This window comes from Lynx canadensis, chromosome C2, assembly GCF_007474595.2.
Source record: "Lynx canadensis isolate LIC74 chromosome C2, mLynCan4.pri.v2, whole genome shotgun sequence".
Lineage (NCBI taxonomy): Eukaryota > Metazoa > Chordata > Mammalia > Carnivora > Felidae > Lynx > Lynx canadensis.
In genome coordinates, this window is record NC_044311.2 from 153130343 (window position 1) to 153201724 (window position 71382).

Here is a 71382-nt window from a genome sequence, read left to right on the forward strand (position 1 = left end):
TACCTCTGAGTTTGACCTTTAAAAAAGAAAAAAAAAAAACCACGCACAAATCTAGCAGCTCTTTCCCTTGTCAGAATGTGGGGCTGAGACCCAGCTCACTTCCCACCTGGCTCCACTAGGTGGCCCCTCGTGCTCTCGGATGTCTGCGAGGCATGCAGACAGGTGAATGAATCTCATTGGCTTACGGGAGGCATGATGCCACCGGGCAGCCCTTTTTAAGAGAAAAGCCAGGACCGGTGGAAGAGCGACCCCTGAGCAGCGATCCGATCCGGGTGCTGAGCACGGTGCCGAGCGCAGAGATCCCGCGGCTGCCGCGTTACAGCAACATGAGCGAGGTGAGTGGCCCTCGTACTTGGAGAGGGAGACTTGGGGGTGACCAGTGCGCTGGCCGCAGTGGGTCTCGGGAGACGCCAAGGGTCTCCGGGTGGCGGTCGATCAGCCCTGTGACTCTTTGCTCGGAGGGCTGACCCCGTTGCTATCCTGGTTTGCGGTGCCAGATGCAGAGAGGTTGGTGAAGTTTGCAACTTTTTAAAAATTCGCCTTGGAAAGAAAGGGATGGCTTGTTGGCTTCTGATTTAATCGTGACTTTGGAAAGTGCTTTGGGTTGGACACCTCGGGAGAGAAAGCCGAGGGTCTCAGCCTCGCCGGAGGTTTGCTGTGCTTCCCGCCTGTCCTCACGTGTTTGCTTTGGTGGATGGCTTTCAGGACGCTGGCAGGCGGGCCAGCCGGTGACAGTCAGCCTTGGAAGAGACGTGGGGGAAGGACTGCACGGCTCGGCCGCACAAACTACATCTGCAGCTAGTTAGAGCGTCAGTAAAAGAGGCAAATCGCTCGAACCATGAAAAATCTGTGTGTAGGGATGGGGCTCGGGCACCGGAGAGACTTTGACATAAGAACAGCTACATTTCTTCTGGTTGCAAGTCCCTTCTCTGAATATGTTTATAGAGACGGTATTTTGTTGGGGGCAAACCTATAGATAGCTCATTTTATTTCAGAAAGATCATGTTCTCTTTCTTTTAAACGAGGCAGGTTTGGGGTTGTACAAACCACCCTCTAATTCAGCTCAGTAGTGGAGACAAGTCCGTTTTTATTTCCTTTTGGTCGGCACTTAAATAATTACTTTTATCTTCTCTGTCTTTTTTTTTGACAGATGGGTGATCCTTTTTTTGGGAATTCTAGAGTAAAATTAACGGCTTCAGAAATAAGAGGCGTCTTCACTGCGTTTGTCTCTCCGATGGGTGACTTTTGACATAAACATGACAGGAAGACAGAGGAGGCAAAGCGTAGACGGTTTGGGAATGGGGTTTGGGACGGAGCCAAGGGCTCGAGTGAGGAAGGGGGCAAGTGTGGAGGAAGATGGGAAGGCTGTAAGCCTCTCAGCCCCAGATAAGGCGGGGGGGGGGGGGGCTCCAGTAAAGCCAGTGCACCTCACTTTTGTCTGTTCTCAGCCCCCAGCTTGGCATCTAGCACTCCACTGGTGTTACCTTATTTGCCCCCTCAAATCCTGTGAGGTAGGTGCTGGTATTTATTCCCCATTGACAGATGAGGAAACTGAGGCAGAGAGAAGTTCAAGGTCAGCCTGTTCAAAGTCGGCGGCTAGCAAAGGGCAGGGCTTGGGCGGCCTTGCTGGTCGCCGCCGACTGCCGGGGGCGGTTTCTGCGCACCGGGAGTCACAGAAGGAGCCGGAGGAGGGTGGGGAGGGGGCGAGGGAAAGGGAGCTGGGGCCTGGAGCAGAGACAGGGCGAGGAGGACAAGGCCTCTGTGCCTTGCAGCCTCCTGGAGACTTCAGAAGCTTCCACCCTGGGTCAGCAACCTGTGCTCACAAGAAGCCATGGCTGGTTGTGGAGAGTGGGCTTCCCAGAGGAGGAGTCAGAAAGCAGTACAGCACTGGGGGCCCTTCTTCGATAGTCAGCCACCCCCCGGGCTCTTCTGGGGTCGTGGTGTTCCTGCTGGGTCCCCTCCGGCTGTCACCCCATCTGCAGCCGAGGCTGAAGCCCGGCGTCGTGAACACATGAGCTTTCCAGAATGCTTCAGCTCAGCGGTGTTCACCTCACCGTGGGTCCCCCGGGAGAGAGCACACGTCCCACAGCTCAGCCCACGATTAGGGTCACAGCCTCGTTTCTGCTGCACATAAAATTAGGGCAGCTCTGCGGCCGCCCCCCGCCCCCGCCCCCGCCCCATTCCATCAGCCTCGTTAACAGCCAACTGCAAGGGTTTCCTTTAATGTTGCTAAAATCCCGCAGGAGGCGCATCCGTCTCCCCTGCCCCCCTTTGCTTCCGCGACACCCCTTCCAGCTCCTTCTCCCTTTCTCCCTCCTGTCCCTCTTGCACCTAGTCCCCCCTCTGTTACGTGCAGCCCCGGTGCTCTGGCCACCAGCTGGGTGACCAGCTCTCTGCCTGATCCCCGACTTTCCAGGTGTGTGTCCCTCAGAGAGTGGGAGTGAGTCCTTTCACTAGAACTCAAATCTGCTTACAACATTTAATAAAGTCGAACAGACGCTCCTTTCGGGGTAGAGAACTGAACGTCCCCCCAGCCCAGAGCTTTTGCTTGGTTGGGTGAATTACGTGTGGCTTCTTGTTTTAATAGCTCTCAGGCAGGGGTTGATTCCAGATGATCGTTTGCTTACTCGTGTCACTGATTGCTGCAGAGGGCCAAAGCCACGGGTTTTGTCAGCCTCTCCTCCGACTTCGGGATTTGCTGGAGTCTGGTGGGCAAAGAGCGCTGGCTCCAGCTGGCAGCGTTTGGTGCCCGCTGCGGAAATCCCTGAGCTCCCAGCTGCTCCCCTGGGGCCATGCTGGGGCGGGGCTGGGAGGAGAGGCCCCCAAAGGGCCAAGTGCTCCCCGGTGGGCCTTGGTCCTATGGGGTCTTCTAGCCTTTAGGGGGAAGGCGGTGAGAGGTGGGGACTCGGGGACTGAGCGTGGAGCCGGCTTTCAACTGGGTGACTCCAGGACCCAGTGTCTCCTCCGTCCCCCGTGGCAATGCATTGCTCGGGGAACGAGGCGATTGAAAAGAGCAGCTCCAGTACAGCGAGGGGAGTCAAGTCCAAATTTAGGGCACCGAGAGAGTGGAGGTGGTTTATGGGGGTGTCTAATTTACATTTCAGTATTAAAGTATGTCAGATGGGCCGGGAGGCAATTTAGCAGGGATCAAAATGCAGGTTAAGGTGTATTAAGTGGATCAGAAATCCTAACCACCAAAGTCAAGGTTAACAAAGTCACCCTCTTCTCTCTCCGCCTGGACCCCTGCACAGGAGAAGAGTGAGACTCCCTTTGTTGAGCCACCAAATAGGAGTCCCATAACACCGACAGTCCCATTTTCTCATCCAGGTGTGCGTTTTTAAGTTGCTTTTCATTTTTTTTAATGTTTGTGTATTTTTGAGAGAGAGAGAGAGAGTGAGTGAGCACAGGGGGCAGAGAGACACACACACAGAATCCGAAGCAGGCTGCAGGCTCCGAGCTGTCAGCACAGAGCCCGATGCGGGGCTCAAACCCACGAACCAGGAGATCATGACCTGAGCTGAAGTTGGATGCTTAACCAATGGAGCCACCCAGGCGCCCCTTAAGTTGCTTTTCAAAAGAACTGATTTAGGAGAGCCAGGAGCAAGATTTTCATGCAATAAAGGCACACTTTTGGAGAATCAGTTTGAAAAATGACACCCACCATCACCCTATTTTTGAGGAAGTGTGTGTGTGTGGGGGGGTTCCCATTGCATAATGCATCAGTTGACAGCTATTAATTAGACCTGAGACCCCCTTGGGAAAGCATCCAGGATCTTAACTGTCACCACTCTTTTCTTGCATCGGCTTGGATGGGATGTTGCAACTTGGGACCAGAGTTTCAAGCCTTTCTTCCCTCCAGACGTCGCCCACAAAAGGACTGTGTCTGTCAGACGCGTGGAGGGAACACACTGAGGACATTTCAGGGCAAATCTTTAGACCCACGTGCCTGTCCTTAGCACAGAATCAGAAGCTACTGCCTACACACTAAGTTTCTAAAGGAAGAAGAGAAGAGTGAACAACATTGTCTGGAGAGAGATATGCAAGGGGAAGGAATGCTCCCTTGAATCTTGCAGGGGGGCACAGAAAGGACAGGATTTTTGTTTTCGAAAGTAGCCGCCGCTTGGGGCTTACCTAGGCAGCCACTGGGACAACCCATTGCTAAGATAAATAGTAGGGAACAGAACTACAGTGAAAATTGTCACAGTCGTGTGCTTCTTGTGATGTCACAGTGAACCGAGCAGATGCCGGAGGACGGATGAGCAGGCTTGCAGATAACTGTGCAGGGTAGACCAGTTACACCCAGATTCCAAGCGTAACTGCATAAAATGTGGATTTTCCAACTGGCCCCAAAGGCCTGGCAGCAGCAGGCCAAATGACGATCCTGTTTCTTCTATAAGTATAACCTCATTTGGGGACGTAGCAGTCAGTGGCAGAGACACGGGAGGATCCAGCAAGATCCCCCTGGTTTCTCTGGATCACACCGGGATGGGCACTCTCTCTACTCTACCTGGGGATGTTAGGTCTAGGAAGACGCCAGGTCCAACTTGGGTTCCCAGTGCAACTTTTCTTGCATGGGCAGAGGTCCCAGTGCAGCCTGGAAATGTGTTTGCTGGGCTGATGGTTTATGGATCGCCATAAACTTTGTTCCCCCGGTCCCGCACCTCATTATCGGATTATGTGTGGTTAAGAAGTCTCACTGTTTTTCTCTTTTGAATTGAGTCAATGACTTGCAGTTGATTTTATTAAAGGTTTGGTTGAATAGTGTGATCAAGATGAAAAGGAAATACAGGTTTTTGTTGTGGGAAGCGCCTTGAATTTATGATGAATGCGTTCTCTGAGCTTTTTTTTTGGATTATAATTTCTGCCTCAGTGCTCCATTAGAGGTGTTGTTATAGGTGGAAGGCGTTCACACTGCATCTGGGGGCCTTCTGTCCTCAGTGAACTGTGTGCCCTGTACCATTTGAACACCTGAACAATATCATGAGCCCAAGCCTGGGGCTTTTCATTAATTTAGAATGGCTTTCTAGAAAGGGCTTCTCACTGCGGGGGAAAGAAGGACTTTAGGGGATGCATATGCACAGATTTATATAATATTTGGCTGATAGTTTTATAAAACACAGCATTAAAGCTCATGCTGTTATTGTCTTAGTCTGTTCAGGCTGCTATAATAAAGTATCACAGATTGAACAGCTTATAAATCGTAGGAATTTACTGCTCACGGTTCTGAAAGCTGGGAGGGAGTCTGAGATCAGGGAGCCAGTGTGATTCGGTGAGAACCCTCTTCTTGGTTCATAGACAGCCTACTCCCTCCTGTGCCCTCATATGGTGGAAGGAGGGACAGGGAGCTCCTTGGGGTCTCTTTTTGTGAGGGCACAAGTCCCATTCACTGGGGCCCCCCACTCGTGACCTGATCACTCCCAAAGGCCCCACCTTGTCATGCCTTCACCGTGGGGGTTGGGATTTCAGCACATGAATTTTGAAAAACACAAACATCTAGACCATAGCAAGTATTACGGTTGCATTTTTATTTATTAGCATTATCCCCCCTAGACCGTGAGCTTCCTGGGGACAGGAACAACTTGACATTGTCCACCGGACCTGGATCCTGGCCTGGCACTTGGTAACGTTCCCTTATTGGATGAATAAATACATTTGGGGGTATGGGTTTATCAGTTAATGTGACCAACAGGCCAGACCCCCTCTTTTCTAAACGTTGAGATTTGTGGTCCAGACGGGTTTGGAGAAGAAAAGTTCTATCTTTTGTTTTTTACTCCCGGTTTGAAACCCGGGTTTGCCATTGAAATCCTTTTAAGTTGGAAATGGGTACATTGTCAGATATACAAAAGAAGTGCGCTGACGGCAGGCAAAGCGATGAGAACTGGAGAGAATCCGGACAGGAAGAACTCTTGGCATTTGGAAAAATGTCAAGGAAAACAGGGACGCTGAGGGAGGGACAGAGAATTCTAATATCCTACAGTTGGGGGTCGTCTCCCTTGGGACTATTTCACTTCAGATAAGCTCTATGAAATTCAAACAAAAGGAGCTTCAGCCAGAGAGGCAGAGCCCGTGAATGCCCTACAAAGCTGTTGGCTGTACTGAAATAGAAAACCAATTTGACTGTGCTTACCGGGGGATAAGAGAGAGCCCGAGCAGATCTTTAGGAAGATTCGTGCCGCATCACAGTCGTCCAGACTGCAGATCCTGGCACACCGTTGAGGGCAAAATATACTTTGTGTACAGGAAGCACATCGTCTGTTCAAGTTTTTAATTGCTATTTAAAAATTAGCCGTTGATGTTTCTCCGAATTAACCAAATGTTTTCATTTCTAATTGCATGTTTAAATATCTTAAGGTGGTTTATATTTGAGCTAGGAAGACGTGACCATTCCTACACAAAAAGCGATGGGCTTGTGTGTCTTCCCCTGGGAGGTTAGGCACCGAGATGTACGACCGTGTCCCCGTGCGGTCCAACAGGCTGTGACTCCGCGTTCCTATCGTCCCCAGGTATCAACTGTTTACCGTTCTTCATCCACCTTTGGAATGAAGTGAGGCATAAGTAATGAGATACAGGTACAGGTGCACTTTGGGAATGGGTATGAGAATGTTCTACAGATCGTTGTTCTGTGCCATAAGCCAAGCAAGCCTGACACACCCACCGGTGGCCCAGACCTATAAATCCAACATCCATTTCTGGCCTGTTGTACATGAACAATTCCGTGTAAGCTACACATGCCAGGCATCAATCTGCTTGAATATTGTTTGTGCCTTACACATAGCCCGAAATTTATGCCTCAGAATCTCACTGAATTACTTCTCGTTCCACTTCTGAAAGGGAAACGCTTGGCCATGTTTATAACATTGCCAGTGGAAAAATCAATCACCCACTAAATGCCATTATTTTACATTTTACTCTAAAACTGCCACCTTATAAATAAAAAGAAGACAAATTGGAATCATAAAGCAGGTAGGTAATCATCCACAAATTGAAAATTCTCCTGCAGAACATCTAAGGGGAAAGAAGCCAAAAAGTGTGAATTGAGAGAATTATTGCAATAAGGCAGTTTTCATACCACAATGGAAACTAGACTAGAGAACAGGAGAGTCCTTTTCCCTGGAAGGTTTCTGCCTCTGGTTTGAGGAAGTCATGGGCTTTGCCAAGACTGAAATATCTCAGTCATCCACACTTCAAGCCTTCACCCAATGGTCCTGGATTGTCTTTTGAGTGTTAGTTTTTAAATATTTGTTTATGACTCCCGGACAGCTATTTGATAGCTGGGGTTGGACCTGGTTTGGCTTGAGATTATGCTTTTCCTGCTATCACAGTCCCAAACTGTGGAGGAGAGTCGTGACAAAAGAAACGGTCATCTGTCCTCATACCACCACATCTGTGGCTTGGCTAAGGTTCCAACAAAGTGATTAGTTATTTTAATTTTATGCAATGCCTGGAAAGAGGACCCTGCAGGTAGCAATACTCATTAACATTTGTCTTACCCAAACAAGACAGTTACAATGGGGCAAGAAAGTGTGTTCTCTCTTTTCCGCCAAGATTTTCTTCTTTAGTCAATATACTTTTATGTCCATCAAGGGCTAAGTCCCACTATTTAAAAATTATTAAGAAATTATGCCTGTTAATTATTTTTAAAGAATGTTTTAAAGATTTTTTTTTTTATTTTTAAGTAATCTCTATACCCAACATGGGGCTTGAACTTACAACCCCAAAGATCAAGAGTTGCACGCACTCCCAACTGAGCTAGCCAGGCGCCTGGAAGGTTCTTACATATATAAATGGAAGGTTCTTACATATATAATTTCCTTATTAAGTAACATCACTCTTTCATTAGGGATTATTAGAAAAATAGCACTTTTCTTTCCCTGAGCCTGGCCAAATGGCACAGTGTACCTGGACTTTTCCTTTTCACATTTCCCGACACCTGTTTGATACACCGAGAAATCCCTGATGCCACGAATTGGTCAGATAGTCCTGGTAACGGGACTGCCTTGTGAGCCTAACTTGATGGCTGTGGTTTAGAGGCTCGTGTTGGTGCTCATGAAGATATCCTAGAACGAATCTAGCAGGATCAGTTCACATTTCTATTGTTTTCTTCTTGCTTTTGCTGACAGTGTTAGTATTCTTTTCAATCTGTGAAATTTTATGCAGGAATTTTATTGGGGTAAAAAAACACATGTCATAAAATTGACCACCTTACCCATTTTTAAGTGTATAAATTCAGTAGTGTGGTTTATTTATTTTGTTACGAAATAGACCTCCAGAACGGTTTCATCTTGTGAAACTGAAATTCCATTACCTATTAAGCAGCAAATCCCCTTTCCTGTTCCCCTTATCCCCGGTGACCACCTTTCTACTTCCTGTCTCTATGTATCAAATGTCTCTATGTATCTGACTCCTCTAGGGACCTTATAGACGTGGAATCACAGAGTATCTGTCCTTTTGTGCCTGGCTGATTATACTCAGCATAAGGTCCTCCAGGTTCGTCCGTATTGTGGAGTGTGACTAGGCAACACTTTTTTTAACAACATTTTTAAAAATTGATTTATTTTTAGAGAGTGAGGTAGAGAGTGAGCATGAGCAGAGGAGGGGCAGAGAGAGAGAGAGAGAGAGAGAGAGAGAGAATCCCGAGCAGGCTCCGCACTGTCAGCACAGAGGCGGATGTGGGGCTCGATCTCACAAAATGTGAGATCATGATCTGAGTGGAGAGGAAGAGTCAGATAGTTAACTGACTGAGCCACCCAGGTGCCCCTGTGTGAGACTTTTTAAAAGTCACTTACCTACTTAGTGGGGAGATTAGTTCAGTTAAAAGTAGATTACATAATCTGTAAATCCTCCTCCCGGGGCTCAAGGAGCTGCATTGCAGCATGTGGTGGTGTTCTGAGAGCAAGCCAAGAGTCACAGGAACCCCATTCTTCCCTACTCACCAAGTGGCAATGTCAGTATCGATCCTGAGAGTAGCTATTGATAAAACCTAATTTCGTCCTTATAGACCTTTGATTCTAAACAGATGTAAAGAGAAATGTCAAAGTTTTCTTCACCGTGCATGTGAGAATTAAGCACCTTACAGCCCCAGAGATGCCATTCTTGGCTGCCGTCTACCAGTGGTGCCCCCTGGGGTTGTGCTGTGCACAACCTGTGCAGCCGAACATGGTGGCCCTGCCCTTTCTTGGGGTGTAGTCACCCTGCTTCAAAACCACTGACCTAGAGAAAGACTGTCGTTTCTATGGTTCTACTTAGAATTCAGAGAATTCAAGGAGACCGTATTTGTCATTTCCCTCAAAGGAGTCATTTTCAAATAGGGAACTGAGTGCCCAAAGGCGAATTTTGCTCAAAACCACAGAGCTTTTTGAGGAAAAGCCAGCGTGAGTTTCACTTACACACTTCCCCTCCTATTACATTTCTCATTTTCTGGCATATCCTGGACACAACCCAATTTCTTTTACACCTGCCCCAATTCCATTTAGGACTTGGGCACGAAATACATGAGAAACAATGTTGTCCTGGATTTTTTTTTTTTTTTCCCATTAGTCTTGAGTGAAAAAAGAGCAGCTACGGGGATCTTGACCAAGTCATTCTTTCCCTCCCCAGGTCTTCCACTTGACCTCTAGAGGTTCAAGTATGCCCTCTGAGCCTCCCCCCCGCCCCAACCCCAATAACACAAGGAGTGGCTGGTAAACGTCATCGCACTGTTGCCCCAAAAGTCCCCCATTGAGGTCTCCGTTGACAAATCCCCTTCTGCCTCACGTGACAGCTTCCTTGACATTGACTTTACACCAGTCTCCTTTATTACCTTGCCTTACTCTCCATGGCTCCGTGTAAGAAAGAGCATTCTGAACCCCCAGATAAAACTCTTAAAAAAACTATTCCTCCCAGAATGGGGGCCCTGTCTATGGTCGAAACCACTGCGTGTGTAAATCAGAAATCACGTATTTGGTCAGTCACATTTCCTTCCGCCTTCTAGATTACGAAACTTGAAAGGACAGACTTGTGTCGTCCCTTTTCCTCTCCCCGGCACATGCCATTCAACCTACATGGATGGGGACTCCATTGCGTGTTGTACGTTGTGCTGGGTGAATGAATAAGGCGTGGCTGGGAGGCTAGCCCCGGAGACAGAATCACATAAAATTAACTGGGCTACAGGTCTCTTCACTGTATACACTGATTGCCAGGGATGCACAGCCTATAGCCATTGTGGAGGCTTAGGAAGGAGGAGAAGGATGTGTTCAGGGAAAGCTTCCCCGTGGAGTCCATGCTTCCAGAAGTAGGGTCTCCATACATATTGATTGAGGAATAACCACCATGGCTGATGGTTAGTCTTCAAAGTCATGAATTTTAGAACCCCATAGGGCTTTAGCAGTCTGAGTCCCATGAACCGATAGGTATCTAGGATGATACTACAGTCGATTTATGCCTCTTGCCTAGTGATATAAATTCCCATACATGTGTCAGTGAATATTTGGGTTCTATTTAAATTATCACGTCTCCCTTTAAAAGTGCTAAGTGAGTAAAATCTGTTCGGTACATTGGAAGAAGATTACACGTGTAGTTGTGCATGTTGTTTTATTTTAAAAGTTCCACGTTCTGCTTGTGAGAAGTGCCCAAATGAATTTAGATATGCCTGTAGCCTACCTTCTGTGCGAGGATTACTGTTTGTCCAGGGTGAAATATCACTGCACACGTCGCACCTCGGAGACCCCTGGTGGCATAATTTCTTCTCTTCGGAGTTTATTCGAGGCATGGGCTCATCCCTATATTTATAACTCCGTTCTCACATATGCATAAGTCCTGTCAAAAGATAGAGATAATACAGTGCCGCATCGCAAATATTATTTCTGGCAATGTTCTATACCTCAGAAATGTGGGCTCTTTTACCTATTCTGGAAGATAACTCCCTAAAATAGATGTCGCAATTAGTCAAGTCCTCTACCAAATACCTCATGCAAGTTTATTGTTATTTTTCCATCTAGATTTAATCCTTCCCATCTTCGAGGCAGATTCATTTCGGGGGGCACTGTTTAGTGAATTCCCCTGCCATCATTTTTTTTTTTTTTTTTTTTGGCTGAGTTCTTGCTGAGAGCCAGATTTGGCTGAAATTCCTGAGAGAGCTCCCAGACAATTGAGTTTTGGATGAGGATTGCGAATTCTTGCATGACAAAAGCATAAAGGCAGCCTCACGGAACTTCAGCTACAAGCAGTACCCTCAGGGGACCCCACTCTCTGCTCCTATGTCCCTTTTGTATTTTGATGAAGAAGGAACTGAAGAATCTAGCAGATCTCCCTCAGAGATGGGGCAATTTAAAGACAAGTAGCAGCCTCTATAATTGTTTGCTCCCACCCGGCTTTGGGAGAAGTCTCTTTTGAGGTCCCGGTAGCTCAGACAGCCCTGGAAAGTCCTGGGGAAGCCTGTGACTGGACTGCGGGGGCAGGGCAGTGACACTTGGTGGGGCCCGGTGAAAGACAGAAACGTGGGGCTCCATGGTAGACATTATTAAGAATTTCAAGACGGAAGGCGGGGGTTCCTGGGTGGCTCAGTCGGTTAGAATTCTGACTCTTGGTTTCGGCTCAGGTCATGATCTCACAGTTTGTGGGTTCAAGCCCCACATCAAGCCCGCATCGGGCTCTGCGTTGATGGTGCAGAGCCTGTTGGGGATTCTGTCTCCCTTTCTGTCTCTGCCCCTCCCCTGCTCATGCTCTCTCTCTCAAAATAAACAAGTATACTTCAAAAGAATTTTCAAGACTGTGATGACAGAGCATTACCAAGCTTGGGGCCTTTCTGAGCCGGACTCGTGGGTCCTATATGACTGCATGGGTCACATGGCCACGAGGCTGGCTCTAGCTGAGGCTGGGGGCTGCCTGATTGCTTTTTGGTGGAGAGAGAGGGGGGCGGAGAGAGAAAGCGTGCGCGCTAATGAAGCATGTTATCCCTTTGCAATGTCAGGGGCCATATATATATATATATATATTTATCTATATATAGATATTTATTATAAATATATATCTATATATATATATTATCTATATATTTATATATAGATAATATTTATAGATAGATAGATAGATAGATTCTTTTTTTCCCTCACTGAGAGGAGGTTTTCAGAATGGCCCATGCCTGACCACGGATGCAAGTGGCTCAAGGGCCTTCCCTCTGAAGGAGATGGACCACTGAGGCTGGCTCTAAGGAAGCCCACCTAGCCGCATGCTGGCATAAGAAATCAGATGATTTCTGACCTGACCCTGCAGGTCTGCTGCGAGGTGGGAGTAATAAAACTGATTAAAAAGCACTTGGAAAGCATATGCTTTTCAAAGACCGTATAAATGCTAAACGATGACCCCAATATGAAAAACTCCCCACATTCCGATTCCAAATGTCTTTGTCAAGGGTGGGTTGTTGACTCCGATGAATGTTTCAGGTGGTCTGCTCCGGCCCTCATGGCTTCTTCCCTGGGGGGGGGGGGGGGCATGTCAAGGGACACGGAGAGCAGGTGCATGAGGCTTGTTCAATTAAAGAAACATTTCGTGCTTGGGAAGTAAAGGGTTTTCATCAGAGCAGGATCCAGGGTCAGTATGTGCAGATACGAAGCCACGCGGTGGCCCGAGCTTCAGCCATTCCCATCAGCCCTGTCCCAGGAGCGCGACCGCGACGTAAATTACAGCAGAGTTGGTTTCCCAGCAGACTACGTGGGTCTGGATTTTGTAGGGGTTTAAACATGAGAGAGGGAGCGAATACCCACCATGAAGGAGGCAGGGCGTGAGGCTGAGTTGGGAGGCGGTGCTCGCTGGTGGGCATGTGTGCATTCTGTTTCCAGTGGGGAGATTGCTAGAATTTTCACCTCCCCGGGGCGCAGCTGATCAAATAGCCCTGGACAGCTTCATCCGGTCTTCTAATCCGTCTCAATTGGCTCCTCGGGCCGTGACAGCTGATTTATGACCAGGCAGTCCCGTTTCTTCCAGAAGTATACAACCTCAGACTTGTACGGGTTCTGAAGCTATTTTCGTTTTAGTTGAGTGGGGGAGAAAAGCTGGCTGCTTCTTTATGACCAAAAAAGAAAGTCTCCAGCTTCTGAAGCCTCAAGCCCCCCCTTCCCCCACGCCTCCCTCCACCCCGGGAGAAGCGCGCTGAGGAGGACCCGGTGCCAGGTTAGTATCTGCGTTTTATCTCAAGGAGTCAGCGCACGACAGTGGGCTTCAGCCTCCATAGGAGGAACGCACGGAGAGGAGTCCGCGAAACTAGTTAAATGTGCGAAAAAGAAATCAGGACACCTGGACAGAGGCAATTACTGAGCCAGAGCCGTCTGGGCTGTCCCCAAGCCCCGTTGTCACGGGTGTGGGAAAGGCGTCTGCAGGTGCGGTGTCAGAGTGGCCTGAACACCGACCGCGTGGTGGTTCCCAGGGTGGCCGACAACCTTGTGACGTGCGTTCACCCCAACCGTCCCCTGAAACCGTCCGTGCATTTTCACCCACGGAATTTTGTGTGATGTGGGTGGACGTCTACAATCAGGAGGGTCAGGAAGCACCATCGATGCCTACTCTGCCACCAGATGGGTCGAGGCACAGAATACCGGTACCGTTGAGGGCAGGGGCGCCATCAGAGGCAGACCTCCCATCCTCCAAGGCGGTGTTGTCCCCTGTAGACGCGCAAACTGCGGCGGTAGGGGTGCCGTCTGCCTGCGTCCCAGCCCCGTCCCCTTCCACTCAGCGGCTGCCAATCCTCGGCCGTGTCACTAAACCTCTCGCTCAGGGTCTCCGGCCGTGCATCCATCAAATGGGAGTGACCGTCCCCCTGCTTCAGAGGGTTGTCACGCTGTTGCTTTGCAGAGACAGAGCCGGCCGTCTTGGTGGGAAAAAGGGAAGAGTTGTGGCCAAACTGGGAAGCCTGATCTTTCAGTCAGCCCTAACTGCGGCCTCTCTTGGCCAACCATGGATGTGGCTTAGGCTCTTTCCTGCTCTGATGAGGAAGTTGAGCGCGGCGGTAAATCACGACCGGCTCAACCACGGTGGAGCCATGTGGCCGTGGTGGGTGACTGTTCGGTGCCCGGGGTGGCTGGCCGGTTAGGGGCTGGCAGGGCAAGAGTCTCCTGCCCACGGTGGCACTTTCATTCTGCGGTCTCTGGCCACGCTTTGGCCTTCGTTTGATGATGCCCAGCACTGCGTTCTACTAGCTGTCCCGGGGAAAGGAGGCAGGAATGAAGTCCTGGTGTTACGGCTGAAAGCAAAGCAAAGAGGTCTTTCTCTGTGGCCTCTGTGATCTGGGGATACGTGGACTCTCTGGCCTCATGGCAGCTTCTCTGGCCTTTGAAATATAAAAGTGCCCTAAAAATAACACGACTATAGGGGGGACAGGCAGCCTTCGTGTTTTCACAGTGGTATGGTAGAGGTTTCATTTAGTTCTAGAAAAATGACGATCCTTGTTGTTTTTTCCCCCCTCATCATCTGTGTAAGGTCGATGCGTCCTGTACTGAGTTAGTTTGTGGGCACATCTCTGTTTCTGCCTTTATATTCATCTTTTATTGACAGTGTTGTACCTTTCTTCTTTCTCCCGGCATTGGGCTGACCGGCTGTAGCTCCCGGGATGGGATGAGAGAAAGCCAGTCTCTTCTGTCCTTTTCTGCTCCGCGTGGATCTGGTATCTTCTGTGCACACTGTGAGAAACCATGAGCGTCTGGGTACCTGTGTCTTTGTCTGAGAGCCTACCGTTGTCCTTTGTGTCAGTCACAGCAGTGGCCGTAGAAAGCATCTGCCCTTTATGCCGACAACCTGCATCTCGAGGATATTCTGAGGAGCCGACCCCACTTTAGGAGGGCAGAGAAGGGAGTGGGGCAGACGGAGAAGCATTCCTCTGGGTGTCGTTCAGAAGTGGAAGGTGGATGATGACCTCCACATTCACGGGTCATTCTGGCCCCTTGCGGACCCTTGGGGTCAGTGGAGGGGGCTGGGGATCGGCTCACGCTTCCTTTCCAACCTCAGCCATGCAGGGACTCTGCACACGGGTCCGCTGCACACACGCTGCCCCAGGGCCACTCAGGTCTCCCCACTCTCTTCGGTCACCGCCCTACCCTCCTCCCGCATCTTCTCTTTCCAGAAAAAATACAAGCTGTCATTTGTATCAGCGCACAAAACACATCCACACTGGGAATAGAGGTCCAGGAAGCTTCGACTGAAATTAATATTAGCTAACAGGTAGAGACTACATCCTTTATGAAAAAAAAATAATCACAAATCCTAATATTCTTTCTTTAGATTCTCATGATAGCCATATGAGCTATAGGTTTAATTTAATTTAATAATTTAATTTAATTTAATTTAATTTAATTTAATTTAATCCTTCATGGAGAAGAAACAGAGCCAAGATGTGAGGAATGAAATCACTTGTGCAGGGTCATTTGGCCACTTGTGGGAGCTGGGGCTTCTCCTGGTCCCCAAACTGCTGAGCCCAATGTGCCTTTAGTTCCTTAGCTTGTTGCAAATTGAACAAAACAGAAAGGAAAGAGGCAGACTTCTTTTGGAGCCTGGTTTCCCATTATGTTGCCATCTGATTCCTTTCAGGGACCAGATCCATGCACTGAGACCATTTTTATCACGTGTAATTCTCACGGCCTGATGAAGTAGGGATAGTGTTGTCCTGGCTTTTTAGAAGCAGAAACTGAGGCCCAGAGAAGTCAAGTGACCTGCACAGGGTCACACAGCTGCTAAGTGGCAGGGCTGGCTGGGAGAGTCTGGACAGTCTGATTCCAGGATTGCAGGACATGTTCCCTCCTTTTCTTCCTTCTTCCTTCCTCCTTCCTTCCTTCCTTCCTTCTTTCCTTCTTTCTTTCTTTCTTTTTCTTTCTTTCTTTCTTTCTTTCTTCTTCTTTCTTTCTTTTCTTTCTCTTTCTTTCTTTCTTTCTTTCTTTCTTTTCTTTCTTTCTTTTCTTTCTTTCTTTCTTTCTTTCTTTCCATTTATTTATTGGGTCATGTTTACTAAGGTATAACTTGCATCTAGTAAAAGTTATCGTTTTTAGTTGCATCCTTGTTGAGTTTTGACATGAGTGCTGTCTTATAATTGAGATATCGACTATTTTGCCGCCCCATAAAGTTCTTTGTGTGCCTTTAGAGTCCGCGCCTTCCTCCATCCTTAGCTCCAGAACCTACATTCTTCAGCATCGCACCTTAAATAACAATTTCCCCATTTATGATGCAAGCTATTCACACGGTCTCGAGTAGCACATGACACATAGGCTTGTACAGGTGCTTGATAACTGGTAGCCGGAGCATTAGAAAGGTAGGAAAATGATCAAGAGAGTGAGGACAGTCCCGGTTCTCGTAAATCACGCCCACGTCTCAAGCTGCAGAGACGACATCCGGTGATAGAGGAGTCCTTGCCCCTGCATAGCCGCTGCAGCCCCAGTCTATAAATGGGTTTCCGTCCTGTTCCTTAAATGGACACTGCCACCTGCTCACGGGGCCTCTTCGAGCCCATCTGGGAGAGAGGGCTAGGGAGGCTCCCTTCCCACACAGCAAAGAAGAAAGTGCCTCAGGGCCACCTCAGGTCCCCGGGCGGTCACTTTGCTCTGCCCATACCTCCTTCCCCCCATCCCTGCTGGTGGCTGGGAAACCCAGGGCTCTGAGCCGGACAACTGGTTTTAGGAGGACACGTATCTTCCTTCTGGCCCAGAGACAGCATCCTCCCTCCATGTGGTTGGGGGTTCGGGAGAGAATTCAGCCCATGCCTACAGAATTGCACACCCCAAGGAGAGGGGGTTCCCCTAGTGGTACAGAAGGAGGACACCCTCCTTTGTGCTCTGGGCACCAGAGCCCGGGGCGTCCTTGGCTCTCCTCTGTGACTACGGTTCGGGGGCATCCCGGGTAAGGCCAGCGGCAGACCTTTCTTTTGGGTGCATCTAGTTTTCTGCCCAAGTGGAGAAATCTGGGCTTTCCCATGGGCTTAGACAACAGAACTGTATCGTCCCACAGTCCTGGAAGCTGAAGTCCAAGGGCAAGGCATCAGAAGATTGGCTCCTTCTGAGGCTGTGAGTCAGAATCTGCCCCAGGCTCTCTCCTTGGCTTACAGGTGACCATCTGGTCTTTGCATCTTCCCCCTATTCATGTCTGTGTCCACATTTCCCATTTTTCAAAAATTGTAAATGTTTATTTATTTTGAGAGAGAGAGAGAGAGAAGAGTGAGAGCGAGCATAAGTGGGGCAGGGGCAGAGAGAGAGGGAGACACAGAATCTGAAGCAGGCTCCAGGCTCCGAGCTGTCAGCACAGAGCCTGACGCGGGGCTCGAACTCACAAATCCTGAGATCATGACCTGAGCCAAAGTCGGATGCTTCACTGACTGAGCCACCCATGCACCCCCACATTTCCCCTTTTTATAAAGTCCTCAGTCATAATTGAATTAGGGCCCATCCTAAGGACCTCATTGGAACTTGATTAGCTCTGTAAGGACCTGGGCTCCTAATAAGGTCACTTTCTGAGGTACTAGAGGTTAATACTCAATTTTGGGGGCACACAGTTCAACAAATAACACTGCTAACACTGTGGTGAATTCCACCCAATTTCAAGGAGCATTCAGAACGTTCCATGCCCCTCATTTTCAAAGGGAATTGACAGCCACACAGTCTTATGCCTCTTTTTGAGCTTTGCTGAATAAACAAAGCAAAGTGATTTTATTGGCATATTTGAGATACGTGGACTTGAAAATTTAGAGACGTTTACTATAAATGAACTTAATAGGACATGAGCTCATCCATGATGAGCTCACAAGATACATCGTTAAATATACAAAATTACAGTCTCCCACATAGAAGCCACTAGATAGCAATTGTTCTCAAAGTTCTAGCAAATACCAGGTATGAAATTGCATGTGTGGCGTGTGGCCATTTTTATAAAACCGAGACTATATTTGTGTGTGTCCACACAGAAAAAAAAGATGGGAAGGAAATATTCTGGAACATTTCATGAAATGGTAACAAAGATTTACCCTGATGAGTTGGGTTATATGCAGTTTTATGCTTTCCTCTTTGTACATTTATTTTCCGAAACGTTCAAATAGATAACAGTGTTATTTGAAGAGGAAATTGGCACAGGGAAGGTTCTTAAGGGGGGAAAATACTAATTTAAAAATGTGGCTGTAGGACAAAGTATAAAGTGCATTTCAATAAGACAAACCATGCACGAATTCCTAAAAATGAGGGTCTTTTTGTAAATGTCCTGCCTAACCCACAGCAGTGCTAATTATTTCTATTACCATAAAGGTCAGGATGAAAATGCTAGGGGCAGAATATAGCATCTGGGGTGGAATTTTGGCCTTTGTGTCTTTCCTGGGTGAGAGCGGGCACACAGAAGGGGCTGAAAAATTACGGGGGTTACTTCACTTGTCTTTGAAGATCCCATCGCTTTTTTTTTTTCTTTTTTTTCTTTTTTTTTTTTTTTTGGCCAGCCATTTTTTTTTTTTTTTTTAAACCCTTCCAGCCGAAGTTCTCTTTTGACATTCGTTCCTATACCTTTAGGGACTAAATTAGTAGAGTTTCTAATGCTCCATTTTCAGAATGTTACTAGGAGAATTGTAGGCGATTTAAAATATCAGTGGCAAGAAATTAAATCCATTCTGTCCTTATCACCTAATGTTGGCATAAAAGTCACTTCTGCTCTTCAGACAAATTCAGGGACTTTGATTTGGAGGAGGCTTTTAATGACGTGGCTTTGATGTTCCCAAGAAGCCATTCAATGATCGTAGCAGCCCCAAGCAATCATCAACTACTTTCTGGCCGACCAGCCCATTTCACTGTGCCGGGGCCATGGATTTTGCTCCACTGTTCATTTAAAGTCTGATATTTCATCCAAGAGACTCATGAACCTCTGTCAATAAAATGTTAACTATCATTCCATGGAGGGGCGCCTGGGTGGCTCAGTCGGTTAAGCGTCCGACTTCAGCTCAGGTCATGATCTCGAGGTCAACGGGTTCGAGCCCCGCGTCGGGCTCTGTGCTGACAGCTCAGAGCCTGGAGCCTGTTTCAGATTCTGTGTCGCCCTCTCTCTCTCTGCCCTTCCCCAGCTTGCTCTCTCTCTCTCTCTCTCAAAGATAAATAAACGTTAAAAAATTTGTTTTAAATAAAAAAATTAAAATAAATTTTAAAAAGCTGTAGCAACATGCCTTTTTGTTTCTTTATAAACACGGTGACTGAGAGAAAACACAGAGAAAGTGCTGGGAAGGGTGCACTGAGGTCTGTGGGGTCGGTCCCCGTCTTGATGTCTCTCCAGTGTAGGGCATGGATTCTGAGAACCTGTTCCGAAACGCCAAGGTCCCCGTGTGCAGCCCACACCACAGGCATACAGATTTGCGTTTTTCTTCCTACTTGGGAGCCATCTGAAGGGCTGCTCATCACGATGTTACCATTTCAGGCACAATAGAAACCCTGAAACCATTGGAAATATGAATATCGACAACAGCAAGACAGCACCAAGGAGAAAAATTACTTAGGAGAAAACGCATCCCCAGGGGATAGATGGTGTTAAGTCGCACCTGCTAACGAGAGCCTCCGAGGCAGCATGGGAATGAGATGGGTTTTTCTTTCCTTCTTTTGCCAAATCTCTACAACTAGTTGGCAGACAGAAGCCAAGAGAGGCCAGATGATGGGAAGAGACAGCAACGTGCTTTAAAAAAAAATGCCTTCAAACAAGCACTTTGCCTTCTCTTGATACAGAGATGCCATCCAGTTGATATCACCGAGTAATGCCCACTGTGGCCCGCGCTGTCGTTGATGGACAGGGAGAGCACGCCTACTCACTGCCAGGTCCCGACTCGTGGCCGGCAGGAGCCGGAGTCGCCATCTTTCCTTCTCAGAGGCAGGGACAGAGACTCCAGTAAGGGATGTCCCCAGGGATGCCCGGCCGGTTGGGGTGCCGTGACTCACACTGAGCAAAATATGGAAAAACCCCCTCGAGTCCCACTCACTCCTGTGTGAATCGTGGTCCCTCACCTGCGTCCCCGGCCTTAGTCCCCTTGAGTCAGGCTCTTACCCCAGTTCGTTGAGATGACTGGTTTATTCTCTGTCTGTCCCGCCAGGTGGTGGGCCAAACAAAGTCAGACACTGTGTCCCCTTCTCCTGGGGACCTTCAGGGCCCAGCCTAGCGCCTGGCTCATCGGAGAAAATAAACAGTCCAGGAACTCGAGTCTCTCCCCCAGGTTGAGTCCAGGCCTCTGTCTGACGCCGAATCTGCACACTTCACTGCAGATGGCTTTGCATATTGGTGAACGTGCCTCATTGACAATCCGCTTTGGAAAAGGATCTTTTATTTCTTAGCCTGGGAGGGACCAAAGCCCTTTAGCTGGAGTATTTTGCTTCTGCAACAGCAGCGAGAGGCTGGAGTCAGGATCGTGTACAACCAGTTTCACTTCTTTCCCGATGGCTTGATAATAGGACTGAGAAGTCACGTCTTTGGGAGCCGGAGGCTGCTGTGGACCTCGTTCCAAGAGGGTTTTGTCTTTTCTCCAGTGTTGCCAAAGCAAATGCACGCGCAGAAATCTTTCCAATCTTTGGTGGCAAGATAGATGAGTCCCTTGGGGAGACTGAGGAAGAAGGGGTGGAGAGTGGCTGGGACCCTGGGGATGGCCTGGGACACATACTTGAGAAGGCTCTTTATTCCCCAAGCCTGGGCGGGGTGGGGGGGGGCTTTGGAAAGGGCGACCCTCTAGTCAAATCAAATCTCACTAAACCAAATATCAAGCCAATGCAGATGCAATACAGATTTAGCCACTTACATGTACAAGGGTAGCTTCAGAAAATATTCTCGGACTATCGTTTGGACCCTAAATTTAACCTGCTAAAAATTCATTTCACATTTCTTTCTCTTCAAACTTCTGGAATGAAAAGTAAATATCTTTTAACAGGAAACCGTGTTTCATCCTGTAACTGAAACTGTGTGTTCTGGTTGAATGATTTTCTAAGTAGACGTAATCTGTCCGGCGTTCTGAGTTTGCACCGATGAAGAGGGAGGTTGTGCAAATTCAGTCTCATCTACGACACAGGAGAGTAACATACCAATTTTATAGGTATCCACGGCAAAGTGTTCTTTGTGTTCTGGAAATTGTGTAATAAAAACTCATACCGTGACGGCCTGAGCTCATAACCTACAGTTGTGGCCCCTGAGAAAGCTAAGAATGGATGTTTTCAAAGACTGTAATAGAATAATTTTCTAAATCCTTGAAATGACTTAACTTCTTGAATCTTTCACTTACTTTGGGGAAACGTGTGACCAGTGCCTGGTGGAGCCGTACAGAGCCTGAGGCCAAGGGAAGTGTCAGTCTTACGGGCGGCCCTGTCTTTATGTGCAGTGTTGATGTTTATCCAAACTTTTTATACTTCTTTTGATTTTCTAAAATATTGCCTTAAAATGTTGTCTTTTTTTTTAAGCTCTCTTGGGGTGTTGACAAATAAAACTGTAACATACTTACAGAGTACAATGTAATGAATGGATTGGTATATGCTCACATTGTGAAAGATTCCCACCTTTGGGGTAACCAACGACCACAAATCTCACCTCACATGTTTACCTTTGGTTTTTGGTGGGAACCCTTAGGTTCTACTCTTTTGGCAAATTTCGATTCTACAACACACTGTTATCAATAGTTACCATGTTATACATTAGATCCTCAGACTTGTTCATCTTATAACTGCAAGTTGTACCATTTGTAGCAAAAGAAACTATCGCGATAAAAAGCCATGGCAAACACATAGTCGGGGTAGATGAAGGTGTCGTCTCCTCACGAAAGGAAGAAGGAAGGAAGGAAGGAAGGAAGGAGGAAGGAAGGAGGGGAAGGAAGAGGGAAGAAGGAAAGAGAGAGAGGAGAGGGAGAGAGAAAGGAGGGAAGGAAAGAAGGGGAAGGAAGGGGGGGAGGAGGGGGGGAAGAAGGAAAGAGAGAGGAGAGAGAGGAGCGGGAGCGAGAGAAAGGGAGGAAGGAAGGGGAAGGAGGAAGACGAAGGAAGGAAGGAAGGGGGGAGCAGGGAGGAAGAAGGGAAGAGAGAGGGAGAGAGAGGGAGAGAGAGAAGGGGAGGACGGAAGGAGGAGGAAGGAAGAAGAAGAGGGAGGAGGAGGAGAGGGAGAGAAGATCTTTCTCTCTCTCCATTTCTTTCTTTCCTTCCTTTCTTCCTTCCTCCTTTCCTCCCTCCTGTCTTTCTCCCTCTCTCTTTCTCTCTCCCTCTCTCTCCCTTTCCTTCCTTCCTTGCCCTCTCTCTCCCCCTTTCCTCTTTCTTTCTTTCTTTCTTTCTTTCTTTCTTTCTTTCTTTCTTCTTTCTTTCCCTTTTCCCACATATAAGTGTTTATATAATTGTTTGTCTTAATTAATGACTTTTTTGGTGCCCCCTTACATTTTGTGTCTGATGCGAATGCCTCACTCACATTACCCAATGGTGGCTACTCCAAGAACACCAAGATTTTGTAGTAGATCTCACAAGGAAGGATAGAGGACAGAGGAGTAATGCAGTCACTCATTCTCAAAGGAAGGGTGATTTTACCATGAGCATGCAATAAGGTTGCTTCTGGGTCTATGTGCGAAGGTTGGGACACCTCCCCATTTCCTACTGCAGCTGGCACCATTAGGACATGGGTACTAGTGATGTGTGCACACGCCTAGATGCGGCCTACATGTGATCAGACGTACCTCAGTCTCCAGTCTAAGCTCAAAGTACAAGAAGAAATGGATCCAAAGCCACTTATTTACTGGAAAGTAGTCGTGGCCAATTCCGCTAGTGGAGTGTCTCCTATGAAGGGACTGTCCGTGAGTTTGCAACTTGGTTGAAAGAGTCGACCAGACAAATGTACGTGCTGAGTCAGACACCGCTCAGATGTCACTTCGGGCTCTGTCGGTGAGGATCCTGTGGGTGGCCGGCTCAGTGCAGGCTCCACCGGCTTCAGGGACGTGTGAGGTGACAGCACGCAGCTCCGGCCATGCCAGGAGTCTCCACCTCTGGATCTCCCGTTCTGGGGCTTCCTCCCAGTCCCCCAGCAGATTCCAGCTTCGAGACATCGCCCAGTCTAGAAGCACCACGAACTGACACTTGGTGGCGTGGGTCTGGACTGGCGAGGGACAGGAGCTGGGGGCTCACTGGCTTACCTTTCCTCCCCTGGGTCCGCTGGGTCACACAGCTCTCAGAGGGGCAAGGTCAGGGTCAGGCGCACCTGGATGGCCGGCTTATGATGGGTCTGCCTTCTCTCCTTCCTTCCTCTCTAACAAAGGGTATTGCCAATGCCGTTTGCCTCAGGCTCTGCTTTCTGGGAAACCAAATGCAGACAGATTCTTTGTTATTTCCCTGCAGCCCTTGGCGCAGTGGGACTGTCAGAGAAATTCCTTCAAAATTTATACCTTGAAGTACCAATCCTGCCTTTTTTATGGGTACATGGCACGTACTAGATTTTCAGAAAAAACTATCACACACCCAGTCTTCATTTAGGCTCCTTTTAACTGGGACTTTATTAAATTCCGACATGCTAGCTTTTTGTTAGTTCACATCCCTGGGGAAGGACACTTCCCCTCTGAGACCCCGGTGAGTTGGTTGGCAAGTGTGTGAGTGTTGAGGACAGTCCTCTCTGGCACTGGTTCTGCCTCATTCCCTCCCGTCTTCTCCCTGCTTCTCTGCAGATTCTGCAGCGGTCGTGCCGACCAGCAGCCTGTACTGGAGAAGGTTCCTTAGATGGCTATTTAGCGTTTCCTTTTGTTTTTTCAATTTTTTAAATGTTTATTCATTTTTGAGAGACAGAGAGACAGAGAGTGAGTGGGGAAGGGGCAGAGAGAGAGGGAGACACAGAATCCGAAGCAGCCTCCAGTCTCTGAGCCGTCGGCACAGAGCCTGACACGGGGCTCGAACCCACAAACCAGGAGATCATGACCTGAGCCGGATTCAGATGCTCAACTGACTGAGCCACCCAGGCGCCCCGGCTCTTTAGCATTTCCTAATGGTGAAATGAGGGCAACATAGGGAGGCAGTTTTCAGGAAAATGCGTCTGTGTTCTCATAAGCTGAGTAGTTGTCTCATTGGTGATCATAAAGGCAAATTCAGTGGAAGCTTTCTCACACGAGACCCTCTGTCCCTTCAAGAGGTCTTGGGGATGATGACAGAGACACTGTCTTCATACGTTAGAAGAGAGAATGCCATCGTGTCTGAGGAGATGAGCACAGAGCTGGCTTGAGCAGCAGGGATGCTGATTTTGGATGGCCGAGGAGGGAAGGTTCTGTTATTCTTCAGACACTTAGGAGGGCGTGGAAGAAGGTTCTGGGTCTGTGGTGGGACAAGATGTGGTGGACGGTCCCAGACAGGAGTGTTTTATGAATGTGAAGTTGTTAGGGTGGCGGTGGGGGTGGGGGGAGGCTGGAGTGGGCCAGGAGGGGACCCGAATGAGAGCATCTGTGCCAAAGGCCGTGACAAGGGGCGGACAGCAAGAACCATGGCGATAAAGCAGTCGGGTGTGATGACCGCCGTAGACCCCCAGAATGGGAGAGCTCTTGGATTGTCCTCCGCTGCTCTCAGCCTTCCCCGAGAAATGCTGCAAGGTCTCAGAGAATTTTGAAAAGAGATCCTCCCGGTGAATAGTTCTCTTTTGTCAGGATCATTTTCTGATCATCTCTCGTGACGCCCATCAGTTTCACCTTGCCTCCATCATATAAGACCTGACACTAAACCCCTTTCTTAGAGATCCTGAAAAAATGAACTCCTTTTCTTCCCTGTGCACCTCTCATGTTGGATCTCCTCGGGTTTCTACAATGTGACCTTTGATGGAACGAAGTATTTGTGACATTTGAAAGGTGTCAGTGTTGAAGGTTTTTAAAGACAGTGAGGGTTGACTGCATCTATTCTGCATCCGTATGCCATTTAGTTCGACTTTATTCAGCTCTCCAACCCTGTCCTTTTATTCTCTGAGAGTTGCTTTTTCCCCCGGCCCCTCCCTGGGTTACGCGGGGAGGGATGGAAGGCGTAAACACTGGAGTAGTTCAGTCGCCAACAGCTGCCGCAGAGCCAGCTGGATCCTCCGCATGGGTGGTCCGATTCCCTCCAGGACAGCCACCTCACTGCCTTGAGGTTGAAAAGGGGACTTCAAAACAAGCGCAGGCGAGAAGAAGGGCCTTTTACTGGTAAATCTACTGTATTGAAGAAATGTGTAATTTATTTAAATGGAGATGATGCACGCTCTTGGTTGACTGTTCAGCCGATGATGCCGTGGCGTCATCGCCCTGCATGGCACGGGCCCTCCTCGAAGTGTGTTGAAGAAGAGTTGATGTCTGGTTAAGCAGTGTAGCCTTTCTCCGTAAGAACACACCGGTAGGTCTAGCATTCTGAAAACTCAAGGTGTTCTACATTAGACATGAAGACGGGGCCCACGTGTATACAGTCTTTCCAACTTGGCCTTTCCTTCCACCTCCTGCCACAGAGAAGTGGTTTACCTTCCCAGAACGGGACAGAGCACCCCTGAATTGGGTGGGCAATTTGCACTTCACATTGACCGGGATAGGGTGTGTGGCCGGCTGGGCGAGCCCCGGGACGCTTGGCTTTGCCACACTCTCCTGAGTAACCATCTGCGCGGGGCATCAGGAGTCCGTAGGGATGGTTCACTCGGTTTATGTGAGTCTTTATCATTCACCCGATTTATTTACACTAATTAGGACCTGAAAGCAAGATTTTTCCAGATGATCCCTCGACTGTTAATCAAGGGTGGACTAAGGATCTGGGAATTTCTTATGACAACATTGAACGCTAATGGGAGCTGATAATTATTTTCATGATACTGTTTTTAGGCTGGAGTCCTCGACCCAAATATAAATTTTGAGGATATCCTTATCCCTCAGTGAGAGTCATCTGTAGTGGTTTTCTCCTTGTTTAGCACTCCGCCTCTCTCTCTTTCCAGGATCCTATCTGAATAGTTAGTAACAATGACAATTCCTGGAAGACGCTAACCTCTGGGCATGGAAATTCTGTCTGTAGTCTTAATGTACTACCTACTAGCTCCTGACCTTGGACAAATCAGGCTCCCTTCCTGGCTTCATTTTCTTCACCCGAAAGTTAGAAACTTTATCATCTCTTCAGTCTTGTTCGACCTGAAGCACATTTTCTGATAATGACCAGAAAATTGGATTGACACAATCCTTCTCTCTCCACGGCCTAGAACAACTCTGAGCATGATGTTAAAGACAGTAGTTGGATAAGCTCTGAAGAAACGTGTTTGTATGTTGACATGTGTAGTGCATTTCCCATGGCTCCCCAGACCTCACGGCCGGAGAATCTTGCCCAGCGACCCAAGACTAACCATAAGAGGCCAGCCTGGTAAAATGAAAGTGCACAGGGTAGGCTTAAACAAGGACGGAAAGGTGTCTCAACAGTAGAAGCTGACTAAACATAATAATTTTTTAGTTGATTAACATTTTTCTTTAACAATAAGACCCTGGACATCGTGATTAGAATGACAACGGCCATCGCTGGCAAAAACGACAATTCTCATCTTGACGGTTGGCACAAAGTCTTGGCCGTCCTCCTCATATTCCAGATGAGGTTTTCGTCAGTCGACAACAGCTTCCCATCTGGTGCTCCTTGGATGTGGGTCGTGGGGGGCGGGGGGGGGGCAGTCTGTGCAACTTCAACAGATCCTTCCTGGGGTTGACCCTTCCTTTCCTGGTCTCATGAGCACCACGTTTTAACCATCTGAGCTAAAGTAACACAGAATGTGATATAATGCAACAGGTATTTGTAGCACCAGAAGAGATGAAAAATAATCCTGAATACATCTGATAACAATTTCTCTCTCTCTCTTTTTTTATGCCCTTAGCGACAAGGCACTGGGGCAACCAATGGAAAAGACAAGACGTCTGGCGAAAATGGTAAGCCAACGTGCGTAGTCTAGACATTTACTTTCGCCGCCTCTGCGGCCTCGTGCACGCGGCGCGCGTGGGTAATAACGCCTCCTATCCAAACCAGCTTACCAGCCGTGTTTGTGCTTCGGGCTAGAGCGGAGCCGAGCAACCCACGGCGTGCGCCATGGTCCGGTTGTTGCAAAGAAAACCAAGCTATAGCCACACGCGGTGATAAGAAAACGGTTTCCTTCCCAGAGGAGGACTCCCGTTTTGGGCGACGTGATAATTACAATGCAAATATAGTTCTGTGCTTTCTTCATTAGGGCTGGTGAGAATCGTCCGAGTTGTTGTGAGGATAAAATGAGATCACGTGACATAAGCGCTCGGAAAGCTGTGAAGCGCTCAGCTCCGGGCGGGAGGCTCTGCAGCCTGCCTCGCGTCCCAGCCCCCCCCCTCCCCCTCCCCCTCCCCCTCCCCCCCTGGACTTAGGACGCAGAGCTCCGCGCTGGCCCCAGGGAGGTCTGGATCCCGGAGGGTCGTGAGTGTGCGGCGGAGGCCAAAGCGCGTGCACGCCGGGCTGCGGTCCCCGGTCCCCAGCCGGCCTGGATCTGCAGGAGCGATCGACATGCACGGGATCTGAGGCTTGGAGGGGGCGCGCCGGGTGCGAGCCCCCCCCCCCCCCCCCCCCAGCTTTAGCGGGTGAAGGGAAGGACGCATGCTAACGGGGACCAGAGTGTGTCCCCGGTGAGGTGGGGTTCCAGGTGTCGTCACTTTGTGTCGATGACCAAATGAACTCACGTTTCTGGAACGCGGGTCCCGCCTCCTGCCGGAAGGGGTCTGTGCCGGTGCCCGCTCCTCCGGGGGGGGGGGGGGGTGGTGCCCCTCTCAGTACCGGCTGCAGAAACTCCCAGCCGGCCTTCAGGGGCCTCTGCCCGAGTCTGCGCTGGGGCCCCGAGCGAGACCCAGGTGCCGGAACGTTAGTCCCTCGGTGCGGCAAGGTCAGTGGGCCGGCCCTGGGGTGAAAGGGCATTGTGTGGCTGGGGAGAGGGGTTGGTGGCCAAGCGTGCCCTGATCGCAGCGGGGGGCCACCGGTCTTTTCCGTGTGACGCGGGGGGTGGGCCGCTGGCGGCGGGAGGGGAGCTGTGCAGACCCGGGGTGGGGGGGGGAGGCGGCCCCCTCTCCCCGGTTGGTGGCACGGTGGCCGCCATCCCTTCCCGGACCCCACCGCCCCGCGATCCCGGGTCTGGAAGACCACGGAGAGCTGTCGTTTTTGTTGGTTTTGTCCGTCGACGGTTCCCATGGGAGAAACTAAAAGGGGGAAGATCGTTTTAAAAAAGGTTTAGGTACTAGTTCAGTAAAAATAAAGCGATAAACCCCTGACATGTTCACGCAAATCGCATTTTAAAATAGAGAGTAATTGCATTCTCCAAAACAGAAAAAAACTCTTTAGTGAAAGAGTGGCAATGTTTTCCATTTTTGCAAACCTCTTTAATGTCTGACTTAATAGAAGCCAGCTGCCTCCGCGTTCCATCCGGGACGTCGGGTCACGTGGCCGCAGGAAAATTCCACTGTGTCCTCGTGAGAGAACTCGGTTTAACAAAGCATTATTGTATTAGTATTTATAACAAATAATTCTGATGTGAGCGCTTCCTCAGAGGAGGGCAGCACCCCCAGGGCGCCTGGTCCACACCGTGAGAGCTACTGTGGCTCCTGTGTCAGCCGCGAGGAGCCGGGAGTCTGCAGGGAAGGCAGAGTCAGGGCCCAAAGGGGGCCCAGTCCCTCCCGGTCACTGTCTCTGCCCCATGGCTCCACCCTGGCGTCAGACCCATAGGCGCTGGGAAGCATGCGGACACGCTCGGTGCTTTGCACCCAAGAGAACTGTCAGCTGTTACAGAAGACGTGCCTTCCTGCCATTGTTCTTTTAAAAGTAATTAATTTTATTTTGGGAGGGGGGGTGCAGAGAGAAAGGAAGAGAGAGATTTTTATTTTAGTTTTTTAATGATTTATTTTGAAAGAGACAAAGAGAGAGTGAGCAGGGGAGGGGCAGAGAGAGAGGGAGAGAGAGAATCCCAAGCAGGCTCCTCGCTGCCAGCACAGAGCCCGGGGCAGGGCTCGAACTCACGAACTAGCAAGATCATGACCTGAGCTGAAACCGAGAGTCTGATACTCGACTGAGCCACCCAGGCGCCCAAGGGAGAGAGAGTCTTAAGCAGACTCCATACTCAGCGTGGAGCCCAACGTGGGGCTCAGTCCCCCCACCCCAGGATTATGACCTGAGTTGAAATCAAGAGTCTAACAGTCAGTTGACTGAGCCACCCAGGCACCCCATCTGAGGTTCCATTCTGAGGCATGTAATTTCTTTCAGCCAAAACCTGATCCCTTATAGTGAAAACTAAATGTGTCTTTTCTGGAGGTATGAAAATTAGTGGAAAGAAAAATGCGAGACGCTGTGGATAAAGCTTTCCTTTATAGAATTCTAGGTATTAGAGGACATTCACTTCCGAGTAAGAAATGGGATGTTTAGAATTAGACATTCCTCAATAATTGTAGAACGAAGTGCTGTATGAATTCAAATTATTAACGTGTTGCACCTTAATTTCAGACAAAACTGCTCATGCATGATATACGCACACGGTATTTTATCCTAATATTAAATTTGTGCTTTGCCTCTAAAAATGAACCAAGACAAAAGTCAGGAACAACCCGGTGGTGATCGGGGTGAAGCCTTCTGGAAGAGGTCTGAAAGACATTTTCCTAAAAATCTAAGACGCTTAGTTCTTAAATTTCTTAATTTTCTTAAATTTATAGTATGAGAATGTCATCTTGGAATTTGTTTTAAACTAATATTACATTCCATTGAAATTCAAATTATTTTACTCTGTCATCACAGGAGTGAGATCTTTTGTCTGAATGTATATTTCCTATTCACACAAATGAAGGTGCCCACATATGTTGAAGGAACAGGGACCCACCAAGATGTTCCGAGAGGTGGGCAGTAGTTAAACACGAAAGGATCATCCCCAAATTTCATTATTGTGCACAAGTGTTCTCATTGCAACTATTATAAACGTACTTTAGGCCTTCATTTTACCACTTAAAGCCAAACAGACTGTAGGAGTGAGGTATGAGGGCCTCCACACTCTTGGTCAGATCGCCAGATCACGGAAGACACAAGTCAGACGTGTTAAAGCTCCAGAGGGATCCAGATTGTCGGCTCTGCTGGAATTTTGTGACATTAAATATTGTCTCAAGAGGGCCACTGACAGGGACTCTGGATTCTTGGTATCCCAAGATTATTTTTACTGCTGGTGTTGTTGCTGTGGATGTGAAAAAGGACGTTTATCCACATTACATTCAGAATGCCCCTGAATTCTTCCTCCGTCTCTGGGATGCCAACCTCTGGACACACAACCCAGCAAATTCGAATGTTTTCCATCACATCTGACAGGTCTTTCAGAAATTTTAGGGTTATATTTTTTATTTTTATTTTTTAACGTTTATTATTTACTTTTGAGAGAGCGAGAGAGAGACAGAACGTGAGCAGGGGTGGGGCAGAGAGAGGGAGACACAGAATCTGAAGCAGGCTCCAGGCTCCGAGCTGTCAGCACAGAGCCTGACATGGGACTCGAACCCATGAACCGTGAGATCATGACCTAGGTGAAAGTCGGACACTTGACTGACTGAGCCACCCAGGCGCCCTGAGGGGTATATTTTTTAGTTAAAAAATGAATTCATTAGGATCTTGTTAGTTCTGGGGCGCCTGGGTTATTAAATGTCCGACGTCAGCTCATGTCATGATCTCATGGCTTGCCAGTTCGAGCCCCGCATCAGGTTCTCTGCTGTCAGCTCAGAGCTTGCTTCAGATCCTCTGTCCCTCTCGCTCTCTGGCCCTCACTTGCACGTGAGGCTGTGCTCTCTCTCTCAAAAATAAATAAACACTTAAAAAGTATTAGAAAAAAGGGGTCTTGTTAGTTCAGAGATATTCATTCCTATATGAACGAACTACCTGCATTGGCTGATTAGTTTGGGCCGAGAACTTCATTTATCCCTTGACACAGTGTTCTTCCTGGAGGGACACAATAATTTGTCACTCCAGTTACAATTCCTGGGCTGTGGTAATCTCACACATGTTTACAAATAGAGACACAGACCATCTGACTCCAGAGTATTCACCTCCAATCACTAGTTTGGACACAAGCAAAAGGTATTTTTCAAGTCAGTAGTTTTCCTCAATGCCTTAATCTGTATCTTGATACTTGTCATCGGAGGGATTCCAAGAGTTAAAGTTTTTATTGACATAGAAAGTAGAAAAATACTGGAAGGAGCGTGGTCTCTGGGAGGCCTCCAGTCTGAAGGAAAGATTTACGAATAATAAACCTCTGGCAGAGCTTATGTTCAGAGCCTGGAGGCTTACCCCAGCTAAATTGAATTTCTAAAACTGGAATGGATTTCTCCTGATTTGGTGAGCTGTGATACATTTGTTTCCAGAAAGTTCTGTCTTTGGAGGTGGAGGGCGTGAGTGCACCTGACTTCAGGAAAGTCTCCCCTCCTATCCAGGCTCTGGGTAGATGTCCAGAAGGAACGTATTATTCTGCATCACTTGTACCACCTGTGGGGCTCACAGCAGTTGTAATTTCTTTGAGGTGTGAGTGCCCGTGCCAAGATCTCAGGCGCCATGCTTGAGTAGGTGAGCCCCTTCTTTGGGAAAGGGGTTGTGGCTTGAGAAACTTCTAGTAGGTGTGGGGATACGCTAGGACCACATAGCGTGCAGTTTGCTTTGATATGATTCTATGATCGCTAACAATGAATAAGATCAAATGTTGTACTGGGTGCTCTCTTCTCGTTTTTTTTTTTTTAAATATGAAATTTACTGTCAAATTGGTTGCCATACAACACCCAGTGCTCATCCCAACAGGTGCCCTCTTCAATACCCATCACCCACCCTCCCTGCCCTCCTACCCCCCATCAACCCTCAGTTTGTGCTCAGTTTTTAAGAGTCTCTTATGGTTTGGCTCCCTCCCTCTCTAACTTTTTTTTTTTTTCCATCCCTTCCCCCATGGTCTTCTGTTAAGTTTCTCAGGATCCACATAAGAGTGAAAACGTACAGTATCTGTCTTTCTCTGTATGGCTTATTTCACTTAGCGTCACACTCTCCAGTTCCATGCACGTTGCTACAAAAGGCCATATTTCATTCTTTCTCATTGCCATTACCACGTAGTACTCCATTGTGTATATAAACCACAACTTCTTTATCCATTCATCAGTTGATGGACATTTAGGCTCTTTCCATACTTTGGCTATTGTTGAGAGTGCTGCTATAAACATTGGGGTCCAAGTGCCCCTATGCATCAGCCCTCCTGTATCCCTCGGGTAAATTCCTAGCAGTGCTCTAGCTGGGTCATAGGGTAGATCTATTGTTAATTTTTTTGAGGAACCTCCACACTGTTTTCCAGAGCGGCTGCACCAGTTTGCATTCCCACCAACAGTGCAAGAGGGTTCCCGTTTCTCCACATCCTCGCCAGCATCTATAGTCTCCTGATTTGTTCATTTTAGCCACTCTGACTAGTGTGAGGTGGTATCTGAGTGTGGTTTTGATTTGTATTTCCCTGATGAGGAGCGACGTTGAGCATCTTTTCATGTGCCTGTTGGCCATCTGGGGGTCTTCTTTAGAGAAGTGTCTATTCATGTTTTCTGCCCATTTCTTCACTGGATTATTTATTTTTCGGGTGTGGAGTTTGGTAAGTTCTTTATAGATTTTGGATGCCCTTTGTCTGATATGTAATTTGCAAATATCTTTTCCCATTCTGTTGGTTGCCTTTTAGTTTTGTTGATTGTTTCCTTTGCAGTGCGGAAGCTTTTTATCTTCGTGAGGTCCCAATAGTTCATTTTTGCTTTTAATTCCCTTGCCTTTGGGGATGTGTCAAGTAAGAAATCACTGCGGCTGAGGTCAGAGAGGTTTTTTCCTGCTTTCTCCTCTAGGGTTTTGATGGTTTCCTATCTCAGCTTTAGGTCCTTTATCCATTTTGAGTTTATTTTTGTGAATGGTGTGAGAAAATGGTCTAGTTTCATCCTTGCATGTTGCTGTCCACTTCTCCCAGCACCATTTGTTAAAGAGACTGTCTTTAAAAGAGACTGTCTTTTTTCCATTGGATATTCTTTCCTCCTTTGTCAAAGATTAGTTGGCCATACTTTTGTGGGTCCACTTCTGGAGTCTCTATTCTATTCCGTTGGTCTATGTGTCTGTTTTTGTGCCAATACCATGCTGTCTTGATGATTACAGCTTTGTAGTAGTGACTAAAGTCTGGGATTGTGATGCCTCCTGCTTTGGTCTTCTTCAAAATTACTTTGGCTATTCTGGGTCTTTTGTGGCTCCATACAAATTTTAGGATTGCTTGTTCTAGCTTCGAGAAGAATGCTCGTGCAATTTTGATTGGGATTGCATTGAATGTGTAGATAGCTTTGGGTAGTATTGAGATTTTAACAGTATTTATTGTTCCAATCCATGAGCACGGAATGTTTTTCCATTTCTTTATATCTTCTTCAATTTCCTTCATAAGCTTTCTATAGTTTTCAGCATACAGATCTTTTACATCTTTGGTTAGGTTTATTCCTAGGTATTTTATGATTCTTGGTGCAATTGTGAATGGGATCAGCTTCTTTATTTGTCTTTCTGTTGCTTCATTATTAGGGTATAAGAATGCAACTGATTTCTGTACATTGATTTTGTGTCCTGCGACTTTGCTGAATTCATGTATCAGTTAGCAGACTTTTGGTGGAGTCTATCGAGTTTTCCATGTATAATATCATGTCATTTGCAAAAAGTGAAAGCTTGACTTCCTCTTTGCCCATTTTGATGCCTTTGATTTCCTTTTGTTGTCTGATTGCCGATGCTAGAACTTCCAACACTATGTTAAACAACAACAGTGAGAGTGGACATCCCTGTTGTGTTCCTGATCTCAGGGGGAAAGCTCTCAGTTTTTCCCCATTGAGGATGATATTAGCTGTGGGCTTTTTATAAATGGCTTTTATGATGTTTAAGTATGTTCTTTCTATCCCGACTTTCTTGAGGGCTTTTATTAAGAAAGATGCTGAATTTTGTCAAATGCTTTTTCTGCATCAATTGACAGGATCATATGGTTCTTTTCTTTTCTTTTATTAATGTGATGTATCACATTGATTGATTTGCGAATGTTGAACCAGCCCTGCAGCCCAGGAATGAATCCCACTTGATCATGGTGGATAATTCTTTTTATGTGCAGTTGAATTTGATTTGCTAGCATCTTACTGAGAATTTTTTCATCCATATTCATCAGGGATATTGGCCTGTAGTTCTCTTTCTTTCCTGGGTCTCTGTCTGGTTTAGGAATCAAAGTAATGCTGGCTTCATAGAATGAGTCTGGAAGTTTTCCTTCCCTTTCTATTTTTTGGAAAAGCTTGAGAAGGATAGGTATTATCTCTGCTTTAAATGTCTGGTAGAATTTCCCTGGGAAGCCATCTGGTCCTGGACTCTTATTTGTTGGGAGATTTTTGATAACTGATTCCATTTCTTTGCTGGTTATGGGTCTGTTCAAGTTTTCTATTTCTTCCTGTTTGAGTTTTGGAAGTGTGTGGGCGCTTAGGAATGTGTCCATTTCTTCCAGGTTGTCCAGTTTGTTGGCATATAATTTTTCATAGTATTCCCTGATAATTGCTTGTATTTCTGAGGGATTGGTTGTAATTCCATTTTCATTCATGATGTTATCTACTTGGGCCATCTCCCTTTTCTTTTTGAGAAGCCTGGCTAGAGGTTTATCAATTTTGTTTATTTTTTCAAAAAACGAACTCTTGGTTTCATTGATCTGCTCTACAGTTTTTTTAGATTCTATATTGTTTATTTCTGCTCTGATCTTTATTATTTCTCTTCTCCTGCTGGGTTTGGGGTGTCTTTGCTGTTCTGCTTCTATTTCCTTTAGGTGTGCCATTAGATTTTGTATTTGGGATTTTTCTTGTGTCTAGAGATAGGCCTGGATTGCAATGTATTTTCCTCTCAGGACTGCCTTCACTGCATCCCAAAGCGTTTGGATTGTTGTCTTTTCATCTTCATTTGTTTCCATGTGTTTTTAAATTTCTTCTCTAATTGCCTGGTTGACCCATTCATTCTTTAGTAGGGTGTTCTTTAACCTCCATGCTTTTGGAGGTTTTTCAGACTTTTTCCTGTGGTTGATTTCAAGCTTCATAGCATTGTGGTCTGAAAGTATGCATGGTATGATCTCAATTCTTGTATACTTATGAAGGGCTGTTTTGTGACCCAGTATGTGATCTATCTTGGAGAATGTTCCATGTGCACTTGAGAAGAAAGTATATTCTGTTGCTTTGGGATGCAGACTTCTAAATACATCTGTCAAGTCCATCTGATCCAATGTACCATTCAGGGCCCTTGTTTCTTTATTGATCCTGTGTCTAGATGATCTATCCAGTGCTGTAAGTGGAGTATTAAAGTCCCCTGCAATTACCACATTCTTATCAATAAGGTTGCTTATGTTTGTGATTAATTGTTTTATATATTTGGGGGCTTCTGTATTTGGCACATAGACATTTATAGTTGTTAGGTCTTCCTGATGGATAGACCCTATAATTATTATACAATGCCCTTCTTCATCTCTTGTTACAGCCTTTAATTGAAAGTCTAGTTTGTCTGATGTAAGTATGGCTACTCCACCTTTCTTTTGACTTCCAGTAGCATGATAGATAGTTCTCCATCCCCTCACTTTCATTCTGAAGGTGTCCTCAGGTCTAAAATGAGTCTCTTGTAGACAGCAAATAGATGGGTCTTGTTTTTTTATCCATTCTGATACCCTATGTCTTTTGGTTGGAGCATTTAGTCCATTTACATTGGATGGGATGGGTCCAGGAGTGGGATGGGTCCGGGAGGGGGATGGGTCCGGGAGGGGGATGGGTCCGGGAACAGAGGTGACTGAGTGCTCTCTCTTGAGCCGGAGGGGGACCGTCAGTTCTGGAAGGAGGCGCTGCCTGGGTGATCCTGCTTGTGTGCACAGGAAGTTTGGATGGAAGGCAAGAGGAATAAACGCAGTTTCTAGAAAGACTACAGAGGCAGCACGCCATGCCACCGCCTAAAGCAGGGAGGTGACCTGGTTCTGCTTCGAAGGCAGATGCGATAGACCAGGGTTGAGGGCTGATGGAGAGAAAGCCGTGGCCCCTCAGTGTGGATTTGTGGCGTGCCTCTAGGCTGGTGTGTGCAGGCATCTGGAAGATGAAGGGATTCGTGAAGCCCTGCTCCACACCGAGATCCAATATGCCAACTCTGTATAAATCCCCATAGGAGTTCAGGTGGGAATTTACCATCTTCTGCGAAGCCTCCCTGAAAAGGGGGGGAAAATAGGATGTCGAGCAGCAAAATGTATCCGAAATATGCTGTTTAAAATGTTTCCAGCCTGCACCTGGCTGCGGGAAAAGCACTTCCCCAAAGTTATCAATCTCTAGGTGTGCAGCGATTACCAGCCCGGAAAGCTCTAAATCTGTCTCCGGCTGGCGTAATAAAGCCGGGAGCTGCATGAAGCCCGGAGTTCGCCTGTGCTGACATATTGTGCAAACTGCCACGAATGCCATGGACACATGAAGCTTTCAAGGCGAAAAATCAAATGACTCTGGGCTCCATCTGGGGCCTCTTGGCCCTTTCTCTCCTTCTTTTTCCGGTCTCAAAGCAACCAGCATAAAAACAAAACAAAACAAAATCCAAACAAGAAACACTAACAGGGCCTTCAAATATTACACCGGGATATTCCCCTTTTGCTGTCAGCGTGCAACACTCTGAAGATCTGTATTCCAGAAGGAAGGGATGGACACACAAGGTTGCTTCTGATATTGATCCAGAGGGAGACAGAATGAAATCGGAATTGCTTATTAAGCCGGGCCTTTAAACCACCAGGGTCTCCGCACAAACCTGGTCAATGGGTAATGTTGGTCAACAAGTGAGTCGATTCCGTGTGAAGGTTATTTTAGGGATTAGTGCTGACAGGAAATTTATTTCTGTTAATCTTAGTTATATGAGCCATTTTTTTTGTTGTTTTTTGTTTTTGCCTCTCAGGTTGGGCATTATAATAACTTTAGTGTGCAGGTAATACCTTGGATAAATATGGTGCTTCTAATCCGCTGTCTTGGAGTAAACGCGCTTGAAGGATTGTCAGTAGGAGTCGAGATTTGTAGCTGTGCCTAGTTGTCATTCTCTACATCTGTATATTTTGCGTAGCTTAAAATGCTCTCATGCATGACCTTCTGTCAAGGCAGCCTTGGGAGGTGCGTAGGGAGGCTGCGTCAGGCGAAGCTCCCCGTGACGTCGGTGAATTGTCCAAGGTCACACCAATCAGAAGAAAACGATTTTGGTTATCTGGCCAGCAGTGTAGACACTCCAGGTTGTCTCCACAGACACTCACTCCTGAGATTCCTCCTGACCTGGGGTCTTGGTTGTAAACTGGCAACTAGGGTGGGTTGGGGTCTGAGCCCATGGAACAGAATGAGGTTCACAGGCTTACATCCTGGCCAAACCAGAAACCATAGTCTCCACAGCACTGTTATCTCATCAACTTAGTTAACCAGACTCTGGAAAATATGTGTGATGTCAGACTCATTACAGGGACGGCCACATTAATTTTAAAAATTAAAACATTGAAGCAGTATGCTAATTTATGGGCTTATCCATATTTTTCACTTTTTTTCCTCCCTCCCTCCCTCCACCCCTCCTTCCTTCCTTCCTCCTTTTTGAGATTGAACATTGGATAACTTTAGACCAGCCGAAGATAGAATTCTGTTTCCTATCATATGGAGAAGGCCCATATGCCTTGGTGAAAAGCTGAAGGTAGAAATTATGCCCAAAGAATTGCTGTTTAAGGTCTTTTTAAGCCTACAAAGCAGCTTGTAAGCAGGAAAATGGCGATCCTTCCTTTCTTTGGAACCCCTCCTTAACTAGGACACAGGAACGTTTCATATTCTGCTAATCAATTATTCGTATGGAAATAATATTTCTCAAGTGCTTGAAAACATTTTGCTCTTTTAAGCACGTGAAACCCTCACAATTTTACTTCTAGAATTAATTTGCACAGCAAGCAGCTTTTCAGAAGAGAAAACCGACTGGATCTCAGCCTGCGCTCTCTGATAAGACGGTTTAAATTTGTAGGTTTCATATTTGTGAGTTCATCTGCGATTACGGAAGCATGTGTAAATGCTAATGTTCCTTCTTGAGAAGGGTGTTCTCGGTAGATAGTGGGCTGAAGTGTCTTCAGAAACTGAATTCCCTCTCAGGCTGGACTGACTCTCCCATTCATAGGAAGAGGAAGTTTGGGGTTTCTAAACATGCCTCCCTGCGCATCCTTACGGCCACCACAGATGTCGCTTCAGACCCTAGGGCAGAAGTTGCCCCGGGCCTCCCAAGAAAGCTCTCTGCAACATTCTAGAACATAGCTTTGGGGAGAGCCCCTGGGGCCTGTTGTGAACTTATGTAAATTCCACTCAAGCCATTGATTGGTTTCTCCCAGCATTCTGCATCAGTAACGAGTCTGCGTTTCTGATCAATACTAATTAATTGTGACAATTTGGCCGCATTTGGACCGTTCAATCAAGAGACAGCATTATTTTGTTCCAAGTACCATTTTTATGCCTCCTTAGCGAGCTCCTCTGTGTTTTCAGGAAGCAACCAATTTTCATTAACTTAGGCAAGCTGAGAACAGATTTGGCTCTGAATCCTCTTTTTAAAAGTTACTTCAAAAATGTGATAACGTTTTTTGTGTTTTTTTTTCCCCCCCTTTGCTAAAACCTAGTGGAGCAGACGGGCAGAGTCACTGTGGCAGAGGGCAGAGGCTTTGCCCTGGCTTTTTTGGAGGAGTCGGGAGAGCAAACGCTGTCCTGTTCACCAGCTCACCCAGCCCTGTGCTCTGGACCACCAGACCTAGCGAACTCATTCCCGGTTGTTCGTGGATTGCTCCCTCCTTTCCTTTCTCACTCTCGGCGAAGGAGAGACCCACCAACATCAGGGTGTAGGGAAAAATGAAAACATGGCCCCCTTGTTCAGAAATTACCAAGCTGAGCATTAAATCACCCTGCTGAGCGCGGGGGCCCTACGCACGTTGCCTGGCTGTGAGGCTGGCCTCGAGGGGGGGTGGGGGCATACAGACTGTTTTCTTTAAAACCGGTAAATATGTATCATTCATTTTATAATACATTTTCTTTCTGGCACTTTCTTTTTTTTTTTAAACTTTAAAAAAATGTTTTTTTTTATTTTTGAAGGAGAGAGAGAGAGAGAGAGCATGTGCGGGGGAGGAGCAGAGAGAGAGGGAAACACAGAATCCGAAGCAGGATCCAGGGTCCGAGCTGTCAGCACAGAGCCTGACACGGGGCTCGAACTCGTGAACTGTGAGATCATGACCTGAGCCGAAGTCGGACGCTTAACTGACTGAGCCACCCACCCTGGCGCCCCTCTGGCTCTTTCTATCTATCTATTTATTTATTTGTTTTGTAAGTTTGATTTTTATTTACTTCTTGAGAAAGATACAAAGAGCAAGCAGGAGAGGGGCAGAGAGAGAGAGACGGATGCACAGAATCGGAAACAGGCTCCAGGCTCTGAGCCGTCAGCACAGAGCCCGACGTGGGGCTCGAACTCACGGACCGCGAGATCACGACCTGAGCCAAAGTTGGACGCTTAACCGACTGAGCCACCCAGGCACCCCTATTTTCCTTACTTTTTAATGCACTTGGTGAACACTCCTGGATCACTTTGTACACTGGCTGTAATTATGGATGATTTCTGATTTTGCACGGTCCTTTGTAGAGGATGGCTATGAAGTCTTAGCTCAGGGAGAGGGAGTTCTGAGTCCCCTTCTCTCACATCCGGGCCCGTGTGGCCTCTCCGGCCAGCAGCAGGCAGCAGACGGGATGCATGGGGGGGGGGGGGGTTTGAACCCAGGCCCTAAGAAACTGGCAGCTTCCACTTTTTCTCTCTGGGAACAGTTGCTGTGGGAGAAGCCAGTTGGCGTGTGAGATGTCCTGTATCCTGAAAGCATCATGTCGTGAGGAAGCCTGAGCTAGCCACGTGGAGCAGTGGCTTGGTGACATGCCCAACCAGCCAGTGACGGCGCGGGTTCTCCCAGCCCCACTGCCAGACGTGCAGTGAGGGTCCTCCAGGGGACTCCAGCCCCAGGGCCATCTGGCGGCAGCCCCATGGACGACTCCACGCAAGAAGTGCCCAGCTGAGTCCATGGACCCGGCGGGCAGAATAAACACTTCCTGTGTTTACGCTGTTAAACTTGGGGACGGCAGTTAACTGTCACATGCCTAAACCTCTCGTCTTCGCTAACCCTTTGGCTGCTTCTCCTCTCCCCTGCTTCTTCAGACACAATTCTGGATTGTGTCCCGTTCTCGCTGGTAGGAATGTAACCTCTTCTGGATGCAGACCTCGAGGTTCTTACAAACCAGAAAAGGGATGTCGCGAAACAGTGTCAACTCTAGCTTCTTTTGCGCAGAGTATTTGCTCAGCACCTGCCATGTGCTGTATGTTGGCATCAGAACGGGTGAAGGCGTATTTTGAAACAGCAATGCTGGGACAGTGGGGCCAGAAGTCCTTAGTGACACACACGCGGGCCATGGTCCTGGGAGGGAATGGGGGGGGGTGCACCCCGCCCCTGAGTAACTTGAGGAGCATCAGCTAGGAAGGGGCTGTTTGCAAAGATGTGTGCGGGGTTCAGGGAAAGCCACACAGAATAGTTTACTTAGAACCTCAGACGAGCAGTGGCAGAGCCTGACAGGAGGCACCGCGATCCAGAGAAGATGCTGTCCGAAGAGGCAGTCTGATGGGGGCTGTGTTCTTCTGTTGGTGGGCGTACCTGAGCTGCAACAACTTTGCAGACGTGTAGGGTTGCCAGATTTAAAATAAAAATACAAGATGCTCGGTTAAAGTTCAGTGTCACATAAGCAAAAAAAAAAAAAAAAAATTTTTTTAGTATAAGCATGCCCCACACAGTATTTGGGGCATACTTAGACTGAACCTTTTTTCATCGTTTATCTGAAGTCCGAATTTAACCGGGCAGTCAGTATTTTATCTGGCAACCCTGGCAGAGAAGGAGGCAAGGAGATCAATGCCCAGCTCTCTCTCTTTCTGTCTTCTGATGGCCTGTACTACCACCCGTTGGAGGAACCCAACCAAAGCCACAGAACGATGGTCAGGAAAAGCAGGGAAGCAGGGAGAGCAAATTATGTCTCTGCCCATGCACTCTCCTCACCGAACCTTGGGGCCGGGTCATCTGCTCCCCTTTCAGTCTTCCCCGATTGAAAAGGTAAGTGATTGAAGCTTTACACAGACAAAACAGGCAGGACTTTTGCATACAAATTCTGGATTGGTTTCAGAAAAAGCAAAAAACAAAAAAACAAGCAAGCAAGAAAGACTGGCTATTGATGTTATCCTTTTAACTGTATGGTGTCATTGGTTGGCTTAGTATTTTTAAAGGAAGGAAAGATGTCAGATCTATTTTGAAAGATCAGTTAGGCTGTCCTGTAAAGTTTAGTGTTTTCCAGGGAGTCAGTTGAAGATACCACAGACCCCTGCAGGTGTCATTCAGGAGCAAAGGGAGGTGGCCAAAGTCTGGAGAGGAGAACTGAACAGGAATGCAGCCAGGCTGGTGTGTGTGCGTGTGTGTGCGTGTGTGTGTGTGTGTGTGTGTGTGCACGCGCAGAGGGGGCACCATCACCCCCTCCCAAAGTCAGGTTTATCAGGGCAGGAGGGAGGGACCGCAGTTTCAGCCTCTTGGGATTTGGGGCCCCCAGAGACCAAACAGGGGTGGGGCGTGGTCAGGCACCTCCAGGGATCTGGGGCTGGAAGCCACAAACCGAAGGCTTCCAGAAAAGCTGCCTCCCACTGCACCCAGCTGCCCTGAGCCACAGGAAGAGTGCGGAGAAGGGGGGCTGCCAGTGACCCCAGGTGTTGCCCAGGAGGTCTGGCCTGGGAACATTCCAGACGGGAGATGCTGAGGTGTGCTTTCGCTGTCCGGGAGAGGGATCGGCTGCAGGTCGCTTTCATTTAGTCCCTCTTGCAGCCCTGAGTTTCGGAACCTTGAATTAAACTTCAAACTTGTGACTGCAAGATCAGTTGCTTAAGAAATATGGAAATATGAGGAACACCATCTCCTCCTTTTAATTAAGTGCCAACCAGAACCAAGATATTCCTCCTTCTCTTCCCCCACGTGGCCAGCAGGATTGTTCCTTCAGGCATGTCGGGGAAGGCCATTTCCCACAGATATGAGGATTTGAGCCTCTTAATGTAAACCATCCTTTGAATGTTCAAGAGAAAAAAAGGTGACCAATATTATGGGATTGTTGAATTTAAAATGTAATTATTTGAGGCGCCGGGGTGGCTCAGTTAGTTAAGCATCCGACTCTTGACCTCAGCTCAGGTCTTGATCTCAGGGTCATGAATTCAAGCCCTGCATTGGAGTCTACTTAAAAATAAAATAAAATAAAATAAAATAAAATAAAATAAAATAAAATGTAATTATCTGTAAACTTTGCTTTTTCCAATATTAATTTGAAGGCATATTTATTATTATTATGTTTTATTAAAAAATTTTTAATGTTTATTTATTTTTGAGAGAGAGAGAGAGGCATATAGAGTGTGAGTGGGGGAGGGACAGAGAGAGAGGGAGACACAGAATCCCAAGCAGGATCCAGGCTCTGAGCCGTTAGCACAGAGCCCGACGTGGGGCTCGAACTCACCAACCGTGAGATCGTGACCTGAGCCAAAGTTGGACGCTTAACCAACTGAGCCATCCAGATGCCCCTTTATTAGTATTATTTTTAACAGAGAGTGTTGCTTGTGTTTGAGAAGGCTATTTGCATATCACTAGATTTAATTTAATGAGATATTAAAAAAATATATATTTCTGGGGCACCTGGATGGCTCAGTCAACGAAGTGACCAACTTCAGCTCGGGTCATGATCTCCCAGTTCATGAGTTCAATCCCACATCGGGCTCTGTGCTGACAGCTCGGAGCCTTCTTGGGATTCTCTGTCTCCCTCTCTCTCTGCCCCTTCCTCGCTGTTTCTCTCTCTCTCTCTCAAGTAAAATTAAAAAAAAATTATATTTCCCTTCCTCCCCCAGAAAAAAAAAATAACTGAGTAGTTGATGCTCCTAATCTGGGATTCCTAACAGTTCTTGCCATCCTGTGCCAGAGGCTGCTTTCCTTTTTCCTGTTGGGATGTGGAACTGAGTAGACCAACACTTGGCTGAAAGATGCATTGATTCCATAGACCCAGAAGGGGGGTGAGGAGTAGGAAATGAGAAGACGGAGATACAGCCTCCTTCACAACGTTTATGAGGATACTCCTTCCAGTAATTTACGATAATGCGAAATTGAAGCTTGATGCCATTTTTGTGCTTGGCAAGCGGCCTCTTCAATATTTCTAAAACACATTCTTCTCTCTCTACCATTCCACTGTCCTAGACCCTGAAGATAATTGAAAATTGAACTGTGCTCCAGCATTCGTTTAGAAAGCAAAGTGTCCTTGGGTGTCAGAGAGAGGCTTTCCTGGGTAGGTGCTGATGTGAGCAAAGTAATTTCCCCTTTAGACTCCTCCCATCCTAATAAGCTCACAGACCTAAGTGCAACAGGACTGACCTTTGAACACGGCAGAACTCATTACCCACGGCACAGAATCACTAGTTGTGCTGATCAGAATGGCGTCGATGAGTCTTCTGGGCTCTGATCTTTCTGAGATTTTAGAGCTTTGGAGTTTCAAGGCAAACATAAACCTTTAGGCAGTTTGAACTCAGGTGCACTCCCCCAAATGCAATTTCTCACCAGTCCATAAAGCAAGCGCTTTGCCAACGGTCTGGGGCATCAGAAACAGCCCGTGAAGATGTGCGTTGTAGATCATAATTGATTTTCTGGCCACAAAGAGTTCCCTAAATGTTCCTCCCAGGTAGTGGCATTCAATGATTTCATAGGAACTTCAGGAGAAAATAGAGACACGTTTAGCACCGAAGTGTTGTTGGGTTCATCCGTGAATTGGCCATGACCGTGCCACCATCTCCGCAGAATTTTGATGTTTTAGTCGGCTCGTTTTTAGGGTTTTCTTTGCTTTTTGGCTGTTGCCCCGATTGCAGTGCTGGTGAACCTGCTTGGCCGCACGGTCTGGCAAGAAAACCACGTTCAAGTCTCCGTTTGCTCAGGAAGGAACGGGCGAAGAGTGGATCCGTTTCTTGTCCCTGCCCTTTGTGGCTCGGCCATCGGCTGGTGGTTCATCTGTGGCGAATGGCTTCACACCTTTCGGGTCCCATTCCTCACTGTGGGACAGTGTCGTGTCTAGCCTCTTGCCTAGTTTTAACGCTTTATGATCCTACGGCTGTCCCTTTCTGGGACCCGAGAGGCTGCTTGACTCCTTTGGATTTTATTTTCTGCACCCATCGCGGGAATATTGCCTGCGAGTCCCAAGGAGAAATCTGATGCTATTTCTTGGTAGAGGCAGTAGAGGGGAAAGCAAGTACAACGAGCAGAATCTGAATAGGGTTTTCGCCAGCTGTGAACATGTGATAGCAACTATATAACCATTTGCACAAAATGGGAGAATTTGTTCTTTGATTTGGACAGACCGCCGTTCCACATGGCTGCCTGCAGAACACACAAAGAGGGCTTGTTTCCTGGGACATTTCCACGGCGTGCATTCAGGTTTGTAGTTAGGCTGCATGACCAGTGACTAGCCTCCTGGTGCGGGCAGGTGTAGACAGCAAGGGTGCACTCATCGCAGGAATACCAAGGAAGTGGGTGGCCTCCTAGGGCTGGATGGGCACGCCTGGGCACAGAAAGCAGTTGCTGTCAGCCTTCCTGCTACCCCTGAAATTAAATTGTGTACGCGGTGTTGCAGCCAGAAAGTATGCCGGTTTTCTCTTGAACCTTTGTAACCACTTCACTTGTGGGTTTAGGCAATGCCGCCCGGTGCCACGCATTACTGGAATCGTGCACGGGCTTGACGACGAGTATCCCCCCAGATCCTGGCAACTTGGATATGGAGTTGCAGCTACGTGTTGAAAAATGTCTCACTGGCATTTTCCATAAACCCAGCCCACTGACACTTTATTTAAAATTTTTTTTTAATGTTTATTCATTTTTGAAAGACAGAGAGAGACAGAGCACAAGCAGGGGTGGGGCGGAGGGAGAGGGGGGGACACAGGATCCGAAGCGGGCTCCAGGCTCTGAGCTGTCAGCACAGAGCCCGATGCGGGGCTCGAACCCACGGACCGCGAGATCATGACGTGAGCCGAAGTCGGACGCTCAACTGACTGAGCCCCCCAGGGCGCCCCCCACTGACACTTTAAAGGACAGCAATGCGTGGAGGAGTTGAGCTATGATCTAGAAATTATGAGCGAGATTAGCCGGTGGAACGTTAGAATAGTGTCTTAAAAGACGTGGCCAGCCACCTGCCGATAAAGCGTGCAGTCTCATTCTGTTCACACACCTCAAAGTTGAACAAAACCATAAAACCTTGCCAATTACATATCTGGGATGGGAGCAGCCTGTTAGGTCACCCTGGCCGTCCACAGCTGGCAAAACATATCCCTGGTGTGTTATTTCCTCAGTTCAGCTGACAATGACTTTAGTGAGAGATCAGATGCCACAGCTCCGGGGAACACTCCCGTCCTCGGCCAGACTGATGTTAGACATTTTCCCCTAATGTTCTGCCTAAATTGGTTTCCCGTATCAGTTCCGTGATATCAGCCTGCATTAATGTTCCCTTGAGCTACTGGAACTAAAAATGGAGATTTTATCACTGCTTAAATTTTTGATCTAGACAGAAATGCTTCTATTACCTCTGTCGATAATCAGAGTACTTCAAGGGATGTCATTTTAATGCCGGTCCTTTGAAAAATGATTTTTTTAAATTTATTTTTTATTTTTTATTTTTTTAAAGCTCTTTAGAAACTAAGTTTGGATCATGTTGCCAGACACTGGAAATTTCTCTGTTTCTGGAAATCTTGAAATAAAAATACTCTGCTTTATTTTTGGTCTGTAAGGACTTCTGTTTGGGGGGGGGGAGGGGACTTTGATGACTGTCCTGTCCCAATGTCACATAAAAAGCCTTGAGTAGGGGCGCCTGGGTGGCTCAGTCGGTTGAGCGTCCGACTTCAGCTCAGGTCATGACTTCGCAGTCTGTGAGTTCAAGCCCCGCGTCGGGCTTTGTGCGACAGCTCGGAGCCTGGAGCCTGTTTGGGATTCTGTGTCTCCCCCTCTCTCTGCCCCTCCCCCGCTCATGCTCTGTCTCTCTCTCTCTGTCAAAAGTAAACATTAAAATAAAAGCCTTGATTAAACAGTGGTGATGGCTTGTTGGACCAAAGCACAGTGCACGTCTGAATTTTTCCCAGGCGCTTGCCCACCTCAACCAGTAGGGGAGACGCCTGGAGCCTCAGAACTTCACCACTACCTGGGGACGCACTTCTAATTCCATTTCTTCTTGAGATGAGTGGTCAGAACATTATTATTAAGCAACGCTTAAAACTCAAACCGAAGCTCTCCTGTTGGCTAGTCCTTCCGAGTCTGGGTACCACATGTGGTTCACCTGCTTGGTCCAGACCGCACAACCTCATTCCTTCTTGGATATTTGATTTTATTCTCTTTTTGCCAATATGTGAACCCATCTTCCCGGTAAGGAGAGTAACAAATCCAAAGCTTAAAGTGACTCACCTCTGAAAAGCTGTTTCCACCAAATCAGCAAGTACTCGGCCATGAACTCTTAAGACAAGTGTCATTAAAAAAAAGCAAATAGAAGCGACGTGTCAAACATACGTAGAGGAATGTGGAAGAACAGGCTTGTGGGGGCAGGACACCAGCGTGCAAGGAGTTTAAATCCACAACGGGCGTTTCCTGGAACCCAGCGCCCGTCTTCGTTTACGCACACTCACAAGAGAGGGTCACACCCCAGTGCAAATACCATCCCTGTGCGTAGGGTATTCCTACGTGGAACGCGTGGTCACATTCAGGACGTGTGGAGGGTATTTAAAATACGGGAAGTCGGGGACACAAATAGTCGTGTCTAATCCCGCTTTTCTCCTCGCCGTGAACGAGAGGTGCAGAGTGAAGTGAGGTGCATGATGTGTGACCAGATGGGGAGTCAAGGTTGGCGGCAGCCTCAAGTTTGAGACTTTATAAACAGCGGCGGTGGGAAGTGGCTTGACTGCACCTGACTCTGGCTGTGCTTCCCAGACCCCCTTCCGAGCTGCCGTCTGGAGCGTCACCCCCAAAGTCAAATTCTGGACACACAGCGGACGCATCTGCCCAAGAGTCCTGTGCATCTAAGGAAGCTTGCAATCCCTGAAAATCCACACAGGAGAACGCCTGTCCACCCAGATTAGAGACGCAGGGCCGAGAGCCAGGATGGGAAGGTGTCCAGTGAGATAGTGCAGCCCGTGGGGGTCCAGGAAGAACAGAGCTACGTCTGCCAGGGCCGAAGCCAGCTGCTGGCGCACGGCTGGAGGAAGGCATCCCTCACCAGGCAGCACCTGGTGGTGCAAAGGGGAGGAAAAGAGACCCACAGTCCAAAGTCTGAATGCAATGCCGGTCTCTTTCCGGTGTGCGTGGAATGTTCTTTCTGTCCTCACTGCTGCTCCGTAAGCCTGGGGCTCGTCTGGTCCATAGACCTCTTTGAGCCTCACTGAGTCTGGAAGGCGATCCGTCTGGCTTAGCCCCTTCTTTCTCTCCAAGGGCAACTCCTCTGGAATGACGGGCGAGGGGAGTCAGCACACTCAATGCGCTCAAGTCAGGTTTCTAAATGAATGAGGTGAGCTGCTTCTCTGAGGCTTCTTGAAGATGTCCTGTAATTATGATTGCATTTTCTTTCGTTTTAAGCCTGGAGACCTTTGTAAAATTCTCCATGGTGCTGACATCTTCAGAATTTAATCCTTTAAAACTTGGAAGTGTAGCAGCTAGGGGCAAACGATCCCAACAAGATCCCACCCTTCTGAAATGGTAGAACCAGGTAATATAAAGGAAAGGAAAAACCGCTAATATTCCACAGCTCCGGAAGAAGAAAAAATGGGCCCGGAGCAGAATGAAGGGTGTCGGCTAAACCCTGAGTAGGGAAAACTCACGTTCCTTTCCTATGTGTTCAAGCATTTCAAGTTGCATACTTTCACGAGCTGGAAGGGGAAGGCATAAACCATAAAGTAAGAAAGCCTGTGAGTAATGGTTGGCAAAAGTTGCCGAATAGAGACATATTTCTATAAAAATCCTGAGGTTCTATTTGTTTATTTGGTTTTTAAAGTTTATTTATTTTGAGAGAGAGAGAGAAAGCATGAGTGGGGGAGGGGGCAGAGAATTCCAAGCAGGCTCTGCACTGTCAGCACAGAGCCTGATGCAGGGCTTCAGCTCATGAACCATGAGATTATGACCTGAGCTGAAGGTGGACACTTCACCGACTGAGCCGCCCAGGCGCCCCTGAATCCTGAGGTTTTAAAAGTATTAAGTGCTGTAAAGGAATGGCTATCCATATCAGAAATTGGACAGATGTACACATCAGAAGAAAAACCATATAGTTAAGGGGAAATATAGCCATACCATGCACGGTGATATATATTTGAGTTTATGTTATCAGCCTGAAATGAATTAAAATGATTATGTGCTTTTATAATATATGTGTAAGTAGATAAGGTTCATCTACAAGAAGCTGAAATCCTAAAATAGCAACAGCTTAAGTAATAAGGCTTATTTCGATCTCATATAAAAGGTATGTACTTGAGGGCAGTCAGTGCAGTTTCAAGGAGCATCAAACATTTGTATTACTTTTTGCCATTCTCAGCAGAAGACTCTTAATTCAGGGCCCCAAGTGGCTGCTTGAGCACTAGCCATTGCATCTGCATTCCAGCTAGCAGGAAGCAGATAGGAATAAGAGAAAAGGGCAAAGACTGTCAGCTTTCTCTAAAGGAGATTTCTGTTTTCCTACCCACGTCACATCAGCCAGAACCTAACACCCAACAGCGAGGAGGCTGGAAACCTAGTTCTGGGTAATTATGTACTCAGCTTTAAATCAGGGGTTGAGAACTAAGGAAAAGGGGATAGGTGGAGGCCAGGAGCAGACTCGGCCACGATACATTTCTGCTCACGGAGTTTCTCGAGCACTTACCTATCTGGCTGGCTTGCTTGGAGGGCTGGTCTAAGGTGATGGATGGCTCGTTTGTTCTCCGTCCTCCCAACCTGCCTGAAGTCATTTTTCTTTGTCAGCATGTGAAGGAAGGCAAACTGTGGCTTTTCTGAGGGGGTTGCTGTTAGGGAAGTTAGCTGCTGTTTCCTGGGAAGGAATTGTCATTCTTCGCACGTGCTCAGAAGAGGAAAGAGACACTTCGTGTGTTAGCCTAAAGGGCTCTCATTTGCCCACTTTTATTCAGGCGATTCTCCAGTAAGCACTAAAAAGTTTCCTATGCGAATGAAATGAAAGCCTGCTCTCCGATCCCGAAACACACAGGGGGTGACCCCCTTTCCTTACAGAACGCCCCATCCTTCCCCTGCCCCCACGTGAACTAGGTGTGCCCACAGCAGATGATGGCGCAGAGAATAGAATACACTCGTGCAGATTCAGTAGAAGGGGCTTATTACAGGGTATCAGCGCCTTACAGCATTTCTGAGCGGCAGAGACCCCAGCCCGTCCCATGCACAGCCAGCACAGTGCATCCAGAAACACCCAACCGCATGCAAGTTTTTCCGGCAGAAGCCTCACTGGGGCGTAGACACAGGCCAGTCGATGTCCCTATGGCTGCCCCGGAGAAACCCGATGCCTCTGCCTCTGTGCTTACCAGCTGTGGGGGGCTTTCTGTGTCTGTTTGCCAACCCCCCAGGGCTCACTTCTGCCTTCTCAGATCCTGACACATTGCACCTGCCTCCCGGCCCTAAGCCTGGGGAGGGGGCAGGGGGCGGAATCCTACTTCCGGGCCATCTGGGAATGGATTTCTTCCAGCTTCTCAGCATCTGTGCTGGAGGGAGTGGGTGGGAGGAGAGGGTATTGGGGGAGCTAGTCTGCGTGCCGGAGCCCTGCACTTGTAATTGTTCTTTATACATCACCAAGCAGGCCTGTGCACACTTTCTCCTTGTCCCTCTAAACATCTTGAGAGGCCACCAAGTCTCAATTCCTCGTCGTCCCCATTTCAAACACGGGGGGAGCATTTGAACCTCAGCAAGGCCAATCTGACCACATTCTTCACTCAGTTGGAATTGGAATTTGAGCTCTCCCCGGTATAGCTCTCTCATCATACCTCATCAGCCTGTCTTCATTTTTTTCCCCCTAGAAAATGTAGGCATTTTGTCTAGTGCTATGGGCTGGTGCACCCCACCCCCCAAATGGTGCATCCCACCCCCCAAATTCATATGATGAAGCCCTGACCCCTGGTACTTCAGAACGTGACTGTATCTGGAGACAGCATCTTTAAAGAGAGAATTAAGGTCACAACTGATTAAGAACACAACTGGTGTTCTTATAAGAAGAGATCAGGACACAGACGCACACAGAGGGGTGACCGTGTGAGGACGGGGGGAGTAGGTGCGGTCGGCATGCCCAGGAAAGGGGCTTTAGAGGAACAAAACCTTGCAGGCACCTCAGCCTCGGACCTCCAGCCTCCAGGTTGTGAGCAAATGCATTTGTATCGTTTAGGCTTCCAGCCTGTATTACTTTGTTACGCAGCCCCAGCCGACTAATACAACGAGGAACAATTTTGCCTTTCCAGTAGAAAAGTTAGTGTTTTCAATGATATTTATATCTTCTTGTTTGTGCTCCTCCTAGGCTTAATGGGTTTTGGGGAAACTTTGATCTCAGCAGCACATATGGGCACCCATGTGATTACTTAAATGCTCCGGCCGGGTAGTCATCTTATATAAGCAGGGTGCACGGAGGTAGGGGCCGGGGCAGCCGCGTAACTGAAGCCGAGGGCTCAGAATCTAGAAGTAAGCCGTCATTTTCGGCCGGCCAAATTAGGCTTTGCATCAACAACAGCCCATTTTGAATAATGGAGACTGTGGGTTTCCGAATGCCTCTATTTTAGGACAAGGGAGAATTTCCCGGTCTTGGAGAAAAAGCTGTAAGTACCAAAAAGGTGCTAACGTAGTGTGGAAAGTTGGAAGAAGCGGGAAATGGGTGTTTATCCCGCGTGAGAACACAACAGATGCAGAAAGCCCCCTCTCCGGCTGCTGCTAATGCCTGACCTTGCCCTTGCTCATTAATCTCCGCTGCTTAGCCAAGGCCTGGAAAATTGCAATTCTCCGCACCAGTGGCCCCTGTTCAATAAATCCTGAGCCAGTGGGCAGGAACGAGAAACGGCTTGGAGCTCAGAGCTCCGGCCCCGGCTTGCTGGGGTTCCACGCTCCTGCCCAGCCACGGCGTGGGGGGAGCTGCTCAAACTCGGGACGAACTGGCTTTCCCCCAGCTTTTGAAAGAACATGCTGTCATTGTTTTTTTTTTTTTTTTCTTTTTAATTGTCATTTCAGAAGATGGATGTTTGATGCTAGCATTTGTTTGAACTAGGGGTACAAATTTATCTTTATTATTTTTGGGAGGGGAGTACGTTACCCTTCCCTGACGCCAGGTGCTTTGTTCTCTGGGTAGGAGTTTGATTCAGCTTGAAGCTTGAGGGATACAGTTTCTAATCTTTGCTTGGTTTTCTGGCTTGTCTCTTTGCTCTCCCTGCCTCGAAGGCCTGGGTTTGTGTCCTTAGGAAGGGAGCCACCCTGGCTGTCCGTGACCAACAGGTAGGTGGCCCCTGTGCGGGAGAGGGCGGAGAGCCCGCTGAGAGGCCCTGGGAGCCCACAGTCGCCCTGAATCAGTTAGCTTAAGTACATCAAGGGTAACACAATGGACAGATGTTAATTCTTTCCAAGTTACTAGTATATTTTGAAAGACGGTAGGGCATTCTAAAAACCTTAGTATTCTAATACCCCATTTGCAAGGCACACTTAGGTTAAGTGGCTGTTATTTCTTTATGGTGTGCTAAAACCTAGGTCCTTTTATAGTAGGCTCTGAGCTGCATCTCCTTAATCAAGGCAAACTCCTACTCAGGACACTTACATCCCAATTTACTGCTTATGCACAAATTTCTGACCTACAGGATTAGGACTTAGGAGGTAATTTGTTTCTGTAAAATAGCCCTTCAAGTATGGGGAGTTATATCTACGTAAATGAGTGTGCGTGTGTGCGTGTGCAAGCCCCTGTGTTCACGACTTAGTGCTGGTACCTCTAGGCAATGACTGTACATCATCATAAACTCAGGAACAAATGTATTTAAGAGTTCTTTTGATCCAGCACGGGGGTTAGTGTGATATATTTTTGAACGATGCTGAATTTCAAACTTTTTTTTTTTTTAATTTTTTATTTTTTTTTATTTTTTTTTCTGAATTTCAAACTTTTAATCAGATCCTGGGCTGTCACAGGATCCAGGAATAGATCTGTTATGCTCTGGATGACTACGTGTCTGATAATTTCTAAAGAATTTATGCTAATTATTTGACGTCTGCGACTTAGATTGCAAATGCACGGATGGGGAATAATTCTTCAAAACGAGTTGTTTCTTGGCAGCCGAGGGCCCCTGCCGCCCCTCCCTCCCGGGCAGATGGGTCTTAGGCTATTTTTGGGGACAGGCCTCCTCCCCCAACCCTGTGTCTTTCCCAGACGCCTTACCTGACCTTGTAACACACACACACACACACACACACACACGCACGCACGCACATTGTATTCTTGGAATTTATAAAATTCCATTACTTATTTGTGCATTTACCTTTTTATTTTCTGTCTTCCCCCAAGACGGCAGGGTTTGGGGCTGGTTCTTTGCTCTTTCTCTCGGCCTCTGGAACAGTGATGGACCCACACTAGGCATTTGAGACCCTTTGCTGAATGATGAAATTCGGTGTAAATTCCCCCTGGACTGCCCATTAAACAAGCAGGTTTTGCAAACTGGTTGACTGCATCATGTGTTTAACTTGGACCATTTAAGATTTCCTTGCCCCCTAAGCAAAATGAACTGGTCCGTACAAACGGCTGTCATCTTGGCCTCTAAGAATCTGAAAGTAACCAACACTGCAGATTAAAAACAAGATGTGGAGCGAGACTGGGCTTCCGAATCAGCCCTTCGCCAGCACTCACAAGGTGATCTCGGGAGAGGCGGGTTATAGTCACTGCCCCTTCGTGAAATGGGGACAGTGGACATTTCCTGCAGCTGTTGAGAAGACAGAAGCCAGACAAGGGAAAGAATACAAAGCTACTTTAGAACCTATAGAACCCAAAGTTAGGTTTGGTGTTATAGATTGAGTTGTGTCCCTCCAGATTCATATGCAGAAGCCCTGACCCCCAGTGCCTCAGAATGACGCTGTATTTGGAGATGGGGACGTTAACACGGTGATTACTTTAAAACGTGGTTTTTTTTACCCTGTCTGACCCGTGTCCTTCTAAGAAGGCGAAGAGACGCCAGACCATGTGAGGACACGGTAGGCAGCCAAGGAGAGATGTCTCAGGAAAAACCAAGCCTGCTGACATGTTCGTCTTGGACTTCCAGCTTCCAGAACTGAGCGAGAACAAACGTCTCTCATCTCAGCTGTGTGGTCTGGGCTACTTTGTAGCAACCCTGCAGACTAACACAGGTGCTCGGTAAGCACCTGCTGATGGGCCGTCGCCCTGACTTGATGACCACTTACGCTAGCGATAGTTCTGCATTTACTAGAATAGATGCACGTGGGCCGCCTGGAGGGCTCAGTCGGTTAAGCGTCAGACTTCGGCTCAGGTCACGATCTCACGGTGCGTGAGTTCGAGCCCCACGTCGGGCTCTGTGCTGACAGCTCGGAGCCCGGAGCCTGCTTCGGATTCTGTGTCTCCCTCTCTCTCTCTGCCCCTCCCCTGCTCATGCTCTGTCTCTCTGTGTCTCAAAAACAAATGAACATTAAAAAAAAAAGTTAGAATAGATGCACGCAAAAACAGGATCGTAGTATGTCAACCCATTTTCCCCTTCGACAGATTTTCATGGCAACAGCAGAGACTTGGCGATATTCATTCGGGATTGTCTTGAACTGGTATAGCTCCTTCCCTTTATATTTACGATTCTCTATTTTACATTTGCCATCAAATGATCTGTAAAAGAAAACCCACTTAAGTCTATGAGGGAGGACCCGTTTAATGCTCACTGAAGAGTGGCTCTTATCACCATGACGTCTTAAGAACGGCTACCTGACCGTCTCTCTTATGGCATGATAAAATCCAAAATAGCAGGCCTACTTCCTATCTCGGTGTCTGCAGGGAAAAGGCAGTATTTCAGGAAAATAGCGTCAGAGATATCCACGGCAGCGCAGAGTCTATCTGAATAGCACTGGGTTGTTTCCTGGGGAGGGGAGGTCATGGCAGCACTGAAACACGAGGCTCCTGAGCCTGGGGGAGCGTGATCGCTCACGTTGCTGGCCGTCGGCTGGGCTCTGTGTCGTGTCTTGGTGTGTGATGAGGTTTCTGCCCAGGGAGAGAAGTCCGGTTGTTTGGGACTGTTTTGCGCTGTGCTCCTTGCTCTGAGAGGGAAGTGGGGGAGAGAAGACGGGTGGACGCACGGATTGGAGAGGGGGTAAATGGAAGAGAAGGTGGATAACAGAGTAGACAGTAATGGCCCAGGACCCTTACCTTTGAGACTGAGGCTGCTGGGTAATGAGCTGGCAGAGCTGGGTGAAACCTGCGGGGCTCGGGGGGCTCCTGGCCCACCCGGGCTCACAGGACGTTGCAGTTATGGGGGAGCTCGTGAGCTACACGGTCAGAAAGTTGGGTTCCTTCCCCTTCCCCGGGGGAGTTGCTTGCTCACCACTAGCTTTTTATATGAAACCAGCTAATTGGTATGAATAACCTCTTGACCGTTCTCCCGGCCAGCCTCAGAACTTCTTCACGGAGGGACGCACAGAAACGATAAGATTCCAGAACCCCAGACGCACAGGAATAACAACGACCATGCAGCAGCGGGCAGGTTACAGAGTGTTCTGGGGGGGGGATACACTGCTCACTCCGGCTGGTGGAAAGCCGCTGTCAGGGACGGGGGTGGGGGTGGGGTGTCACCATGCCTTTTTGTCTGCTCCCGGCAGTGGGATCCTAGAGAAACATGTCAGGGAGCCCACCCGGCCCAGCGGGGAGCAGGCGCACGTCTTTATGAAGGGACACGTGGAAGAATCCGGGGAACGGCTGCAGGGTGGCCTGGAGATGAGAACGGCACACGTTTGCCAGCTGCCATTTAGATCGACTGTCCCTCCCGAGAGAGAAGCCGTGCCGACGGGGGCGGGCGCCCGCAGTGCCCCCTAGCGACGGAGACTGGGGACTGCAGGCTTACGTTTAATCGGCTGAGTGTGGGCTGCACCTGTCTTTTGGTACAGCCTCTGGGCCTTACGCTGCTGAGCGAGGACGTGAGGCGACAAGCCCAGCAAACGCCTCCTGCCATCCAAGAGGCTGGGGAGGGCCTGACGCCTCGGCGCCGCCGCTCAGACGCACGTGATGGCCGCGTGGCCGGCCCTGCTGGAAGGCATTCATTCCCTTCGCCTCCTCATGAGGTCCCAACAACTGAAGGTCTGAGCGGGTGCAGGGCCTGGTGGCTGGAAAGCCGTGTGACCGCCCACACCCCCCTCCACCTGCTTTGTAGCTCTGGCGTGTCCTGCTCAACACCACTCACCGGGCCAGTTTGCAACATGGCCTTGACCTGCACAGAACACCAGTGGCTGGGTGCAAGTGGCTTTTAAAGATGACTTTACCTCTCCCATTTCGGAGATGGGCAAACCGAGGCCCAGTGAGGCGATGAACCTTCACGAGAGTCACAGAGCAGTGGGACATACCCCCAAGTCACTCTACCTGGACCCACGACCCCTGCTTCCGGCAGCTGCCTCACGGGACCAGGAGGACCTGAGGGTTGGGAGGGAGTCAGCCTTAGCCCAGAGAAGGCTGGAGGGCACTGCCTGCCTGAGGCTGCCTTTCCTTTATTCTTCGGCCAGGTGCTGATGCCAGGCCCTGTTCTAGGCACAGAGCCCACCCAGAGCTCACCCCTGAATGCCTGTGAGTCCTTCTGTCTGCCCAGGCCCTGACCATTCCCTGCGGCAAGCCCCCCACCCCCCACAAACGATGCTTCCTCATGTCACTCCAACGTGGCCCCATTTTCCAACTTGTGCACAAGTCATCCGTGGACGGTGCCCCTCAGCTGGCCCCCTGGAGGCTTTGCCGTAGCGCCTCCCAGCCTCCCCCCTTTCGAGTTCAGGTAGAAGTGGAGAGGAGACGGTTACCACTGAGGGCGACCGAATCGTGTAGTCCTGAGATAGAGGCAGCACCGGACAGCGGCCTGTCCTCTTCATTACCAGACTCACTTGCAATCAGCGGTCACTAACTGAACACCTACTATGTGCTGGCCCTGTGTGAGCTTCTGGAACAAGGCGGATGAAGCCCCTGACCTCATGGAGCTCAGGCTGTCGTGGGACGAGGGACCACAGAGCAGGGGGGAGAGAAAGAACAAGGTAGTGATTGCGTGTGAGGAGCCATAATGTGGGGTGCAGGGCTGGGGTGTGTCGGCACTTCCTGCCCCCCCCCCCCCGACTCCACCTCCCCCGCAGACGTGGACCAAATCCTCTCTCCGAGCAGAATAGGATCCTGGTGCCGCCCCCAAGCAATGGGGAAGGGAGGCGCTCACACAGCCACCTGTGCCCTGTTGCTGTCCCCATCATCTGGAGGGTGGGAAGGAGACCTTCTGGAGCAGCTCCGTGACTCGGTTTCTCCAGGGCTTGAGGCTTGCAGACGCGGAGTGGCCCTGAGGGCTGTGGTGCCTCCGGATGCCCTCCCCCCACCATCCCTCGGCTCCTGCTGAATCCGGGGCGCTCAGAGCTGTGCCTTCCTAGTCTTAGGACCACACGGATCATTTGCATCATTTGCAGTGAACCCTGTGGCACCAAATGTAACTAATTATTCCTTCCCCACGGCATTCTGGGCCCCCCTCCCCCGCTTTACAAATCTCAGTGGAAGGAGTAAGAGTATCAGACCCTCCCCAGGGGATGCTTGACTCGACCAAGTAACCATTCCCGAAATAGTCATGCTTTCTTCTTTAAACATTATAATATTTTCCCAACTAAGGAGGAATGTATAAATTACTTTTGGCTGAAGATATTAGTTTCAGATGAGATTGTGAAATTTATTTTTATGGCCCATCTTCACAGTCTCGTGCAGCTCCTAAATATACATCATTTTCCACACCTTCCTTTGGCGTTTGCCAAAAAGTAATATTGCTGTTTTCTTCGTTATTGTTAAGGGGACGGATGAGTCAGGCCGTTCAAAGGCTTCAGGCTGCAGTGTTTTAAGACCGAAAGGCCTTCCACGTCCCCTTGAAGGAGAGCTGGTCTCCCACTTTGTGATCACCACACACCAGATGCTGGGGATCCTCGAGGAGAAAGAGGATGTGGGGACCTGAGCCGTCTTATGACAAATCCTAGGGCTGAAGGTCTTATCACCGCTCTGGTTGGTGCAGAGGGTCCATTTCTGGGAGCACGTCAGCTGCAGCGGGTCACAGCTCAGGTTTGCGAGACACTATCCCATCCCGGGCTCCTGCGATAATGTTAATGGAACACGTTTAAGGTCCTGACATGAGCCTCAGGGAACTCCTGCCCCGCCCAGAGGCCCTAATCTTGGTAGATTTCCTACAACGCCCTTTGAGATGTGAATGGCTACTCGATGCAGCACAAGACAAACCCATGTGTGCCTCCGTATCATCTGGGCTCTTGTGGGTTCGAAAAAGATGGCCCCCAAATATTCCCTGGACACTGGGGCTCTTCACATTCCCTGCTGTCGTGGACATCGGCAGCCAATCTGGGATCGAGGAAAACAGTTGTACTGATTGAGGTCACAGACCAATCAGTCTGGCAAGGCTTGCAAAGCCAGTGGCCTCTCCTCCCAGATAGAGTTGAGATTGGAGGGATCTAAGCAGAAACTGCTTAGTCTCTGGTAAAATTGACAGGAACCTGCTGAAGGGTCTGCAAAGGAAATGTCACATAACCAGATGCACCTGAAATAAGGGGCAACTCATGAATATTTATATTCTTATCTATGTATTATCTATCATCTATCTACCTACCTACCTACTATATCTATCTATCTATCTATCTATATCTATTATCTATCTATTATCTACCTATCTGTCTATCTGTCCGTCTGTCATCCACCTAAGAGAGAGAGCGAGCAGGCAGGGGGGAACAAACCTGGTTCACTTGAAAGGAATCTCATATCCTCCACTTTGTCAGGGTGCCGCCTGAACATTATTATCCAAAGTCGCGGAGAGAGGAAGTGAGGGAATGGAGGAACTCAGGCTGCCTGGTGACAAAGTCAGGAATAGAGCCCTGTCCCTGCCACCTGGCTGGGGCTTTCTCTCCTTCCTCAAATGCCCCTGCTATTCCCATTCCAAGCTGGATGAGCCCAGCACACTGCTGGGCTCCAGGTACAAGTCCAGGTGGCAGTGAGGTGTTGTGGGGTAGGTTGTGTCCCCATTTCCGCCTCGAGCCAACTCTAGGGCTTTATTCTGCACTTCATCTGTGGACAGAGTGGTTGAGTCTCAACTTTGCCTGCATCTTAGAACCACCTGAGAGCCTTTTATAAAGTAGGGCTGTCTGGTCCTCCCCCAGGGCTACTGACTCACTTGACTTGGTTTTGCCACCAGGGTCTCTTCCTAGTGCAACCCCGAGTCTGGAGTGGGGCCCAGGGCCTGTTTATATATATATATATATATAATAATGTCTTATTTATTTTTGAGACAGAGACAGAGCATGTGCAGGGGAGGGGCAGAGAGAGAGAGGGAGACTCAGAATCCGAAGCAGGCTCCAGGCTCCGAGCTGTCAGCACAGAGCCCGACGCAGGGCTTGGACTCATGGACCTCGAGATCATCACCTGAGCCGAAGTCGGACGCTTAATCAACTGGGCCACCCAGGCGCCCCTAGGCCTGTATATTTTTTAAAAAGACGCCTTGGGCCACCTGGTCGGTTGAGCGTCCGACTTTGGCTCAGGTCATGATCTCACAGTTCGTGAGTTCGAGCCCCACGTCGGGCTCTGTGCTGTCAGTGTGGAGCCCGCTTCATATCCTCTGTCCTTCTATCTGCCCCTCCCCAACTTGTGCTCTCTCTCTCTTTCTCTCTCTCTCAAAAATAAATAAATATTAAAAAAAGATTTAAAAATTACCTTGGCAATTGTGATTAACTTTCATCAGATTGAAGGAGTTGTAAAGATTCTTCCCTTTTATGACTGGAAGATTTTATTTATTTATTCGTTTTTATATTTGGCTAGAAGTCAGCTGATGTTCAGCACAAAAGCCTGTGTGTTCACTTTGCTTTGGCTTCTATCCTATTTTCTGTGATCATTACGGTGTGAATTAGTTAAAGCCTTCTGGCGTAGCAAACACACCACTAAGTGTACCTCCTTGGAACAAAATGTAAAACCTGTGGAAGTTTGGCCAAATTGTGAAGGTCAGATGGGGCCATCCGTTGGCGGCCATGATGAAGACAAAAGTCCTAATCCAATCAGCAATGTCACTGACAATCCAAGTATACACAGAAACCCAGTGACTTTAACCCGGAGCTCTTGTGAACGTCAGTCGTCCACTGGGTCAATATCTGTGGCACTATTAAAACTGTACCTCTGTGAGGCACCAGGAAACAGTAAAAACACAGCTAATATTTTTAACACTATGTAAAACACGGCCACGAGACACAGAAGAGCAGGTACAGAAAATGTCGGAGAGGTTGGGACTGTGTTCTTGAGTTTTGTGGTCTCTGGCCGGTGTAGAGTTGGGGCGGCCAGACAACAGCCCGTTCTGGGCTCTGATGGGGATCAGGAGCCCTTGCAAACCAGGGGTCGCACGCGTGGGGGGGGGGGTGGGTGTGTGCTTCACGGTGGACGGACGGCTGTCCGCCTTCCGGCTCTCAACTCGGTGACCGCCTGATGCTTGTGTTTTCTGTTGTTACAGACGGGCAGAAGAAAGTTCAAGAAGAATTTGACATTGACATGGATGCGCCAGAGACAGAACGCGCGGCGGTGGCCATTCAGTCTCAGTTCAGAAAATTCCAGAAGAAAAAGGCTGGGTCCCAGTCCTAGCGGGAGAGCCCCCTCCTAGTCTTCCAGAAGACACCGAATTCAACCATCATCTGTCAAAGAAATTAAAAGAACAACACCCTAGAGAGAATTCATCTGCACACGATACACACATGCACACCCGACCTGCAATGCATGTACAGAGACCCGTGATATTTATTCCCTGATAGGAAGGTGTAGACAATGCAGCTGTGAGTGGCTTCATCTCTGTTGATCTCTAGTATCGTTCCTCCTGCACCTGTTTTCCTTGATGTTGTAATAAAATGGAGTTACGAAGCGTGATTAAAGTGTCTGCTTCCTCTCTCCCCTTAGATTAACCTGGGAAGTTACCCAGAGCTAGAGGTGACTGCAGGGCAGCTGTCTGTGTTCTCCATCCCTTAAGAGTTGGAGCTGAAACACGGTGCTTCTGTGAGGAGGCTTTCTGTGGGAATGAGACGTCCGCTCTTTGCCATACCTGTGTCATCTGGAGAGTGCGTTTTCCTCTTCTGATGGGAGTGTCAAAGAGTCAGCAGCTTCCCAGGGGAATTATGACTCACCCGGGAGAACGAGAAGGGGGTGGGTGGTGCATCAGCATTTGGCGTGTGTCACTCAGGTGTGCTCAGCAGGTGCGTTTCACAACTCCAAAGGGGACGCTCCCCACTTCCGCCCCCGCTGCGGCCGTTCTCTCTGCACCCGTGTGGCTCCGTGGGGAAAGGTGGCCCTCTGGTCTCCCCCACCTCCCGGAGCTCCTCACCCTGTGATGTGCTACTTGCTAGGATCATTCCCAAGACCTGCAATTTGGAGAAGCTGTCTGGCTTCTCTCCTATCACATATCTTCCCCTGAGGACCTTCCAAGTAAATGGTTTCACACGCCCTGAAGGGGCTCCCCGGCCGGGGAGGAGAGGATGGTCCACAGGGTCAAGAGCAGGGGGTTGGATGCTTGCCTTGGGGCCCCAGATGGCAGGAGCCCTGAGCTACTCAATCTTGCTGTCGTTGGAGCTTTGCCAGGTGGGAAGCTGGTACAGAAGCCGAATCTCATGTTCAGCGTCCTGGGGTGCTCGGGGAAGGCACGATGTACCACCGAGGGCCATCCCGTCTCCCTGCGCCAGCTCCTTAACCAAGGATCGAGTTGGAGCACGCAGAACGGTGGAAACAGGAGAGACAGGGCTCTGTGTGCCTGCATGTGCTCACACTTGTGCCTGGGAGCGTGGGTGTGAAGTATGGTGGGAGCAGGCGTGGTGACGGCTGGGGGTGGGGCCCATGCTGTGCCTTTGGCAGGGCTCACTTGTTGCCACAGGTGTCCGGACCGAGAAAGACGGGCATCCTTGGGAAGATGCACTGCTTCACAAAATGCACCCGAAAGTGTGTCTATTGTGTTTGGTGGGGAGATCCCTCCTACTGGACAATTCTCTGGGGCTGTTGGAGACAAGACAGGGCTGGGCTCTGGAGTTCCTCTAACAGGTTTCTGACTAGATGAGTACCCAATCGGATCATGTCAGTGCCGGCAACCAGCTGGGGCTTCCTGGGGCTCCCGGCAGCCGGGGACTCACTGAAAACAGGACAGCAGGTTGAGGGGGGGGGGATGCCTGAGAACAAGCTTCCCGAGACAGCAGGGGAAAATGCCACAGAAGTCCTGGGGGCTGCTGTGTACTCTTTATGGAGGTAAAGAAAGTTGGGAACATAATTCAGTTGAATTTCTTTTGTGTCCTTCTGTGCTCCCACTGTCCCCTTGTTCTCTGAATATCATCACATAAAGGGAGTGGCCGCCTTACTAAGCGTGTCTAGCCCTGATGGCCGGCATGGGTCTCCTCCAGCTCTGATTCACCTCAAAGCAAGTCTGGTTTTACAGTTAGGATGCTTCCCCTAGAGGGGACTCTCCATGGGAAGCTGGAGAATCTAAGGAGTGTTCCTCCCCAATGTTCCAAAGGGATGGGAGGCACTCCTCAGTAATAATGGCCCATTGGTGAAGAAAGAGGAGAGGGGAGGCGAGAGCTCTCATGTATGGAGAGACCCCTAAATGGTCCACAGGGTACATCTGGGTTCCTTTGAGCCATGGGAATGAATTTAATTTTTCACGTCCCAGGTAGATTCATAAAAGTGTCAAACTCCAACTAACAGCAAGGGGAAGATTCCAAATGTGCCCCCCTCTGCATGGGAATTGGGTATGTGCAGCCGATGGCTTCCTGGAGCAGGTGGAAGATGTGGTTTATGGCTCCAGGCTTGGAGGAACCCTCTCTTCCCGTGGGCTGCAGTGTTCATCCCAGAAGGGAGGAGGGAACTTCCTCAGGGTGTGCCCAAGCAGGAGTACATAGGGTATCAGCAAGCTGGGACATCATTAATTCAACTTCATTCCACACATATTTATTGGACTCCTAGTACATGTATGCACCAGGACTGTGGCTGTGCCTTGTCAAGGTGCTGGCAGGCTGGTGGGGAGGAAGCCCAAGTAAACAGATGATAAAACGGAGAGATTTGTGCTGTGGCAGAACATAGGTAGGGGCAGCTTATCCAGGCTTGGAAAAATCACCCAAGTCTCCCCGACGAACTGCCACCCCAGCAATGATGGGAAAGATTATGGGAGTCACAAGATAAATAAGGTGGGTGGTTGGGGTTGGCTGGTGGGGAAGGGTCTGGGCAAGGCCCAGGAGAAGGGGATGGTCAGCTTTGCAGAGGCTTACTGGATTACCACATCCCAGCCCAGGGCAGGTGGTTATGTCACCCACACCTGGGCAGAAGGCAGGACCCAACACTTGAGTCTTGGAACTGGATTCATCTTCTATTTCAGATTGGCCAAGTGACTGCAGACAAGTTACCTATTTAAGCAGCGCTTTTCCTGACCATCAAGGTGATGATAAAGTGTACTTGGAAAGGTGGATGGGAAAATGTTAGAAATAAAATACTTGAGTGTCTGGCTCAATGTAGGTGTCCAACATATGAAAGTCAATAATGACAGAGCCATGTGGTAAAGAGTTCATCATTGCTTCCAGCAGCAACAACCTTTTTCCTAGCTCAACCCAATGCAGAGTTCCACAGGACTCCACTACTCTTGGTGACAGCCAGTTGGGTCAGTGATGGGCACCAGACCCAAGAAGTGGGATCAGTCAATCAGAATCCTTCTCTTGTGAGTTTGAGCTAATGGTCATGGTACTGAGCTAATTAAGGAGAAACAGATGTTGAGTTGGGGTCAAAGCTAGTATTGTGGCAGGTAAGTCTGCAAGAAAGCTTTCCACAAAAAAGCACCCCCCCCCTTTTTTCAAGAAGTAGCAAAAAAGCCCATTTGGAGAGAGACACAGGAGGGCGCCAAGAGGAATTTGAGAGCCAAGAAGTATGGGCCCACGAGAGACAAAGGGTAGCTTAGGTTGAGTTAGTTACTTGGTTGCAATGAGCGGAAACCCATTCACACGAGCTAAAAACAGAGAACAATTCAGGTGTCACAGACGTCCAAGAATAGAGCATCCAAGATGTCCAAGAAAAGAATAGAATGCCATGGGCAGAGGAATGACATTAAATTTATAAATAAACTGGGCACAGTGGGGAAAGAATTGACATCTTTATATTATTATCTTTATAGCATTTTATGACTTTCAGTAGACTTTTACAGTTTTTTTCATATGGGTCTTTTTGTTCTATTTCCAGATATCTCATGGTTTTTGTTGTCCTTCTAGATAGTATCTTTGCCCAAAGTATTTTCTAGTTGATTTTACTGTTATCTAGGAAAACTACTGACATTGTGTATTTAACTCTGTAACTATTCATCTTATTGAACTATATAATACCTTGTGGTTTTTCAGTGGATTCTTTGGGATTCCCTGGTAGGCAGTCCTATCATCTGCAAAGAATGATAATTCGTGTCTTCTTTCCCCCAGTTTTTAGCTTCTTTCTTTTTTCTTGTCTTCCTTATACTTGATTCTTGTATTTTGAGGGAGACTGGGGGGTTCGGTCAGCCTCCAGTGACAGTGACAGACCATCTCATGAGGTGTGGTTCTCCCAGGTCATCTGTTTTGGGTCCACTGATTGTAACTTCTTGGGACATGTAGTCTCGAGTCCTGCAGTCTTTTTGTCATACCTTTGAATAAACACATTTTGTACACCCTGATGATTAGCCTGCATGGACAGGTAGAATTGTAAGGGGAAGAGTGGAGAGGGGAAAGAGGTTAGGATTGGAGCTTATTTAGGGTTTGTGTTTCAGGTGAGGATTCACATGGATTGCACGTTTAGGAGATTTCACTTGATTCAACTCAAAGCATAGATCATTGAGGTGGGGTCCCTTGGTCAGTCTACAACGTCCACTGTCTTAGCTCAGGCTGCTATAACTAAATACCACAGACTGGGGAGCTTAAATAGCAGACATTTATTCTCACAGTCCTGGAGGCAGTAAGTCCAAGATCAAGGTATCAGCTAATTCAGTTCCTGGTGAGAGCCCTTTTCCCGGTTTGCAGATGGCCTCCTTTTTGCTGAGTCTTCATATGGTGGAGAGAAAGAGACCTCTGGTGTCTTTTCTTCTTATAAGGGCACCAGTCCCACCATGGGGACCCCACTGTCATGACCTCACCTAAACCCACTTACCTCCCAAAGGTCCCACCTCCTAATACCATCACGTTGGGAACTAGGACTTCACCATATGAATTCGGTGGTGGTGGGGGGGCACACAAGCATTCAGCCCATGACATCCACCTTTGCAGAAGCAGGGATGGGCAGTTCTCCTAGATGTCAGGGACTGTAATGTGATCAGACTGAACAGCGCATTGGATTTTATTCACGACCCTGCTGATTAACTGCAGGGCTAGAGTTTGTAGCCACTGCCTGACACTATTTCCTCTCAGTTGCTGCTTTGAGGTTGGCTCTCCTTCCCTCATGGCCGTGGCAGTGGACTCCATTCGGTGCCACATTGCCCTTTTGGAAGTAGTGTGTTCTTTGCTAACAGATGCTTAATTGAATAAGAATTAAGGGTGAGTGAGACATGGCTATGCTTTCTGTGACCTCCCCGGGAGGCAGGGATAATGATGGGTTTGGCAGGGCCCTATCAGGCTTCCTGAATAAAACAACCAGGGACTGTGAAAACTGGAGCCACTAACCTTGTTCTCTCTCTGCCCCTTGCCCTGTAAAGCTGATCTGAATATGAAGATTTTAACCCACACCCCGTCCTGAAGCCAACCATTCTCACTATTTCTGTGTGCCTGTTCTGCAGGGTCTTGGCCACTCGAGCGCTTTCAAAGATGCCATCCCATGAGTCACGATTGCTCACAAAGGATGGAGAAGTGCTTCTCTGATAGAGGTTTTTGAGCTTTGGTTGGGAGTCTTTCTTCTAGCCCACAAAACTCAAGACTCACTTCCTAGCCCACCTATAAAATGAATGGCAGAGCTTCAGTTAGAAGCTTCACTTGTCCTGAGTCCTTGACTCGTGGAATGGATTCCAGCGCAGAAACACCTAGATACAGATGAGACCACACAGTGCAGTGTTTGATGAGACCGGGAGGGGTCTGCACCTTCCCTGCTGGGTTCTGCATGACTGCACGTCCCCCTCTGATGCAGCCACAGCCACCCATGTTCCGGACCTTTAACCAGTCCCTGTGTTTAAAGCAATCACACGGCGTGTGTCCAGCCCCAGACAGGACGGCTTTGGCTGACTGGTTAAGTGTTGACTGGTAGAAAGAACTCATGGTGGGGAGAGAGCCAATGCCTTTCCACACCCGGGTAATTTCAGAAGTCACCCTTCTGATTTCTCCACTCTGTACCCTTGTTCCTCTTTCTAATGCATTCCTTTGTGTCAGCCCGTCATTTAAGAACGCAGATTGAATCATGTAATCTTTTCCGTGCCTTCCCACCCCCAAACTTAAAATCTTTCAGGGCTGCACTGCGCTCTCAGGATAAAGCCAATTTCCTTGACGTGACCTGTGAAGCCCTGCATGGCGCCCTTTCCCCTCCCTTTCCGGGGGTTTCTGTTCCGCAGGGGCACTCCTCCCACATCAGCTCCTTTGAGTCTGCTCATCTAGTTCTGAGCTGACATGCTACTTCCTGGAACAGCTGAAATACAACTAACTACCGTGACAGACGAATCCCCAAATCCTGGAGGCTGCAGCCCATAGAGTTTTATTCCTCACTCACGGCAGAGTCTGATGCAGGTGTTCTGAGTCACGGCTGTTCTCCACGTGGGAGATGGCAGCCAAGGTTTGTAATGGGCCAGACCCACAGGTGACTCACATCAGTTCCACTGGCCAGAATGCAGGCACGTGGCCACACCTGTTTTAGGGAAGCCAGGAACGTAGCTACCCGTGTGCCCAGGAGGTGGAGGAAACAGGCTTGGGGGGACGTCCTGTAGTTTCCGCCACAAGCCTTCCTGTCCCATCCCCACCCCACGCATGAGGTCCTGTTCTAAATGGCCCTTATTGCAGCTTTAATCTCGCACGTGTTTATGTGATTCTTTGATCAAGGCTGGCCTCTTCCCCTCAGCTCCGTGAGGTCAGGAACACTCATTTTATGGGTAGTTTAGTTGCTTGGTAAATACTCACCTTGAGAATTAATGAATACATCCGAGCCCAAGTGTTTCGCATGTGTGGTACAGAAAATGTCTCCCCCGACATAGTCGAGGGCGGAGGGACGTAGAGAAATCCTGTGCTTTCATTCAGTGAGCAGCCAAGAAAGATTGTGATGTGGTCAGAGTTCAAAGTCAGCCTGTAGTCTTTGGTTTTCCATTTTCCTTTCTGAAGAGGGCCTTAGAAAGCCAGCCTGTTATGGATTTTCTTGTCCTCCCACTTTACGGCGACAGACGTACAAAGAGTTCAGGACAGATGGGCACTGAGGCAAAGGCATGTTCGTAGGCCACCTCTCTCCTGAAAAAAGCAAACAAATCCCCAAGCTTGTGGTGGCTTCAAGGACAAGAGGGTTCTCAACACTGCAGATCCAGGATCCTGGCTATTATACTTTTTTTCACGTCATTCCTTCCATACAGAATGGAGCCCCTCCTTTCCACTCACCCTTCTGGGGAGAGGAGACCTCCCTGGACTATGATCAGCGGAGCCAGGATTTGGCCTCAACTCAGTGACTACTATCCGTGTTATCCTGTGTGAATTATAACTTCTTCCTGCCTCAGTCTTCCCCTCTGTAAAGTGGGTATAGTAAGTTCCCAGCAAGGAAGGGAGGAAATGAAATCTTTTCCATATGTCGGCCTGAAGCAAGATGCTGAGCACTTTTTGTGTATTCATTTAATCTTAGCAATCTTAGAAAGATTATACCCATTTTTCAGATGAAGATGTTAATGTATTAAGTCTGAAAGAGGATAAAGAAATGCTAAGGTTATGCAGCCAGTGAGGGAAGAGATGGAATTCTTACCCAGGTCTGACTTAAAAGCCTGTGGTCTTTGACATCTACGTCACCCGGTTTGAGGCACTAAATACCAATGCACCTGTAGTTAATGATATTTCTTATCCACATAGGGCACCGTTCAGGTTCTATAGTCTCCAGTGACGCCCATGGTGCCTCCCTCCTCCATTCAAGTCCTTAGGGGGTCTTCTTGACTTTGAATTATGACAGTGTTGGTGGCAGGTAGAACAATGGCCTCCAAAGATGCCCACGGTCTAGTCCCCAAGACCTGTGGTCATGTCCATTACAGGGCAAAATGGACCTTGCAGATGTGATGAAGTCAAGGGTCTTGAGATGGGGAGGTTACCCTGGTGGTTTGGCTGGCCTGGTGTCATCACGGAGTCCTTATCACAGGAAGATGGGAAGGACGTGTCAGAAAAGATAAGGCTACGGGGGTTGGAGGGATGCCCTTGGAAGGCGGTGGAAGGGCTGAAAACCAAGAAGTATGGGCAGCCTCCAGAAGCTGGAAAAGGTGAGGAAGCAGAGCTTCCCCGGGGCCTCCAGAAGGAACTCAGCCCCGCCAAATCCTTGACTTTACTCCATAAAACTCATTTTGGACTTCTGACCTCTACAACTGTTACAGTAAATTTGTGTTGTTTTAAGCTACTTGCTTTCAGTAACTTGTAGCAGGAACAGGACACTAATATGGTGTTTTCCTGTGCCTTAACACTTGGTGTGGTCTCATCACTTTGCTGTGACCAGTGTGTTGACTATTACCGCCCTAGCTGTGGAGCAGCTAGGGCGGGGGAGACCACGGTTTATCCCTCTCTATAAGGACACTGCTGACACCTAAGAGCGGTTGAGAAAAAAAATCTGTTGGGTCCAAAACCATGGCCTAGTGGTGAGGCCATTGAGATGGGCAGCAGATCACCGTGTCACTGGCCCCGGCTCTGGGGATAGAAGCTGCACAACTTCACACTGCAGCCTCCTTGGTGGGACCCCCTCAGACAGGGAGGTGTTGATGGTGGGAGACAGCTGGCAGCATTATGGGGTCCGCAGCTGGTGGGGCCAGACTACTGCAGCTGGACTCAACACATAGCGGTGTCAGGCCTTGGGGGCGGCCAGCATCGGCTGTCACCACCGATTATTACCTCGTGGTTCAGGTATAGCTCAGGCTCTTTCGCGTGATTCGTTTGCAACCCAAGCCAGCAGGCTCTGCAGCACCAGGCCCTGAGCCAAGCTGATGAACACAGCGGCCGCAAGAATGGTTTCGCCGCTGCAGTGCCGTGAGCGGAGACGGAGCAGGTGCAGGCCCTGTACCACCTGGAATGTTCCTCCGGTGCACCCATCCTCCCAGCCCCAAGCGCTGAGCAAAGGAAGATGCGTATCTCTGTCATCATCCCAGTGTAGATTAACAGTAGGTGAGGCAGACAACTTGGTTAGTTTGACGACCTCCTAGGCGGGCGTTCAGGGGTGTGGGACCTCCATGGAGTTGCTTGTGGGGTGGCTGGGCTTGGCTCTTATGATTGGGTCTAAATGGACAAAGGCGTTCTCCAGCTCCCTGGTGAATGGGCGGGCTCTCAATCTAGCCCTTACTCACTCGTTACAGCCCCTTCTGTGCCTCCGTGCTCATAAATCAAAGAGCGTTCAGTCCCGCAAACCGCTGTAGGGATCTCACCCACCCCCTGCATTTTATAAACAAATAAAGCAAAGCTGGGAGAAATGGAATGGCTTGTCCGTGGCCACCTGGCCAGGCCCCGGCCCAGAGCCCTTCAGGGATGGTTTGTCTCCAGACAAGGTTAGCCCACAGACAGGGCTGATACAGCCCATCTGGCCTTGCCATCAGACACATGAAAGTGCACTGTCCCACATCCTAGGGACCCCTTGCTGGCCAGCTTGTACAACTTCCTGCTCATGTTCCCTGGGAGTGGCAGTGGAAGAAAGATCAGAAATAAACATGGGCTACTCCCTAGCTATTTTAGTCCAGATCTCAGAAGAGTGGAGAGGAGGAAGCGTGGCCCTCAGGTTAAGCCCAGCTGCTTTCACCAACACCCCGAATAATAGTGGCTCCAACAAGAGGGCTGTCTCACCTGGGACAGTGTTTCCAGGGCCCCTCCTGGTATCAGGAACAGTGTTCTTACCTGCTCATTCCATCATCCTCAGGCCCTGCCCTTTCCCTTCTGGTCACTGTGGGTCCACATTCCAGTTCTAGGAAGGGTACATGGGGATAGCCGCCTGGGAGGATGGATATAGAGGGTCAGCACACAGTCTATACCACGTGAGTCATCCTGTGGCCTGACCTATGGAGATGGGCACGTTTATGGCCCAAGTTCTTCAGACAGTGGACATCTGTCCACTTCTCTTGGCCAGGGTGGCCTGGGAGCATGAGACCCATCTGTTCTCTATGCTTTCCCATAACCGCCCAGCACTGGTCATTTCAGTTAACACAATGGCCTCCTCTTTCCAGCCTCTGTGACTCCACTGGGACTTCTCCCAGCCTGTGTGCAGGGCAGCTAGAGGTGATAAGATGTCACTGCCACTCATTATAGACCCCAGTCGATGACTGATGGTGGTTGGAGGACAACTGTTCCAGCTCCCTCGCTCCTCGGGTGAGATCGCTCCCAGGCTGTTCCCCACACACAAGCAACATGCCCAACGATGCATCTTTGTTGGCTTTGTGTTTTCCTATGTCATGTCCTCACTTCCCTCCCCATGCCCTCAGATAACCTCCACAGTAAACCACTTACACTTCAATCTTTGCCTCAAAGTTTACTTCTGGGAGAAGCCAGTCCCAGACATATGGTGAGGGAGACATGTGGGCATTTTTAGCTAACACTCCAGGTTCCAAGGCATCTGGACCATATGTTTTGTTTACATCCTATTTTTCACAACCTCTTTTTATTAAGAAATCAGCTTCTTAAGATTAAAACGGGCAAGAATTGATTTAGTTTTCATCCATCAGGAGTTGTTTTGTCCCTTTCCTTGAAGGAAAAACTTTTCCGCCAGGGAGAAGGACAGTGGAGGGAGATGGTGTAACCAGTCTGCTTTGTGTTGGGCTCTGGACAAGTCTCATAGATGCAGAAATGAGAGACTCGGCCTCTACTTCCCCCAGAAGGCCCCCTTCCAGCGGGAGATTGAAGATGTAAGTAGATGAGGAGGAAAAAATAAAGCCACACTGGCCAAGAGATCATCCTTTTTGGATGAGCAGCCCACAAACATGTCATGTGGAGCTCATGTGTATGAGAGAGCGAGCATGGCCTTGAGAAATGAAGGGTCTCTGTGGCAGGGTTGGGTGGGAAGAAGCTTCTTGGATTGGAGAGTTGGAAAAGGGAGAGGGGACAGTCCAAAATGGGAGTTACATGTCTGTAACAAGCCCACGCATTCTTGCATCAGCTTCAACTACTTGATCACAGGAAACTGAGCCATGCAAACCTCCCTCTGGCTCCTTGGGGATTGCACATCCACTTTCCCTCAGCTTAGCTGAACGTGCACTCCAGGTCACTTCAGGGACGCCACTTTCTTCATTGATTTGTTATGACTTGGTGCTCAGGTCTCTGGGATATGCTGACATTTTGGATCTGCTTCTGCACCTTAGGTTAAACAGGGATGGTGTTCTCCACATGTGTACCCCTGTCCCTCCCCCCAGTGATGTTTCTCACTGCTTACTCTCTCTGTTTCTCTCTCTTGTTCTTTGTCGAAGTCCCTTACTCTCCATTTTCAAGAAGGTCCTTGCTTCTCAAGAGCAACTCCTTGTGTTTGGTCCAGTCTTACTAATCTCAAGATTCTCTGCCTGAGGGGTAATTGCTTCCCAGGAAGCTCTCTGATGCTTCATGACAGCACTTCTCTGGTGGACACAAACTCTCAGTGGTCCTGGCTGCAGAGAAGCTTGAGTTGACAGCCTGCACAGAGCTGAGCCTCTTTCCCAGCACCTATGCTATTCCAGAACCATGAAGAGCTATTACAGTTAAAATAAGTTCAGTTTGGGGGTTACCTGGGGGACTCAGTAGATTAAACCTCTGACTCTGGATTTTGGCTCAGGTCATGATCTCGCAGGTTCATGAGTTCGAGGCCCACATTGGGCTCTGTGCTGGCAGTGTGGAAGCTGCTTGGGATTCTCCTCTGTCCCTGCTCCTCTCCCACTCATGCTCTCTCTCAAAATA

At 48.5% G+C, this 71382-nt stretch overlaps 1 protein-coding gene across 1 annotated transcript; it reads left to right on the forward strand.

Moving 5' to 3' along the window:
• Positions 1–207: 207 nt before the first annotated feature.
• PCP4 (Purkinje cell protein 4) lies at positions 208–60018 on the forward strand. Its single transcript, XM_030329710.1, has 3 exons — positions 208–335; positions 26800–26851; positions 59820–60018. The coding sequence occupies exons 1-3, from the start codon at positions 327–329 to the stop codon at positions 59945–59947; spliced, it is 189 nt and encodes a 62-aa protein (XP_030185570.1). The 5' UTR covers positions 208–326; the 3' UTR covers positions 59948–60018.
• Positions 60019–71382: the final 11364 nt, after the last annotated feature.

Bases quoted from the DNA above. Each gene is read 5' to 3' on its own strand.
- PCP4 (XM_030329710.1), top strand. The intron at 26,852-59,819 runs GTAAGCCAACGT...CTGTTGTTACAG, and splicing joins CAAGACGTCTGGCGAAAATG to ACGGGCAGAAGAAAGTTCAA.